Genomic DNA, 72,089 nt, shown 5'->3' with positions numbered 1-72,089 from the left:
TCATCTATATCCCACTGTATCTTTTGATAACCTTCTACACTATCTACAATGCCACTGATCTTTGTATCCCTATTTCCCTTCTTGAACAGAGGAACAATATTAACTATTCGCCAGTCCTTCAGGATCTCTCTGGTGGCTAATGAGGATACAACGATCTTAAATAAGGCCCCAGAAGTCCCCTATCTTGCCTCTCTCAACAACCTGGGGTAGGTACCATTGTGCCTTGGGGACTTATCCACCTCAATGCTTTTCAAGAGACCCAAAACCATTTCTTTCTTGATCCCAAAATGCCCTAGCATATTAGCATGCCCTACACAAATCTCACGACCCTCCATATCCTTCTCCTGCATGAATACTGATGCAAAGTACTGATTTAGGATCTCACCTACATCCTCTGTCTCCAAGCATAAGTTCCCTCCTTTATCCTTGACTGGTCCTATATTCTCCCTAATTATCCTTTTGTTTTTAATGTATCTGTAGAATCCCTTAGGATTGTATTTAAGCCTACTTGCCAAGGTCATTTCATGGCCCATTCTTTCTCTCCTAATTCCCTGCTTGAGTTCCTTCCTGCTTTCCTTATATTCCTCATGGGTCCTGTCCGATTTTAGCTTCCTAAACCTTATGTATGTTTCTTTTTGCCTTATGACTAATTTCATAATCTCCCTCATTATCCAAGGGTCCCTTTCCTTGCCATCCCTGTCTTTCCTCCTTCAGGAAGGAGAAATTACCTTATCAGCAGTTCTTTAAACAATACCTACATGTCAATAGTGGCCTTGTCTGATAACAGCTCCTCCCAATTAACGCCTAGCTCCTGCCTAATACTGACGTAATTTGCAACCCCCCCAATTTAGTACCTTCCTGCAAGGTGCTGGCTTATCCTCATTCATAGCTGTCTTAAAACTTAAGGAGTTGTGATTATTGTTTCTAAAATGCTCTTCCACTGAAAGGTCAGTCACCTGGCCAGGCTCATAAACCAATACAAAGTCCAATGTGGCTCCTCCTCTCGTTGGACTATCCACACACTGTTTGAAGAAAACCCTCTTGGATGCACTTGACAAAATCTGCTCCGTCTAAGCCTCTTACTCTAAGGGAGTCCCAGTGAATACTGGGGAAGTCAAAGTCACCCCACTATGACATCTCTGTTTTTATTGTATCTTTCCATAATCTGCTCACATATTTGGTCCTCAATGGCTCAGTGGGTACTTGGGTGCCCATCGTATAATCCTATCAGAGTGCTTGCACCCATCTCATATTGCCTCAGAGGATGAGCCCTCCAATATGTCCTCTCTGAGTGCAGATGTAACATTATACCTGCTTAGTAATGTATAACTGAGGAGAATGATGCAATAAACCTCATTTGCTGGGATCAGTGCAGCTTCAAAACCACTTGAGCAGCTTGACAGAACCCAGGACAAATCAAGCCACTGAACTGGCACCACATTCACAGACATTCAACCCCTCCACCACTGGTGCTCAGTAACAGCAGAAGATGGTGCAGAATTTTCCCAAGTTTGCTTAGACAGCACCATCCAAATCCACAACCACTTCCATCTAGAAGGACAAGGGCAGCAGCTAAGTTGGAACGCCACCACCTGCAAGTTCCCTTCTAAGTTAGTCACCATTTTGACTTGGAAATATATTTCCATTGATTCAATGCCATTGGGTCAAAATCGTGGAACTCCCTCCCTAACGGCATTGAGGGCTCACCTACACTAAATGTCTGCAACGGTTCAAGAAGGTAGTTCTCCCACCTCCTCAAGGAACACTAGGAATGGCAATACATGTTGTCACAGTTAACACCAGCCAGATGCTATGAATAAATTTTAAAAATTGTAAGGGGAGGGTTGGTGGGGTGAGGATGTGGGATGGGAGGCAGTAATGGGTAGAAGGCAGGCTGGGGGAGATTTTGGATCTAAGCTCAATCTGGCAAGCTTCAACCCTCCCATCGATGTGGTATTGAAAACAATCTTCAAAAGCCAAGTGTGAGTTGCCATAAAGATTGAAAGGTGTGAGTCATGAAATCGGTCTCTTTTAAAGAGATCTTGCGGTCCTCTGTTTTAAAAGTGCCACATATCTCTGTTCATTTCCTTTCTCTCTTGCTATATGATTACACTGAGTGTGGTCAGTGTGAGGAGGTCAATGTCGGCTGCTCTGTTGACCACAGAGTCAGCATAAAAGTGCAGCTTCAAGGCGATCTCTAAGCAAAGTGTGCAACTTGACCAATGAGCAAGCAGCCTGCACTTGAGGAAGAAAGAAAGAAACTCTAATCTAATCTTGATTTAACCACAAGTCATATAACCTAGTCTCATAGCAGGAACACTTACAAAAAAAAAAGACAGTCAGCAAAAATGTTAATAGAGGTGATGGATACAAATAATGTTAATGTGAAAGGGTGGAGTACAATAATGTGATTATTGATCAAATCCAGATATTCGAATGAACAACAGGATACAGAAATGTTCAAGAATTTGATTCATTTGCCTGGTCCCAAAGATCAATAAAAGTCTGACGGTGGCTTATGTCCTTTGAGTGTTTCTTTCTTCCAAAAAGTTGTCACCTCTCTCTCTCTCTCTCCCTCGCCTCTCTCTCTCAATCTCTCTCGATGTGTTCTGCTTGCTTTCCTTGGGCAAACTGTCATCAGCTTCCCCGTGAAGTCCTTCAATGGAAGGGATCTGGCAACTTTCTGAATTTAAGTCCATTTCCCCTTGGCATTTCTTTAAAAAAAGAAAAATTCATCCCTTAAGATATGGACAGCCTTACTAGTATATTATCGTAGAGTCATACAGCAGGGAAACAGACCCTTTTGTCTAACCTGTCCGTGCCAAACATAATCCCAAACTAAACTAGTCCCACCTACCTGCTCCTGGCCCATATCCCTCCAAACCTTTCCTATTCATATATCCATCCAAATGTCTTTAAAAAGTTATAATTGTATGCACATTTACTACTTCCTCGGGAAGTTCATTCCACACATGAACCGCCGTCTGCGTAAAAAATTTGCTTATGTCTTTTTAAATTTCTCTCCTCCCACCTTAAAAATGTATCCCCCAGTCTGAAATTCCCCATCTTAGGGAAAAGACAACTACCATCAACTCTATCTATACCTCTCATCATTTTATAAACTTCTATCAGGTCATCTCTCAACCTCCTATTCTCCATTGAAAAAAAGGTCCCAGCCTACCCAACCTTTCTTTATAACTCAAAACTTCCATTCCTGGTAACATACTGGTAAATTTCTTCTGAACCCTCTCTGGCTTGATAATATCTTTCCTATTACTGGGCGACCAGAAATGGACACAGTATTCCAGAAGAAGCCTCACCAATTTCCTGTACAACCTCAACATAACATCCCAATTCCTATACTGAAAGATTGAGCAATAAAAGCAAGCATGTCAAGTGCCTTTTTAACCATCCTGTCGATATGTGATGCAAACTAAGTACCTACGCCCCTCGGTCCCTCTGTTCTGCAACACTACCCAAGGCCCTACCATTAATTGTATAAGCCCTACCCTTGTTTATTATACCAAAATGCAATACCTCACATTTATCCAGATTGAACTCCATCTGCCATTTTTCACCCCATTGACCCATTTGATCAAGATCCCTTTGTAATCTTAGAAAACCTTCTTCACTGTTGACAATGCCACCAATTTTGGTATCATCCGCAAACTTGCTAACCATGCCTTCTATATTCACATCCAGATCATTTATATAAATGACAAACAAAAGAGGACCCAGAACTGATTCCTGTGGAACATTAAATAAAAACCAAAAGAACTGCGGATGCTGTAAATCAGGAACAAAAACAAAGTTGCTGGAAAAGATCAGCAGGTCTGGCAGCGTCTGTGGAGGAGAAAACAGAGTTAATGTTTCGGGTCTGGTGACCCTTCCTCAGAACTCGATTGACAAACCAGGACAACCTGCCTGTTGAGTTCTGAAGAAGGGTCACCGGACCCAAAACGTTAACTCTGTTTTCTCCTTCACAGATGCTGCCACACCTGCTGAGCTATTCCAGCAACTTTGTTTTTGTCCCTGTGGAACATTGCTGGTCACAGACCTCCAGTCCAAAAAGCAACCCTCCACCCTTACCTTCTGTCTCCTGCCGTTAAGACAATTAAATTACGAAAGCGGCTGGGTGATATTCAAAATTTCAACTGCTCAGCACAAATTAAAATTCTCCAGTGATCAGTTTACGTCTGCTTAAAAGCCTGAACTCACCATCACCATGATTATCTGCCTTCCTGTCAGGTGAGAAAAGTGGCTGGTTTTCGATTGACAAACCAGGACAACCTGCCTGTTGAGTTAAGAGGGGCCACCTCCACCTATCTGAACAGGGGCCAATCAGATGGACAGTGTTGGGAGGCAAGGATATGACCACTGAAGTCCACATTTCTACCCTTGCCTCTGAACCTCCTAATCACACTCTTTCTGCAGCCCTCAACCAGTGAGACCCAATAGAAAAGCACTTACCCTCTCATTCTTTAAACATGTAAAGCATTCTTCTCCAGTAGCGATCTCTAGGGCCCCTGATCCTGATAACCTCTGAATGGCTGGCATCTTCTCGCAGCGCAAGACTTCAGCATTGAGGCTCATGACACACCAGAAAGCTTGCTGCCTGATTGTAGCTTGATCCGGTGAGCTTTCCTGCTAATTGGGGCTGGAAATCAGTTGCCCTGATGAAATCCAGCCTCATACTACATGGACCACTCAGTTGGGAATTTGAACGTAACCCAGCCATTTTCATAATGTTGCTTCTGGCCTACGAATGATCAGATTATCAAAATTAACTTATTAGCCTGAACTCCTAAGTGCCAGGAGCTATTTTTAAAAATTTGTTCATGGATGTGGGCATCCCTGGCAAGGCCAGCATTTGTTGCCCATCTCAATTCAGCCTGGAGAAGGTGGTAGTGAGCTGTTTTCTTAACCCACTGCAGTCCTTGGTGTGTAAGGACATCCACAGTGCTATACAAAAGAGATTGCCAGATTTTGGGGTAGTTCCAAGGCAGGGTGATACATGGCTTTAAGGGGAACTTGCAAGTGGCAGTGCTTCAATACATCTGCTGCCTTGTCATTCGAGGTGATAGAGTTCAGGCTTAGAGGGTGTTGTCGAAGGACCCTTGACGATTTGGTGCTGTGTGATTGCTGTTGCTATGTGGCAGTGGTGAATGGAATGAATGTTTGTGGATGTGGTATCAATCAAGCACACTGTTTTGTCTAGACTGTGCCAAGTATCACAAGTCTTGTTGGAGCTGCACCTATCCAAAATTGGAGAGTATTTCACCACACTCTTGACATGTGACTAGTTGAAAAGAAGAAGTGAGTGATTCATTACAGAATTCCTAACAACACCTCAAAGATCCTGACAGTTCAAAGGTCAGGTCAACTTTTCTCTGATTGATTGCCCTCCTCAAGGTTAAATTTCCCAGGGTGTTTTGCTGGCTTTCAGAGGCAAATTTGCTCACTGCCTTCGTGAGTCTTGAGCATCGATCCACAGCCATGGACAAAGCAGAGAGGAGTAGTTGCAAATCGTAACAGGTTTCAGTGAGATTCAGGCAGCAGTTGTCAAATTCCTAGTCTCAAAGAGTCAGAAATGTAAATATTACCATTGTCATTTGGTAGCCACCAACTCTTTAACTGACCTTGTTTGCTGTCAATGTGCTAAGCCTATAGAGAAACTGGTCAGATCGACAGGAATGGACAGAAGTAATGCCTTGGGTTTTAGTTCAAGGTCCAGGTTACCAGCCACCAGTTCAAGGCTGTGGTAGGTCTAAAAACTGTGTAGGAATCTGGGTCTCTTGAATGCACTTGTGATAGATATGGATCAAATGAGAAATTGATGTTATCGAGCAGGAAGGTAAAGAGTTGTACGAAGAAAAGAAGCAGATGAACTAGGAGAGTGATAGGGCTGAAGTTACAATTCCAGTAACCACAGTAAAAAAGAAAGTCAGAGATTCACAATTTACGAGCATCACTAACAGAACTGCAGCAGCGTCTGTTATCTCAGTTGGAAATTACAAGAAGCCCCTAAGTCACAATCCCTTAAACAAACTGATGTGACACTAACCAGTTGTTCCAGGAGCAGTATTCCAGTGTGAGGTGAAGTTAGTGTTGGAGTGGACTTTTCTTTTTTTATTCAATCAGGGGTGAGGTTGCTGCTGGCTTGGTCAGCACTCATCGTCCATCCCAGGGAACTTTTAAGAGTCAACCACGTTGCTGAGGGGTCTGGAGCCACATGTAGGCCAGACCACGTAAGGATGGCAGTTGCCTTCCCTGAAGGACATTAGTGAACCAGATTTTTTTATCCAAACAATCAACAATGGATTCATGGTCATCATTCAACTCATAATTGCAGATTTTTATTGAATGTAAATTTCACCGTTTGCCATGGCAGGATTCAAACCTGGGTCCCCACAACATCACCTGGGTCTCTGGACTAACAGTCAAGCAATAATACCACTGGACCATTGCCTCCCCTATGAATTCAGTGAGGCATCCTACTTCCTGTTCTTGGTCATGGTTGGAAGGGAACAAAGTCTTCCTGATGGGAAAGCATTGGCTTCAGGAGGTTCAGTAACCAGGCTGAGTTATCCACAATAGGCGTCAGAAAGAATATGAGATAACAAGGTGTAGATCTGGATGAACACAGCAGGCCAGGCAGCATCAGAGGAGCAGGAAAGCTGACATTTCAGGTCTGGACCCTTCTTCAGACTCCAGCATTGCAGTTCCTACTATCTCTCAGAAAGAATATGCCTGGTATTGTGAAAGTGCTGAGAACACAAAGTGGCTTTGGAGTAATGAGGACCAAGGATAAAGTTAGACATCACAAGATCAAAATCAAGATGATGGACAATATACAGACAACAAGTTGCAAGGCTTTGTCTGTGTTTTACGTACAAATAGAAGTGGTATATAGATTAATAAGAACAGAGACAATTCAAAAGATGAAAAGCAGTGAATGTGTCACAGCCAGGGGAAGGGACAGAAATCACAGGCCTGGTAATTACACTGGCCCATACTTCTGACCAGAATACAGTGCTCCCCCCAACCCCTGTCACCAACCTGAGCATACCAAGCCCCCTACAGGCCTGGGTGCCAGTTACAGGGCCCTTGATTTGCAGGAATAGTTCTCAAGTAGTGATGATCTCAGTATGGAATGAAGCTGTCTCCTGTGGGGTTTTAAACAAAATAATCATCATTCCACCAAGTTTTGCAGAGACACTCTGAAAGGAGCTTCTACACGAACCACAAAGAGATAGTCTGCATGAATGAAGTGTCAAGAATCTATTTTTGGTAACCTAAGGTATAAATTTTGTGAAGTACGTCTCAGAATGAGAAATGGTCCAGCCAAGATTCTTTCAATCTATAGTCAAATTGAAGGAAAATAAAGGAATCAATGCATGTTGATTTTTTTTTGAAGTGAAGGGATCATCTGTGGATCATCTATGGATATAGTGAGCTCTTGATCACAGCACATGTTTTACAAAGGAGGATATACAGTCAAAATTCTGAGCCATGTAATTGAGTGACTGTCCGAAAGGCCTCTGTGGATTATCTCCACTCGCATGGGAGACCATGGAACGTCACTCCTGGTTGTGTGTCAAGTGATTTTCAAGAGAACTTCAAAAAGGGGAAATGTAACGTAAACTGAAATGTAATCTCCTGCGTGTTTTATCTCAGATTGAGACCATGATGGGAGAAAGAAAGAAGATTGGGAAAGGAACGTATGTGCATTGTCCTTTTTCAAGAATAATAAGGACAGGGTTTAAAAGCCAGCTTTGTCCCAGATCTGTGTGTGCTAGTGGATGAAAGTGTGTGCTGTGAGGGCTACAACTTAGAACAATTCTAGTCATCCCTGTGCTGCAGGTATGTAAGAAGGTTCTTTATTTTTGAAATGGAGAAGGAATGTTGTGTAAAGCCTTTTCTCCTGTCCCTTCTTTTGAGGAGGTGCAAATAAATATATTTAACAATGGCTGCCTGTGTTTGAACATGTTAAATCATTTCCAAAATAGCAGACCAACAGAAACTCTGAAAATCTAAAACAAAAATAAAAACTGACACTCAATAGGTATGGCAGCACTTGTGAAGATAGAAGCAAAGTTAACATTTCACATTGCGAACTTCCATCAGGAGTAGGAAAAGTTGAAAAGGTATTCAGCAAGGGAAATATCAACTCCCCCCCACCCCCATTTCCACCCCCACCACTAGCAAAGGAAACCACTAAAAAGAATTGCTTTTATTGCTCAATTTTTAAAAATAAAAATCAACTATAAGTACATACAAAGGTTTTAAATCAGTTCTGTAATAGCTTTGCAGAGAAAAAAACACACAAAACATTAGAATTTTGACATTTCTCAGAGCTTCCCTGTGGTTTGAAAAACAAAGTTATTTTCTACTTAGACAGGAAACTATTTATATTCATTTTGAGGTAATGAGAGAGTCTGATAACTAAATGGAGCCTCATTATACTTTATCAACTAGACCTTAAATGGGGGTCTTTCCCCACTGCGCCTTGGCCACAGTTTCCCCAAACTTTAGTGCATCCCTCAGCTCCTTGTCCTGGAGCTTGGAATGTGCCAATCTGCAACATTCAGTCAAAGTCAATTCTTTGCACTGGAAGACTAACAGGTTTCAGGCAGACCAACGTGTATCTTTCACTGAGTTGATAGCCTTCCAGTCCCATCCACCACCACTCTCCTCCACCTGGCTGAGCTCATCTTCATTTTGAACAACTTCTCCTTTAACTCCTCTTACTTTGTTCAGGTCAGAGGGATGACTGTGGGTACCCACATGGGCCCCGGTTTTGCCTGTCCATTTGTATGGTATGTGGAGCATTCCTTGTTCCAGTCCTACTTTGGCCCCCAACTACAACTCTTTCTCCACTACATCGATGACATCATCAGTGCTGCTTCCCTTTCTCATCCAGAATTGAAAATGTTTATCAATTTTGCCTCCAATTTCTACCCTGTTCTCACCTTTACCTCATCTATCTCTGATTCCTCCCTTCTCTTCCTCAACATCTCTGTTTTCATTTCTGGAGATAGGCTGGCCACTGATATCCACTACAAACTCATCAGCTCCCACAGTTACCCGGACTATACAGCCTCAAACCATACTTCCAGTTCCTCCCTTTTCATCACACCAGTTTCGATGATGCCAGCTTCCACAATGGGGCCTCCAACTTCTTGCTCCTGGGCCCTCATCCACCTCCCACATGTAGGCCCTCACCCCTTCTCTTCCCTCCCACAGCAGCGATACATTTCCCCTGATCCTAACTTACCATCCCACCAAACTTCACATACAAAGAATCATTATCTGCCATTTTGGCCACTTTCAGCAGCAATGCCAACATTCAATACACATTCCTTTCCCCTCCCTTGTCAGCCTTACACACGCACTATTCCATCCTCCACTCCCAACGCCTCCCCATGGCACCTTCCCTTGTAACTGCAGAAGGTGTCACACCCGCCTGTTTACTTCCTCCCTCCTCATCCAGCCCACCTTTCAGGTGAAACAGTAGTTTACCTGTACTTCATTCATTCCAGTCTACTACATTCGCCGCTCACAATGTGATCTCCTCTACACTGGGGAGAAGAAATGCAGACTGGGCGACCACTTTACAGAACACTTAAATTCCGTCTGCAAAAATAACCCTGAGCTTCCAGTTGCCTGCCACTTCAACACACCACTTTGTTCCCTGTCTAATATCTCTGTGTGAGGTTTGCTACAGTGCTCCAGCAAAGCTCAGTGCAAGCTCGAAGAACAGCATCTCATCTTCCACTTGGGGACCCTACATCCTTCAGTACTCAAAATCGAGATCAACAATTTTAGGGCCTGAGTACCTTCTCCCATGTTCTTTCCCCAACCCCTATACACCAGGCCTTGTCACCACATGAGTTGCTACCAAAATCATCCCATCGTCAGCTTCTAATTGTCCTCACTAGTAGCTATTGATGACCCTTGGCTGACCTTTACCTATTCCTTTGTCTGTCCACCTGTTGTTCTCTTTCTCTAGGCTTCACCTCCACCTATCATTTACTCCTTACCCCTTTCCCACCCCATTTTCAGCATATATACCAACTTTTCCTAACTACAATCAGTTCTGAAGAAGGGTCCCTGGAACTGAAGTTAACTCTGCTTTCTGTTCACAAATGCTGCCTGACCTGCTGAGTTTTCCCAGCAATTTCTGTTTTTATTTCTATTCCTACACCCTCTTCATCATTTTCGCGGCCATCATCAGGACTGGTTTGTTGCCTGGTTCCACCTTCAATACAATTTGAGGCCTGTTTGGGCTTGGATTTATGAATGACTTAGGTACGTTTCTTCAAATGTCCTTTATTCTTTCTTGATTTATTCACAGGATGTGATGACACCAACATTTATTGCCCTCTGTCATTGTGCAAAGGGCAGTTAATAGTCATTGCTAAGGGCCTGGAGTCACTGTAAATCAGATGAGGTAAGGTGATTTCCTCCCCTAGAAAAGCATTTGTGAACCAGTGTTGTTTTTAACAACAATTGACAGTCATGGCTACATAGCTGCCATTAACTATTTATTCCAGGATTTTATCAATTTCATTTGCCATAATGGGATTTAAATCCATGTCCCCAGTATATTGGCCTGAGGTTCTGAATTACTAATCCAGTGATATTACCAGTACACCATTTGTCCCCTTAACTCCCCTTTAAACTACAACATTCTCTATACTTCACAATGTGTATGTCCTACTCTTTGACAGACTATTCCATCTCTCTTCACAGACTCTTCCACTTGACTGCTGATGTCAATATTATGTCATGATATACATCATTGTCTCATTACCATAAACATTAACCTATTACTCTACAAATACCTCCTAAAGTCAGGATGATGCTGCAGCATAATGACCAGAATGATATTCAACGCAGCAAGTTCATTATTCTGTATAAAGTCATTATTATCTCTTGAGACGTAAGTTGTACCTGTCTCAGTATCTACCTTAAGGGTTACCATTGTCTCTGTTACCATTATCCCATTACTGCTGTTGGGCTTGGTCAGAGATACAAATGATTACGCTGTTGAGTTATAATTGCTTCTTATAGGCACAGATACCCATAAAGTGGATCTTAATAAATCCGCTTTAATTTTTACTCAAGCTTTCTAAAAAGATATTTTGGTTTTAGCTTAATTTTAATGTGTGAAATAGAGACAGGCCTTTCAGGGTGCTTTCGTCAACAGCTGGGCCCTTTGCAATAAAGTGTAAATGTACGTGTTGTCACTGCGAGTAACCGCAGAAGATTTGCATATGATGTTGTAAGTACAGAATTATTTAGGCCTTGTACATTCCAGTGTAAACTTTACAGTTTATAGATAGCTAGGGGATAATCTTCCACCGAACAGGATTAAAAACCTTTACTGTTTGATAAATGTCTTCAATTATTTCCCTGCTGAGGAAATGTGCCAGTTAATTTATGACTGTCAATAATTGGTTTAACATTTAACGAGCATGGAATTGACCTTTTGTACCCAGCAAGGCACGAGGCAAATGGTCCTCTTTTTGTGGGTTGACTGGAAAATGTTGATCCAAGGATGCAGTAAATTTGATTTTCCTCAGACAGTTTGCATCCCTCATCTCATTGTACCCCATCCCCCTCCTTACAACCCCTGATACCCCACCCACACGTGGATGATGATGAATTTTTGCAGCAGACCTTTAACACTCATGTCCGTGATCTCGGAAGCAAGTTGATCAGTGTAGAATGAGTCAACACTACTCCAGACATTGCTCATGCCACTGGCGAAACAGTCCAGTTCTAAAGTTAAAGGATATGGAGTCCCTGTGCTGTTGCTGGTAGCTTACATAACTGACACTCCAGTCACAATTCCAGCAGTGCGAGGGAAAAAATGTATACTTGAAATAAACATCAATGAATGCAGATATTAATGTGGGGCTTCAAGCTTTAGTTAACAAAGTTTCTTGAGTACTTACATGACATAGAGCTGCACTGCTCTACTCCTTTCACTGCAAGCAGTGTGATTAATATTCAATTCTGCACTTTAAAAAGAGTGAAACTCAAATCAGTCAACACAAGTTCGGAGAGATTGGCAGTCTCCAAATGTCAATGTAGCTGTCATATTGACACTGTGTTATCTGCCCATTGCACCCACTGTACACACCAGGATGTTGGTCAGTACTTTTACATCAGTACTTACACGTGAGAGATACACACCAGTGATGCTGGAGATGTTTGCAAAGAGAGGATATTTATGCACTGCTATTACTGCCTGAGGTGGTGGACAGATGAATGCTTCTTCCTCCAACACTGGAACAGCTTGTCCCTGGTCTCAAACATCAGCTCTTCTGCCATTGCGACAAGGCATAAACTTGCACTTAATTTAACAGCAAATGTGATGAAATATAATTTGCTCCTTTATTTTAAGTGCTGTTTGCAAATTTGCCAGTCTATCCCTTCAGTGCAAACAGCCCTGTGTCAGTATTTGATTGTATAGGATCAGGATGGAAAATGGCAACTGCTGTCAGTGAGAGTCACAGGATGTCTCACTTTCTCTTTCTCTCTTTCTTTCCCCAAATTAATATGTATCATTGAATCCACAATCAGTAATGTTTAATTATGAATCTGTGCTCCAAGAAGAATACATTTTAAAATGAAGGTTATATCTGCATCCCATGAACACCAGCATGCTGTAATATTGTACGTGTTGCTCATGATTAATCTCATAAAAGCACCTTATCTTCTCAGTGTACGAGAGTTTCTGATCATCCGCATCATGCCCAGGCAACCGAACAAAAGTCTGTGGAGTAGTTGGGAGGGAGTGGTGATGAGCCATTAAGGACGCAATTCACTTCCCACCCCAGGGAAGTAGATATTTACGTCAATTATTTAATTAATAGTTGCCTCCAATATTGTTCTACTGCTATATTTTCTGGTTACAATGATTCAGGCTATTGAGGGGGGAGTTCCCCAAACTCTCATAGCTGAATTCACCTGACTTTCTGATCAACCCAAAATCAGGAAAAAGAAGTGAAACTAGAAGATCAGTTAAGAGTAATTGCATCCTATTTCAATAGCTTTTATTGATTGAGTCACTGCTGGACCACTGAGAAAAAAAAAGACTTTATTTTAAAAAGTGTTTGCACTGTGCTTAAAGTGAAAACTTAACTTAGATAATTCATTTAGGGGCGGCACAGTGGCTCAGTGGTTAACACTGCAGCCTCATAGCATCAGGAACCCAGGTTCGTTTCCACCCTCGGGTGACTGTCTGTGTGGAGTTTGCACATTCTCCCCATGTCTGTGTGGGTTTCCTCCAGGTGCTCTGGTTTCCTCCCACAGTCCAAAGATGTGCAGGTTAGGTGGATTGGCCATGCTAAATTGCCCATAGTGTTCAGGGATGTGTAGATTAGGTGGGTTATAGGGGGGTGGGTTGCTCAGAGGTTTGGTGTGGACTTTTTGGGTCGAAGGGCCTGTTTCCACACTGTAGGGATTCGATGATTTGCTGCCTTTGTAGTTAGAATCGTAGATTCCTGAAAGTGTTGAAACAGAACAATCAACCCATTGAGTCCATACCAATTTTCCAAAGGTCAACCCCCACACCTTACCCCATTCCTGTATTCCTGTGTTTCCCCTGGCTAATCTAACTAACCTGCACATCCCAGGACACTATGGGCAATTTAACACGACCAATCCATATAACCGTCACACTTTTGGACTTTGGGAGGAAACCAGAGCACCCGGAATAAACCCAGGCAGATGCGGGGAGAACATGTGCATAGGGATTCGCCTCAGGGATTGAATCCAGATCCCTGGCGCTGTGAGGCAGCAGTGCTAACCACTGCGTCACTGAGAGGTAAAAATGGGAGAGGGATACGGGTGGGCAGGAAATGTCCTTTTGCAAGTTGGCAATTAGAAAAGTCTATTATTTCTACTTTGCTACCTGCCTTAAGACTTGCATTTTCAGGTGCACTTGTGTAGGGGTTGGCGCTGATCAGACATCTCTGAAAGTTAAGCTAAAAATTGGGGTTCACTTTTAATTCCAAGCCCATGAAATTTTAAAAACAGAAACAGAAATTGCTGGAAACACTCGGTAGTTAACATTTCTTCAGAAGAAGGATAACTGTACCTGAAACATTAGCTCTGATTTCTCTCCAAATATGCTGCTAGAACTGCTGAGTTTTTCCCAACAATTTCTGTTTTTCAGCATCCACAGACCTTTCAGTTTTTTTTAAGAATCATAGAATACCTACCATATGGAAGCAGACCATTCAGCCTATTGAGTCCACACCAACCCTCTGAAGAGCACCCCACCCAGACTGAACACCTCTACCCTATCCCTCTAACCCTGCATTTCCCATGACTAATCTACCTAGCTTGCACATCCCTGGACACTATGGGCAATTTAGCATGGCCAATCCACTGAACCTACACAAGGAAATCAGAGCACCCAAAGAATGTGCAAACTTCACAGAGACAGTCGCCCAAGGCTGGAATTGAACCCAGGTCCCTAGTGCTGCAAGACAGCATGGCTAACCACTCAGGCACAGTGCCACGCCCATGAAATTTTAATCCTGCTACTCATCTACAAGTTACTGGTCAGAAGCCTGCTCAAAATAAGCAGAAAACAACAGCCAGTCTGTGGGGCAGAATGAACTGCAAGTTCTGGAAGCTGGGTAAGAACAAATGACATAATATGAAGGTTAGAGAGCAAGGAAAGGTGGGGAAGGTTGGGCCAGAGGGAACCGTGGCTATTTGAACACTCCTGCTCCTCATATACAAAAGATCTTGACTTCCCCTCGAAGACTGGCTCATGTACAGGAAGTCTGTGATGACTTTGCAGTTCAGGCCTAAGTTAAGATTCTATCAACATCCAATTAGGACTAAACTTAGGGACCACAAGCCTTTGAAAACAAGTCAAAATGATGGCCTACAGGAATGGTTGATACGGTTGATATTGTTGGGATATAACTTATTGTATCATAGTCTTCGTTCATACGTTCCCATGAGTGGAAGGGATAAGTTAGTTATCTAGGTTCAATTTGCATATCGCTTTGGGTGGATGTTTGTTAACTAGAATTTAGGCCCAGGGTATACTGTGAAGCTTTTTCCTCTTTGCGACTAACGTGAGCAACTCTTTGTGCAGTTGAGCTGGTGGGTCACTCTGGTTTGAGTTGAGGTGCTGATGGGTTGTAGGCCACATGGCACCTGTTCAAGAGGGTACAGGATCAAGAGATCAGAAAATGGGAGGGGGTGATCTGCAGAGTTACTCAGACAGGACAATGCTGATGTAAATTAGCACTATAAATAATACAAAATGTGGGGCTGTCCCAAATTAATCATAGGGACTGGTAAGTATGACACACAGTGTAGCTGCTGATCATGGGGAAATTATGACTCTGAGCAATTCCTGCCACAACATAATCACAACAGCAAGCCAGAGCTGAGGTGATTTGCACAGAGAGGGGAAGCTAGATCAACACATAAAGGAAAAGAAGGAAATGTGGTTAGGATTAGGGAAGAAGGGTGAGAGAAAACTCACATGCAGCATAAATGGCACCCCATACACGTGTGGGACCAAATGGCCACTTTCAGTGCGGTGAATGCTATACAATGAAGCATATACCAAATAACAGGTGAATCTTGTGGAGGTGGCAGGGGTCTCGGCTATTGGCTGAAGACCCGTGTCTTGCCTCTTTACAGGAAGGCCCACTGTATTTAGTGCCGTTCGGGCATTGACAGATCAATGGCAGGCCTTCCTCCTGAACCAAGGGGTTTGGGGATGGAGGGCAGGCTCACCGAGAGCTGTCAGTCTTTCAGTGTCTCCTCTGTACTCAGCAGCCCCACTGAGCAGGTAGTGGCTGTTGCTGGTACAACACCTACCCAAGGCTGCAGGTGGTACATTGAGCACAAGTGAGTGATAGAAGGAAGTGGTTGGAGGGGTGGGATGGGGAAGGATCATCGGGCAAGAAGCAAGGGCAGAGGTGCTGAATCCCCCTGTCTAATGCTAGATTGGAGCAGGCTCAATGGGCTGAATGGCTGACTTTTTTTCCTAGGTCTTTGGTCCTATGATTGATTACAGAGTGACTTTGAATGAGGAACAGTTCCTTGGGAACTCACAAGCAACACTCCCAGGCTTGTTTGTCAAGATTCCCACATGGCATACCTTACCCCCAAAACCCTGTGCCCAGCTATGAGGTGAATATCAGGAACAGTGAGATGATGCCCTTAAGTGGGCATTAATTGCCCATTTAAGAACCTCAATTTGCAGCCTGGATGGCAATGATGACTATAGGCCCTCCCACTGCACACTTATTCGAGTGTGGAGCCCAGTGGGTCGCTCTGCTGCCAGATTTAATGGCCCTCCATCACCAAATCTGCAATGGGATAGAGCACAAGACTGTGCCCAACAGGTGGCAGTTTCAACTGTACATCTGCCAAATCTTTCATATCAGACAGCGGTTCACCTGTACATCCGCCAACTTGGTCTATTGTATCTGCTGCTTCTGATGTGGCCTCCTTTACATCGGTGAGACCAAGCGTAGACTCGGAGAACGTTTCATAGATCATCTGCACTCTGTACATGACAAACTACAACAACTTCTGGTCATGAACCATTTTAACTACCCCTCCCACTCCTTGGGTGACATGTCCATCCTGGGCCTCCTCCAGTGTCACAATGACGCCACCCGCAAACTGGAGGAGCAACACCTCATATTCCACCTTGGGAACCTACAGCCCGATGGCCTAAACATGGAATTCACCAGTTTCAAAATCTCCCCACCCCCGGCCTCGTCCCATGATCAACCCTTCCTCTCATCCCCGCTGCCTCGACCTGATACAACCTGTCCATCTTCTCTCCCACCTATCCGTCCCACCCATCCCACTGACCAATCCCTACCACTCCCTGCCACTCCCTACCTAGACTCACCTAGCATCATCCCACCTACCTTCCCCAGCCCCATCCCTTCTCTCTCTATTTATTCCCCATCTCCCTTCCCCCTCCCCATTTTCTAAAGAAGGATCCTGACCCAAAACGTCAACTTTCCTGCTCCTCTGATGCTGCCTGGCCTGCTGTGTTCCTTGTTATGTTGCACAGGTTTGTTTTCTATTGGATTTGGGGGATTAAATTTATATCAGACTTCCTGCTGTTTACATGTGCACTCCATGGGATATATCCCTTTTTTGAATGCAAAGCTAAAGAAAAGTTCTAAATGATCATTAGGTGGCGACAGTTTAAAAAAAAACAAATTGTTCTCTCATTTTGAGTGTGGAGGAAAACATATGTGCAAGACTTGTTCATTCACATTACATGCTTTACCTTACAACCCTAACAGCTAGAATTCAGTGACCTGAATTAGAGTAATTATTTTTTTCTTTGTCTTCTTTTGAGATGAAATCATCTTTTACCAGAAACGTATCCTGTGTTTCAGCTAAAACCTGTTGATTGCAGAGTGCTGGAGGTGTGGACTGATCAGGTATCAGTTTCCCTTCCCAGGTCAAAATGACTAATAAATCATTTACGACCAGATTCAGTTGATAGTGAGTTGCACAGGACTCTCTGCCCACTGCTTTCAACCTTTAAAATGGGAGTATAAACAAGTGCTTGCTCAGCGATGTGTGGAAGGAGTGGGCTTGGCTTGCCACTCAAGTCACTGCAGAAAGAATGTGTGAATGTATACTAAACAGTGCAGTGTGTCCAGTTGATGTGCCTCTTGTAGAAGTGCATCATTATTAAAAAACAAAATCCCATGTCTTGATCCAAAGGAGATAGGTCATTTGGGGACAGCATGGTAGTACAGTGGTTAGCACTGCTGCCTCACAGCACCAGGGACCCAGGTTCGATTTCAGCCTCAGGTGTCCGTCTCTGTGGAGTTTGCACATTCTCCTCATGTCTGCGTGGGTTTCCTCTGGGTGCTCTGGTTTCCTTCCACATGTGCAGGTTAGGTGGATTTTCTATGCTAAATTGCCCATAGTGTTCAGGGATGTGTAGCTGATGTGGGTTATAGGGGGGTGGGATGCACTGAGGTTTGGTGTGGACTTGTTGGGCCAAAGGGCCTGTTTCCACACTGTAGGGATTCTATGATTTGTGGTCTAGAAAGAAGGAAAGCACATTGTCAATTCTTCAGGTTTGACTGGTAAATCAAACCACCTTGCTTCAACTTATTGCCTGTTCAAGAAAAGTTAATTACACAGTAGTTGCAAGATCTGTCACTAAGGCATCCTTTAGGGGGAGTTTTAACCTTTGGTGATGACAGTACGTCTGGCCCTGTTTTCCTCTGGTTCCCTTCAATAGAAGTAACACCAGTGTGGCATCTCACATACAGCCAGTCTGATATTGCCCATTTCACAGCATTGACTAAAGATGGAATTCCTCCCTCAACTCTCCACAACTCTCCCCACCTCGAGATTTAGTTCTCCAAGCTTGAGTGTTACTGACAGATTGATATAAAAATGAAATTGACCTGATCTCCAGACATCACTGATTTTGTTGCTGTGTTTTGCTTCAACCTTGAATATGATTGATGTGTTCATGATATTCCTTCAAGCAGGCCTTCCCAGAGGAACAAGTTTCCTGAATGTATATATACAAAGCCATAAAATAATTATGGTGTAGAGGTGCCGGTGTTGGATTGGGGTGGACATAGTCAGAAGTCACACAACACCAGGTTATAGTCCAACAGGTTCATTTGAAATCACAAGCTTTCGAAACGCTGCTCCTTTGTCAGCAGTGCTCCGAAAGCTTGTGATTTCAAATGAACCTGTTGGTCTATAACCTGGTGTTATGTGACTTCTGACAAAATAATTAGAAGCATAAGTAGGCCATTCAAAATGCTCTACCTTCAATAACATCATGGCTGATCTGCTTGTTTTCCAAATTCCATATTCTCATCTATCCATGATAGCCTTTCATTCTGGTGTCTAACAAGGACTTATCTACCTCTGCCTTAAGAATGGTAAATGATCTCTGTGTCCACTAATTGCTGAGGCAGAGAGTTCCAAAGTTGTGTAACTCTCTAAAAAAGGGTTTTTTAAAATGTTTTTATCAAAAGTTGAAAGAGAAGATTGATGAAGGCAGAACAGTAGACATTATCTTTATGGACTTCAGCAAAGCGTTCAACAGGGTTCCACATGGTAGACTGGTTAGTAAGGTTAGATCACATGGGATCTAGGGGGAGATAGCCAATTGGATACAAAATTGACTTGAAGGTAGGGGACAGAGAGTGGTGGTGGAGGGTTGCTTTTCAGCCTGGACGCCTACAAATCAAGTGGTGTGTCACAAGGATCGGTGCTGGGTCCACTACTTTTTGTCATTTATATAAATGATTTGGGTGTGAATATAGGAAGGATGGTTAATAAATTTGCAGTTGACACCAAAATTGGAGGTGTAGTGGACAGTGAAGAAGATTATCTCTAAGTACAACGGGATCTTGATCACATGGGCTGATGGACCAAGGAGTAGCAGATGGACAGGATGGGCAGGACTTACACAGTTAATGGTAGGGCCCTGGGGAATGTTGCTGATCAAAGAGACCGAGGAGTGCAGGTGCTTAGTTCCTTGAAAGTAGAGTTGCAGGTAGACAGAGTGGTGAAGAAGGTGTTTGGCATGCTTACCTTCATTGGGCAGAACATTGAGTATAGGAGTTGGGAGGTCATGTTACAGCTGTATGGGACATCGATGCGGCAACTTTCAGAATACTGTGTACAATTCTGGTCGCCCTTTTCAAGTAAGGATGTTGTTAAACTTGAGAGAAGCAGAAAAGATTTACAAGGATGTTGCTGGGACTAGAGGGTTTGAGTTGTAGGGAGGGGCTGAATAGGCTGGGGCTTTTATCCCAGGAACAGCAGAGGCTGAGGAGTTACCTTACAGAGGTTTATAAAATCATAAGCAGATTGGTTAAGGTGAATAGCCAAGGTATTTTCCTTCTGGTGGTGGATTCCAAAACTAGAGGGTATAGGTTTAAAGTAAGAGGGGAAAGATTTAAAAAGGACCTGAGGGATAATTTTCTCATTAGGGGGTGGTGCATGTTTGGAACTAGCTGCCAGATGAAGTGATAGGAGTGGGTACAATTATAACATTTAAAAGGCATCTGGATGGGTACGTGATTGGGAAGGGTTTAGAGGGATATGGGCCAAATGCTGGCAAATGGGAGTAGGTTAGATTGGGATGTCTGGTCGGTACGGACCGAAGGATCTGTTTTAATGCTGTATGGTTCTATGACTCTATCTCTACCCCAAAGGGGCAATGATAATTTTTAAACAGCATCACCTAGTTCTGAACTCATCTGCAAGAGGAACCATTCTTTCCACTTTGTCGAGAACATTCAAGATTTTATAAACTTCAATCAAATCATCCCTCACTTTTCTAAAATCCAGTGAAAACTCACCCAGTCTGTCTATCTTTTCCACACGTTCCAGGCATCAATCTCGTATACTTCTTCTGAACCGCCTCAAATACATTTAGGCTCTGCCTTAACGATGGATACCAAAACTGCTTACAGAATTTATGATGTGGACTCACCAATGCCTTAGGTAACTGAAGCTTAATCCCTTACTTTTATATTCAATTCTTTTAGTAATAAAGGATAGCATTCCAACAGCTTTCTTAATCACTTGCTGTACTAACATATGAATATTATGTGACTCATGCGCTAGATCACCGAGATCTCACTGCAACTCAGAATTCTGAAGGCATTCTGTGTTTCAATAATACTCTTGTTTTTATTTTGACTTTTTTAGGTCACCTGGTTTCATGGTGCTAAAGCAACTTTGTATCACTTTTACACGTTAAAGTTCAGCACTGTTTTCAACGCTATTTCCTGCATTGACAACTGGCAGAACCTTATTGAGGCAGCTGGGATTTCGTTACCCAGCTGGAAATCATCAACAATACACCCAGAGAGGAGATTCTTCCAGGGAACTGAACCACACACTAATTGGGAAATGACAAAGCTTCACCTGGAATCAAGACACCAGAGAAAAAAGTCCTGCCCAGCGAGATCTGCCGGACACTGAAAGGCCAGCAGATTTTGCACTCAGTAGAACCATAGAGGAGAACGTGATGCAGGTGAAAGAGTCACTATCCAAATGCTCTTCCTGTCTCCAAGCTCACCAGCTCTAGGAATAGAAGGATTCTTCCAAATGACAAGGTATTATTGAATTCCTTCCTCAAGTTGCTATCCTTTGTGTATGATTTTTGATATTGCTGGGAACAATTTAAATCTAAATTGCCAAGGGGCAAACCTAAGGGATTGGGTGCAAAACCAGTTTTCCCCTTGATTCTCCCAATAGGCTCAGAGTGTCTACAGAGGGGAGGCAGCAAAGCAAAGTCTGCTTTGATCCATAATAAATTTCAAATGCCTTCTAACAGAAGTCGCTGGATAATGATCATGAGCCGAGATTGTGGCTAGTTCCCTAAGCAGAGGTGCTGAAGTCAAACAAGGTGCCTAAATATCATTAGGCTGTGGTTCACTACTTCACAACAGACTGGGGTCTGAAATAGGGTCTTCCGGGTCTGTATGGCTAGGTTGCATGCATAAATGCTTTACTGAATTATCAACCGAACAATTCTGCAACTAAACCCACTCATGGAACACGAGACTCCACTGCTTAACATCCCGAGCAACGGGTCTGTGATCTCACTGAAATACTTAGCACTTTAGGTGAAGAATTCAGCTTTTATCTTCTGGCCTTCCAATGACATTCTGCTGTCTGCTCATTATTACACTTTTCAGGTCCTTGTTTCCACACTATCGCAAGCTGTTTCCTTCAACATCCCCCTTCCAACAAATGTACACTTCGTGATATCATTCCGTTAATTCTTTTTTTCCGCATATCTTCCTTAGACTTCTTGCATTTCCAGCCTTCAGACTCTGACCTCCCACAGCTGTTGCTGAGCTACAGGGTACCTGTACTGGACTGAACTTCTCAGCCAATTTCCCAGCACCCATGGGGAAAACTTTCAAGGTGAGGGATTGAGGTCTGGAAATTTGGATCTCTTCATGTCAGGTAATCGATCAGCCAAGATCATATTGAATGGTGGAGCAGGCTTGAGGGCCCAAGTGCCTTACTCCTGCTCTGAATTCACATTAATATGGCTCAAAGGTATTTTCCTGCACTTTTCTGAGAGGTAGGTTCTCTGCTGCTCAGAGGTAGCGATGACAGGTAGGCAATTTCAGGCACTTGAGAGGACAGTTAAGTTTCTGTCTGTGACAGAGTTGAAACCTCCTCCACTTCCTCACCCCATTCCACCCTGGATACATTTGCTCCCAAGCAGGTGAAATGAAACAGCTTGACTGTGGTAGGCCAGACCCTCCTGGCTTCTAACATCGATGAGCTCTAAAATAATAAGAATCCTGTTTTCCTATACTGCAGCCTTGTCTCTGAGTGCTAAGATTGTGGAGGTAGATCTCTCCAAAAGCTATATGTAGCGAACTTCACAACTCTCCAAAGACTGTCTCCCAGCTAATCCATCAGTCATGTCCTCAACAGATCTCCTACTGGTCTCCGTTGGAGTGGAATTCCTTATTCTTCATTTTCACCTCCTCTATTTACCCAGGATACCTAATGGGACAGTGAATGCAGAGGTGGCTTGTAAATTAGTGGCTTGCTATAAAATCACTCTGTGAGGTGGACACCAGACAGCAAGGAGTGTCAGGGCCTGATACGGGTTTTGTGATATCTGAAAGAAAAATGAGTCCACATTAAGCTGAGGGATTAGGATAAGTGCCTTGATTCAATGGGGGCATCATCTTTTTAACAACCGTGTAATGATTGGAACAAGGGCCAGGCGAATCTCATTGAGTATGAAATCCCTGATTGGGGCTGTTAACCTGGATTCCCCTGACTGACAGATATAAACAGGAGTTTCAAAGTCTCCTCACTCTAGGCACTGGCACTGGCCTTGCTGCTCAGAGTCCTTGTACTGTGGAGCTCATGGAAATAAAGGGTGACTTGCTGATGGGATACCAGCCTCAGTGTAGTTTTCTCAGAGCATTTTCTTTCATTTACAAACAAGGGGAGGTGATGGCGTAGTGGTATTATTGCTGTACTGTTAATCCAGAGATCCACATAATGTTCTGGGGATCTGGGTTTGAATCCCACCACGGTAGATAGTGGTATTTAAATTCAATGAAAAAAGTATCTGGAATTAAGAGTCTAATGATGACCATTAATCCATTGTCGGTTGTTGGGAAAAACCCATCAGGTTCACTAGTATCCTTTAGGGAAGGAAACTGCCATCTTTACCTAGTCTGGCCTACATGTGACTCCAGACCCACATCAATGTGGTTGACTCTGAAGTGCTCTCTGGGTAATTAGCGATGGGCAATAAATGCTGCCTAGCCAGCGACATCCTCATCCCGTGAATGAATAAAGGAAAAAAAAACACAATGCAAATAAGTAAATAGCATTGGAATGTAATGTTATGAGCTTGTGTAAATTAGTTGTTGAAGTGTCCCACATTTAATCCAGCTAGCTAACACAGTATTATAGACTAGTATGGTTAATATCATGCTTTTCATATTGTGAACACAAAATGACATTCCTCAGCATATTTCGTACTAGCCCATCCTCGGATGACTCTTCCAACAGGTTTGGAAAGTTGAAGAGTAAGGTGCAAATAATGAAGCAAGCAGGAAATTAAAGAAGTAAGGTTTGCATTTATGTCATGCTTTTCACGTCTCCAGCATGTCGCTGAACATGTTACAGGCAATGAGATACTTTTAAAGTGTAGTCACTGTTATAATGTAGGAAACATGCAACTAATTTGCATGCAGCAAACTCCCACCAACAGCACTGTGTCAAATATGCAGTTGATCTCATTTTTAGTATATTAGTTGAGGGTTGAATGCTGGCCAGATGGATTAGGTAGAACTACCAAACGCTTAGAATCATAGAAGCATACAGTACAGAAGACACCCTTTGGCCTATTGAGTCTGTGCCTCCAAAGCTAGACTAAATCTATACTAATCCCACCAGCTCTAGGCCCATATGACATTTCATGCACTCATCCAAATATTTTTTAAAGGTTGTGAGGTTACATGCCTCAACTACCCTCGCATGCGTGTATTGCGAACTCTCAACACCCTCTGGGTGAAAAGAAATTTCTCCAAACCCCCTTCAAACCTGCTGCCTTTCATCTTGTAATTGACCCTGCGAGTGAGGAGAGCAGTTGCTTTCTATCCACCTTGTCCAATCAGAGATCCCTGGCTGACAGATATAAACAGGAATCTCAGAGTTTCCTCATTCTAGGCACTGGCACTGGCTTAGCTGGCCAGTCCATGTACTGTGCTCAGGTAAATAAAGAGTGATTTGGTGCCGGGTGTTCATGCCCTTCATAATTTCATATACCTTAATCAGATTACCCGTCAAACTTCCCTGCTCCAGAGAGTGCAACACAAGCTTATCCAATCTCTCTTCAAGTGCTCCCAGACGACATTCTGTTCAATCTTCTCTGTACCCCTTCCAATGCAAAAACATTGTTTCATAGTATAGAGACCAGAACTGTACATAGTGCTCCAGCTGTGAGCTAAACAAAGTCCTATATAGCTCCAACATAAACTTCCTTCTCTTATAATCTATGCCTGACTGATAAAACGAGTGCCCATTATGCCTTCTTAACTACCCTATTAACCTGCTGTGACACCTTCAGGGATTTGTGGAAAAACACCCCAAGAAGTATGCTATGGGATCATTTCAATCAAACTGAAAGTGTAGCTGGGGCCTCAGTTTGTCATCTTATCTTGTAGGCCAACATGTTTAACATTTCTCTTTTATTAATTTCAAAAATATACTTTATTCATAAAAAAAACTTTATGTATATACTTAGTCACAAATGCAGTTCAGTTCTGTACAGCAGCCTATCAAGGAAACAAATAAATGTTGGTGTTTAGAGTTCTGAGGAAGGGTCACCAGACCCGAAACGTTAACTCTGATCTTTTCTTCTGAGCTGAGCTTTTCCAGCAACTTCCATTTTTGTTCCTGATTTACAGCATCTGCAGTTCTTTCAGTTTTTAAGCAAACATTGGAGTTTGACTCTATCCAAACAAATCGAGAGACCTGTCTTACAGATATGATACTATATTTACATGCATTTGGAGCAACAGCAGGGTCCAATAACTGGCAATGCCACAACATTGCAGCTCTGCCCCAGTACTGATGTGAAGTGCTCCCATTTCTTGAGAATGACTACAACTTATTATCTCCTCACATATGTGAGAGTGCTACTAACTGAGTCATGGCTGATGTCTATTTAGAGATTATTTACAATCAGAAGAAGAGGAAACATAACTAGAAGTGAAAGATGGATTCAGTTTGGATCCATTCAGATGAAGAATAGGCTCATCAAACTATAGAAATGCAGAACAGATGAAAGAGCTTTTCTGTTGTGGATTGCGTGAGCCAGATGCTACTTGTCCTGTTTGATGTCTAACTCATGGTGCTGCCCGTAAACTTGAACTCTCTGCTTAGTCAGTGCATTTCAGTTTGCAAATATCAGTAAAACTATTCCGAGTCTCTCCAAAATAGACCATGGTTCTCTTCAGATCTTTAGTTACCAAATTATTGGGATGAACAGTTCACTGGTTTCTCCAAATAGCACTGAAAATATTGTCGTTACTGAAAATCGGAATCAAAATCAGAAAATACTGGAAAGTAGGTCCATCATCATTTTGACTCAATTAATCTGTCAAATGGTGACTGCCTGCTTCTCTTATTTTCTGCTTTCCACTCACTAGCATCTTGATATTGGCTTTTGCTCCAAAATGCTGAACTAAAATATGATAGTAAATGTGTTTGCAAGGATGGCATAAATGGAAGCTTAAGTTTGATGAAGAAAGAAAACATGTTATCCTCTGCACTATTTCATTTTCATACGTAGTCAGGTTTTGCAAGTGTCGTGACAAAGTACTCTGTGCTGGACTTATTAACAAAATGAAACCTTGGGATCAAAGGTATAGTTGAAATACAGACATGAAATAGGTTAAGAGACTGAAAGTAGTGGTGAATGGTTGTTTTTTCACAGACTCGGGAACAGAAATATGTTGTGCCCCCAGATGGTATTAAGACAACTGCATTTTATGCTACGTATTGATGACCTGACCTTGGGCATACAGGACACCATTTCAAAATTTAGAAATGGCATGAAACTTGGAAATATAGTAAATTGTGAGGAAGACAGCAACAGATTGCAGAGTCTGGAGTTTCATTCTCGATTCCCAGGCGGGGATTCTGCAAATGATTTTTTGAAGATGTGCAAGATAGCAGCTTGCAAGTGCCCCATTCAAATATGAATGTCCGGTGAGTTCCTGAGGAGGATTGGCCAATAGAAGTTTTCCACTTCTGAGAGATCACCAAAAACATTGAGAGATTTGGGAGCTACTGACGTGAGTGGATGAAAGAGCTCAACGTCTAGACACACCGTCTAAGACTTTTCAAAAGCTTCAAAATACAAGGCACTCAGTGCTGCCTCTGTATCAGCATGGAGGGGGAGCCCTTTCACAGGGTGACATTGGGTTACAAATGTGGCCCTCTGGTTAATGCGGCTGTGAAAGAAAGGTAGGATGGGGGAGGATAAACCATTGAAGCATTGAAAAAACCCTTTTCACATTCTCCCCAGTCTATACCAGGGATTTCTGCCAGATAGTGGCTGGTGGCACAAATTTGCAGGTACATCTGTCATCTATTCTGACTGCAGTTATTTGAAAACTCAGCATTTTTACAGGGAGTGCAGAAACAGAGACCTCTGTATACAACGTATGTATGTGCACAAGTCTTTGGAGGTGGAAGGGCAAGTTGAGACAGTATATGGGCTTCTTTGTTTCAGTTATAGAGATGTAGTTTTCAAAGGCAAGGACATTATGCTAAACCCTTATAAAACACAAGTTAAGGCTTCAGCTGAAATATTATGTTCAAATTTGGGGACCATTCTTCCGAGAGAATGTGAAGACCTTAGACAGGACCTTAAAAATTATGTACTAGAACAGTGCCAATGTTGAGGAAAAATACTGTATCAATCTGCACTTCTATGATTCTCTGATTGAGATCATATTGTGTGATATCATTCTTTTTTGGCAGTGGCTTGGAAACATGTGGATTTGTGGCTTATAATTTTATTGGGCTTGAATTGCCCTGTTTTCAATGTAATAATTGTAAAACATGACCCTCTTCATTTCCTTCAACCGTATTTTTGATAAAACCCTTTAGTGCTGAAAACAATGATAACATTTCTGATGCTAAGCAAGGTTTTTTTTGAAATTAAAAGTGACTAGTGGTTGCCATAAAGATTATTTAAGAAGTCTAGACAGCCAACAGGTAGCTCCTCAGAGCAATACCACAGGTTAGACTACCAGCTCATGTTATCACAGCTAGTTGTCCAAACTATCCATTAAACTGAGGAACAATGTGTCTGCTTGTGCTATTAAAGTTGATGGTGAGTCAACATTAAAAATGAAATACAAAATTTACATTGTTTGATTTAATTAATTTGTAAAAATATTTGTTTGTGGAATGTGGGCATTGCTGGCAAGGCCAGCATTTATTACCCATCCCTAATTCGCTCCAGAGGGAATAGATTTGGTCTATCTAGCTGATCAAACTTGAACAGTGCAGTTTCTAAGAATTTTCAAAGTGAAAACATTCCTCCTCATCTCTGCGCTAGATCTTTTACCAGTGATTTCAGATCTGTGATATCTCTTTGTTGAGCCACTCATCAGACAGAATAGCCTTTTTTTCATTTACTCTGTCAAAACTCACATCAACTTGAAAACCCTTATCAAGTCACCTGTTATATTCTTTGTTCCATGAGAATAGTGCTACCACTTCCAAACTATTTCATAACTCATCCCTAGAAACACCTTACTGAATCTCCTCTGTATCCTTTCTAAGACCTTTATGTTTTTTTTTCTTGAAATATGGTGCAAGGAGATGTATACGATTGTATCCAGATGAGACCCAACTAGTTGCTTACAAGTTGTTTACAGTGAAGTAATCTCTTTGCACATGTAATTGAGGGTTACAGAGTGAGTGTAACAAAGATTTACCAGACTGATTCCTGGGATGGCAAGGCATTTGATGTATGAATAGAGATTGGATATAGTTAGCACCATATTCACTAGAGTTAAGAAGGAAAGAAGGGGATCTCATAGACACAAAATTCCAACAAGAATAGATAGGGTGAACACATGAAGGATCTTCTCAATGATTGAGGAGTCCACTAGCAGGAGTCACAGTCTAAGATTACCTGGTAAGCAATTTAGGACTGAGATGAGGGGAAATTTCTTCACCCAGAGAGTGGTGAGCCCACAGAATTCTCTGCCACTGATATTGGTAAGAATGAGTCAGATATAATTCTTAGAGCTAAAGGGATCAAATGTTATATGTGAAAGTGGTAACAGAGCACTGAGCTATAAGGATTAGCTGTGACTAATTTGAATGGCAGAGCAGGCTCAAAGGACCGAATGGCCTACTTCTGCTCTTATTTTCCATGTTTCTCTAATCTATGCTTCTTAATATAAACCTAAATCACTTATTTATTTTTAAAATTTATTACCTTGCCCCATGATCTTTCAGTGTTCACTTTTGTGAATACAGATTCTGAACTTTTCAGAGTTATGCCATTTTTAAAGTTTCCATTCCAGTCCTTCCAGAATGAATCACTTCACATTCCTCTATAGTGAACTCTATCTGCCATACCTCTGCCTTTTTCATCAACTTGAAGGCTGTGGCATTTCGAAGTTTGAGGTTCTAGCTGGTCAAATCCATTGATATCAGAGGCACTTGTAGCGGTGAGGAATTCCAACTTTTAACATTCACCATCGCCCTGACATGTCATTGGAATTTAGGGAAGATTGACTCTGTGACACTGTCACTCACCTATTGTTAGAAATTAATAGTCCGTCAAGTCCATGTCAAAAAAAGTAAGCAGACATGCACAGATGACATACAACAGTAAAGAGAAATGCTTAAGACAAAATGATTTTTCTTTCAAAGCTAGAAATCTGCACCTTCCTCTAACTGTGGATCCTGGAACGTTGGAGCTTTCAATGCTGAGAATAATATATTTTTGTGGGGCCACATATATGAAACAATGAGGTACGATTGGTGAATAGTGTTGAACAAACACAATCTTCTTAAATGTGAAGTGGATGTGAGGGATGGAATGGCCTACTCCTGTTCCTATGTTCTTAGGCCTGTACTTAACTGCTATGTGGAGAGCCAGTGTGTGCATGTGTCAGTTCAGTTGGTTGGACATGAGACTGAGCAGACTGGAGCCAGCTCACATTGTTTGCTTTTATGCCTACTCAACCGGATAAGGATTAGATTTTGTCAAACCAAATCAGTCCAAATTCAGTTCATTTACATGTACTCTCTCTCAATGCTGTGCTTCTGACATGTTGTCACCTACATCATGAACATACAGTTGAGTATATAGCAGTCCCTGGAGTCCTAATGCATGAGATAAGCCTTACAGGATCTGAAACATTTCTTTAATGATTATTTATCTATGCATTTCACATGTGCAGTTTTTAATTTGTTGTTTAGGCCTATACATGTACCGTTTTGAACTTACTCACCTTTTCCAGCCCTTGAGATTGTAACAGTACACCAAATCAAAAGAGATAAATTTCGACACATTTACATTTGAATGAAAACTTCTCAAATTCACATACATTTAGATTTTGATAATTGTTCAGTACGAATGAGTGATACTGCCAATGCAGTGAATTTTACTGAAGTACTATGCTTCTGAAATTCCTTGGCCTAAGGAAATCTGAACAACAATTTGAATGCACAAAGGATAAGTTTGACTATGTAACTTATACTTCTCCAGAGTGAAGGAAATTTGACCAGCAACAACCAAAGCTTGGGATAAGCATTCTTATTGAGCACTATACATCCTGTACATTTCTTAGTGTCAATTGTTAAAAAGGGCTGCTGAGCGCTCACCATGAATAGCTGGTGTCCCATCAAGTAGAGAATGCTGTTCTGGTAACAGAAATGCTTGTGGTTTCTAATCTTTTGAAGCCATTTCGGAGCTGCAGCCCTGCGACCCTCTGCAAATATAAAGCAACTCGCATGCATCATTTCCTCATTGTCAGCTACGGATTATGATCTGTCTGTACACCTGGCATCATCTGTAATTTCAATATCTTGCAGCGTAAAAGGCAAATTGTGAGATTGTGGCAGGATAGCCACTGCTGTTATGAACAAGGCAGTGTTTGTGTTCAAAATGGGCATTTTCAGAAAGGCAGTAATGTAACTGCCCACTTACAGCTGAACAAAAAATGATTATTTTTGCAGTTTGGGTACTTTTAACCAAATTTCTGCCAGTTTCCCCTTTTTTGGCTGAAGGTTTCACACAGCAGGGATGCTTTTCTTGGGAGTTAGTGGATTTTTAAAGCTTTTTCTCCAGAGATATTAAGGGAAAAATGGTTTTGGTCTCAACATCTGAGGAGCTATTTCCCTGAGATGATCAGTTTTCCTTTGTTTCAAGCTCACACAATGGGCTGCTGGAAGAAAACTTAACATGACAGAAATAAATCAATTTAATGTTATCAACAAGGTAAAAGGTAAAAGACTACCAAAAAGGATGGTAGAGTTGTAAACCTTCAAGACATTTAAGAACTAACTGGATGAAAACTTGAAATGCCATTGAAGTAAGGTTAATGGCCAAGATTTACAAAATGGGGTTAGAATAGATGGACGTTTGATGATCAGTGTGCAGATGATTGGCTGAAGAGCCTCTTTCTATGCTGTAAAAACTCTATGTCTCTTTGACTCAAATTGCAAAATATGGGATATGGGCATCACTGGATAGGTGAGCATTTATTGTCCATCTCTAATTTCTCTTGAGAATGTGGTGTTGTACTGCTTTCTTAAACTGCCGCAGAGTATGGGTAGACCCACAGTGCTGTTAAGGAGAGAGTTGCAGGATTTTGACTTAAAACGAGTGGTTTCAAATAAGGATGGAGTATGTTCAGAGAGGGAGTTACTGGGGTGGTGTTCCAATGAATCAGTTGCCCTTTTCCTCCAAGATGGTAGAAGTCATGGGTTTTGAAAATGGCAATGGATGAGCTTTGGTGAGATATTGCTTTTCATCTTGACTTTGGTACCAGCTGCTCCTATTGTGCGTCTGTGTTAAATTCAGCGAGTTGAAGGTAGTAAAAGAGTAGCCAATCAATGGCTGCTGGATGGTGCCAATATTATTGTGTTGTTGGAGCTGCTCACGTTCAGGCAAGTGGGGAGCATTTCATCAGACTCTTGACATGTATGTTGTATGTGGTGGACAGGCTTTACAAAGTCAGGAAGTGAATTACTCACTGCTGTCTTCCTAGCCTCTTACCTGCTCTTGTATCTACTGCATGTATATGGCTGGTCCATATCAGTTGCTGCTCAATGGTAACCTTCAGGATAATGATAATGGGGGATTCAGTGGTGTTGACTGTCTAAGGGCAAGGTTATATTCTTTCTCAACAGCAACAACAAAAACAAAGTTGCTGGAAAAGTTCAGCAGGTCTGGCAGCATCTGTGAAGGAGAAAACAGAGTTAACGTTTCGAGTCCGGTTACAGCATCCGCAGTTCTTATATTCTTTCTTGTTGGAGATGGTCATTGCCTGGCACTTGTGTTGTGTAAATGTTACTTGCCACACATTAGTTCAAACATGGATATTGTCCAGTCCAGGTCTTGTTGTATTTGACCATGGACTGTTTCAGTTTTTGAAGAATTATGAATGGTGCAGATCATTATGTAATTATCATCAAACGACCCCACTTTTGACTTTATGATGAAGGGAAGGTCATTCATTAAGCAACTGAAGATGGTTGGGCCTCAGACACTACGCTGAGGAACTTGCACAAAAATGTCCTGAAGCTGAGATGACTGACATCCAACAACTGCAACTATCTTTCTTGACTCCATTTTTGCTAGGGTTCCTTGATGTCATACTTGATCAAACGTAGCCATAATATTAAGGGTTGTTACTCTCACCTCACCTCTGGAATTTAGCTCTTTTGTCCATGTTTGAACCAAGCTGGTAATGACTCAGGAGCTGAGTGGCCCTGGCAGAATTCAAACTGAGCATCAATGGAAGAATTGTTGATAGCCAAATACTGCTTAACAGCACTATTCACAGCTTTTTCATCAATTGTTGATGATTGAGAATTGACTAGTAATGTCATAATGGGATGGTTAGATTTGTCCTGCTTTTTGTGTACAGGATATAGGAGGAAAATTTTCTGCATCATTGGATAGGTGCCAGTGTTATAGTTTTACTGGAGCAGATTGGCCAGGGCTGAGGTAAGATATGGAACATAAGTCTTCATTAGTATTGCCTGGAATGGTGTCACAGCCTATAGCCTTTGTAACATTCAATATCTTCTTCCATATCTTGATATCACATGGAGTGAATTGAAATGGTTGAAGCCTAACATCTGTGATTCTGGGGACCTCAGGAGGAGGCCAAGATGAGTTATCCACTTGGCACTTCTAACTGAAAATGGATTTAAATACTTCAGCCTTGGCATTTGCACGAATGTGCCAGTCTCCCCATCATTAAGGATGGCAATATTTGTGGAGGGTCCATCTACTGTTAGTTGTTTAATTGTCCACTATCATTCACAACGAGACATGACATGACTGCAGAGTTTAGATTTGATCTATTGTTTGTGGGATCACTTAGCCCTGTCTATTGCATTTTGCCTTCACCGTTTGCCATCTGTATGTTCTAGTTTCACTAGGGTGAAATGTCATTTTGTAGGTATGCCTGCTGCTACTTATAGCATGCTGTCCTTCACTTTGTGTTGATCCAGGGTTAATCACCTGGCCTGATGGTAATGGTAGAGTTTGGGATTTGCCAAGCTATGTAGTTGGGAGTCCTCCCATGAAAGTCTCATGGCATCAGGTCAAACCTGGCCAAATGGCCTTTGCATTATCACCTACCATCTTTGACTCTTGCCATGGCTAATGAATCAACAATCTTCTGTGTTGAACATTACTCAGAGGAAGCTCTGAGGGTGACAATAGCTCAGAATGTACCCTGGATTGTAAGCTTCAATGTCCATCACCAAGAGTGGCTTAGAAACATCACCACAGACAAAGTCTGTAGGGTTCTAAAGCATATTGCTGCAAGACTGGGTCTGCATCGGGTGCTGAAGGAGCAATTAAGAGGAAAAGAAACTACTTGATCTCATCCTCAACAATCTCCCTGTTGTAGATGCAACCATCCATGACAATATTAGTAAGAGCGACTGCCATATAGTCCTTGTGGGGATGAAACCCTATATTCACAATGAGAATATCCTCCATCATGTTGTCAGACACTATCATCATGCTGAATGCGAAAGATTTCAAATAGATCTGGCAAACTCAAGACTGGGCTTCCAAGAGCCAACCACAATGTGAAGCCACATGGCCTGTCATATCCCAACTATATACCACGGTCGCCAGGGTGGAACAGACTATACCCAGGGATGATGATAGTGGTTTGCGGGACATTATCTATGAAGTGTGATTGTGTAAGTATGACAGTGTTAGGCTGTTGCTTGACTAGTGTGTGAGACAGCTCTCCCAATTTTGGCACTAGCCCTCAGATGTTGGTAAGAAAGAATGTGTAGCATTGACAATATATTTGCCGTTGTGGTTTCCAGTGCCTGAGATGATGTCAGGTGTTCCATCCAGTCTCATTCTTTTGCTTCTGCTTCACAACAGTTTAATGCCACTGAGTGTCTTGCTCAGCTTTCTGAAGGGCAATTAAGACTTAATCACATTTCTGTGGATCTAGTGTCATATGTACAAAGGACCAGGTAAGAATGAAAGATTTCCTTCCCTAAAGGACATTCATGAGCCAACTGGGTTTTGTCAATAATCAGTAGTGGTCACCATTAAGCTAACTTTTAATTCGAGATCTGTCATAATGTAACCCTATTCAAACCCATATTCCCAGAATATTAGTCTGCGGTTCTGAATTACCAGTGACAAACACCATTGCCTCCACTGCTATTAATAATAGCAAGTGCAAAATGTGGTAAAGATACAGAGCAACCGTGTATAGTTTGACTGGCTCAAGAGGCTCCTTTGTTTTTTTTGTGTTCCAATATGGTATATCACTCAAGGCTTTCATCCATGTCATTTTTCTCATTGCAGTAACAAGTATTCATCATGGGCTTGTTCGAGTTTCACTCCTTGAAGTTTCATTCCTACTGTATTTCTTTCTCTTCCTGAGTTCGCTACCCAAAAGCAGGTCCTTCCCACAATGACTTGACCTCCTCCATGGAGAAGGCATGGTGGCATGTCTTGAATCTGTGCCAGTTAAACTGGAGATTGAAGCCCCAACCCGGTGGCATCAATCTGGCCAGTCAGCCAACTCAACTAAGCAGCCCCTGATAGATTATATGATAAAGGAAAGACCAAGAAAGATTGAGGTCCTAGGAAAGTGCGGAGTGCTGCAGAAAGCTAACCCAGTAAAATATAACCGCTAGATAGGTTTACAGTGGCAATGACATTATATCATTGATTGGAGAAACATACAGGCCTCAATGACAGCTGACACCACAGCTTCCCTTGTGTTATTTAAAAATAAAGTGATGTAATCAGGCTTCAACTCTAGTGCAAACAGTGGATTTTCTGTCATTGTTACTTTCAGTCTGTAAGACAAGAAAATAGAAATAAAGCTGATGATCATCCCCGGTACAAACTCTCTAATCATGAGGAAGGGGAGGACTCTGTTGTAACAGACCTATTCTAAAATAGGCTAGCTCATTTTCACCACACCAGGTATGAGAGAAGACTTGCACATTTTCCAGGCCTATTTTTGTGGGGAAATGGACAGCTAGAAATGTGTTCCAAAGAAAGTAAACCATGAAAACAAGAACATAGTGAAAACAAACAATTAGGTCTATCTTTCTCCTTCTTTTCGATTTCATGCTACTTCTTCACTCAGTCACAAATCTTGATTTAACATTTACAGGCGTCATAATTTTGTGCTTCCACTGATGGTGAGCGGTGGAGTACACAAGGCAAGACCTCTTCTGGGAGTCCTTGAAATGTTTGCAAGTGGCTCTCTGTTCAGTTTACCGATGGTTAGGTATGTAATGGCATTAGGATAGTTGTACTGTGGGTCACCAAATCTGATTGCATTGGTATATTTGATCTATTTAGAGCAACAATGTTTGAATATGTAGCACCTTTTCCATTGTGAAAACGCTTTATGTTGGCCAGATGATCAAACACTGTCAAAGCTGGTCAAAGATGTCAGCTTTAAGATGCATCTTGAGGCAGGATGGAGAAGTAAAGATGTTTAAGTAAACAATTCTGGAGTTTGGACTTTGGCAGCTGAAGGCACATCTACCAATAGTGCAGCAATTAAATATGATGATGCTTAAGGGTCTGCAGTTGGAAGAACATGAATATCTTGTAGGTTTGGAGGAGGAGACAGCGATGGAGAGTTGTGAGACTATAAAATCAAGATGTTGCTTTATAAAGTAAGTTGGCAAGCATGCGGTGATGATGAACAACATTTGTTGTGAATTAGAACATGGCAATAAAGTTTTAGATGATCTCATATTTGCAGATGATAGAATGTGGGGCAGCTGGCCAGGAATACTTTAAGTCAGAGGTAACAATGACTTGTCTGGGAGTTTCAGCAGCAAATGAGTTGAGGGGGAGATGGAGCCGGACAATGTTATACTGGTAGAAATAGGTAGTCTTCATGAGAGTGATTGGACACATGGTTGATGTCATGTTGCAAAGTTTGCTTCAATTTCATACATTTGCCTGGGCAAGGGAGGGAGTTAGATGGGGTGGCATGGTGGCTCAGTGGTCAGTACTGCTGCCTCACAGTACAAATGACCAGGTTTTGATTCCACCTTTGGGCGACTGTTTGTGTGGAGTTTGCACGTTCACCATGTAAGTGCATGAGTTTCCTTTGGGTGCTTCAGTTTCCTCTCACTGTCCAAAGATGTGCAAGTTATTTGGATTGTCCATGCTCAAGTGCCCATAGTGTCCAGGGATGGGTGTGTTAGTCATGGAAGATGCAGGGTTACGTGGTGGGGTGGTGGTGGGTATGGTCCTTCAGAGGTTTGGTGTGGACTTAAGGGGCCAAATGGCCTGCTTCCATACTGTAGGGATTCTATACCACAGAACTGAGTTTATGGCAGGGACCAAGTTGGTGTTGCTTATATCTAGTTGAAGAAACTTTCTGTTCATCCCAGTAGTGAATGACAGACAAGCAGATTGAATATTTTGAGGCAATGGACAGGTCAAATCAAATAGTGGAGAGGTAAAGCTAGGCTTCATCTGTACATATGTGAAAACTCTGGATGAAACTGTGTTTTTTTTTAGGAGAGGCTTTAAGACAGAGGTATTGAGCTGTCTGTTTGAAGCCAATAAAGTAAACAGTTTTTGAGGCCTTGGGCTTTTTTTAAAGCTGGAACAATAGATGCAGCATGAATGGGTGGAGTCAGGCTCCCAGAGAACCAGGGTTTTAGTTTAGTTTTCAGTACCTTTTGGGATTTTGAAGTTGGCTGTGAAGGCTGTTACATCTCTCTTGGCCACAGCAAAAAGCTGGATTTCTCTCTGCTGCCAGAATCACATGTGAGACAATCTATTTTACTGACTTCGGCTTTGACAAGGGTGTGTTTATGGGATGTTACTATGTTGGAACAGTTGCTGTTTAGTAGTTAACTAATCTATTTTTCTGTTAAGGCTTCCAGTAGAGTTAAAGTTACACCAATCCTTCTTTCTTTTGTTTTTATTTTAACTGTAGGGTAAGAGTAAAGTGTGTTTTGCTTAAAGCCTATTCGTGTGATAAATCGAATTACAGTTCGAAACACACCTTACACTTGCCTTTAAACAAGATAAAAGTTAATGGCTAGGCTATCTTCTTCATATATTTGAAGGAGGTTTGGTCTGGTCTATAGCAAAACTGACACTTTTTTCACTGATGTCATCACGGGGTTATATGTAGATGACAAATAGGATAGGGTAAGGGATGGATCTTTGGGAGATATCAACATTAATGATGTTGGACCACAATAAAGCCTCTAGACCTTTGAATTTAACTGGATAAATATAAATGAAACAAGGTGAATGCAGTCTCACTTGGCTCAATGGGGAAGCACAATGGAGAATGGTGCAAGTCAAAAGTTACAAACAGGTTGCAAATATTGCAGTGATGTCCTTTGTCACTGTCAGGTAGGAGGTAACTTGAGATTTTTGCTGGAAAATGCGATTAGAATAGTTAGGTGTTTGTTTATGACTGGCACAGACTCAATGGGCTAATGGGCCGTTTTTCATGCTGTAGACCTCTATGACTCTACGACTTAAATTATATCCATTCCAAGTTGGAATCCTGATTGGAGGACTACAAATATGGAATTCTGAGAAAAATGCGTAGGAATTTGTGAGGCAGCAGATATAACAGATGTTAATTCAGTTGAAGTCCAGACAATTTTAACATACATAATTTTAATTAACCTGAATGATTTATTTGATGTACTTTTGCCCCTAAACCGGACACTTAAGTAGATTTTTTCAGCAAATTAGGAAGTGGACTGTAGAAATGTCTTTTTCATATTCTAAGATAAAAAGTACAATTGTCATGTCCTCATTGCATCAACCTTCCATTAAGTAAATTGTTAATTATAAATTAATTTTGTTTCTAAATTATTCCTGAATTAATAGGTCTCCTCATTCTGCCTTTCTAACGTAAGACAATGACCAGAAATATCAGGCTGAATTTTCAATTGGTGGCCAGGTCGGGACAGTATTTGGTCATTATTCCCAGAGGGTATTGCTGTATACTGATGGACCCTGCATGTATCACCATTTTCAAATGGAATGCCAGAGGAAGGAAATGAGGAACATACTGGCCTTCAATTAATGGCTCAAACTCCTTGCGCAGTTCGTTATCTAGCCAGGAAGGATGCAATACAACTTGCTGTGTTCAGCAAACACAAAGAGTCAGGCAGCATGGTGGCTCAGTGGTTATCCCTGCTCCCTCACATCATGAGGTACCCGGGTTCAATTCCATCCTCGGGCAGCTGGATGTGCGGAATTTACACATTCTCCCTGTAACAAGTGTCTGCGTGGGTTTCCTCCCACACTCCAAAGATGTGCAGACTAAGTGGATTGCCCAGTATGCAGGCTAGGTGGATTAGCCATAGGAAATGCAGAGTTACAGTGATAGCGTAAGCAGGTGGATCTGGGTGGAATGCTTTTTGGAGGAATAGTGTGAACTTGATGGGCCGAATGGCCTGCTTCCACACTGCAGTGATTCTGATTCATGTTAGTGTTCAAATGTCAGGTTCAACGTGGAGAAAAACAAAAGCTTTTTCTTTTAAACTATGAGAATATATCAACACATGAGGGATCTTGCTCCAGATTGTGCACATTAGCTTCATTTGACGAGCTTTAACACTGTTGACACTCCAAGGCTGCTGCCTAATTGCTTCAGCAAGGCAGCAAACAGCAGGATCCATCATGGCCACCATGTGCCTTTCTTGCTGATGAACAGCAGGCAGCTCCATGTCCTGGAGATCTTTGTCACTGCTAATTGGGTGGTGGGCTTGCCTCTGGTCCAACTCAAGCATAGCCATTTAGAATTCATACGGTGCATGTCACAGATTGGTGGCAAGTGGGGACCGGAACCCAGAAGTCAAAAATCTGACCCCTGATGTTTGAACGACTAGCCTTGCAATGCCATCAAAGATGGTAACTCCCATCAAGAGTAGCTTCTCCTCGATGAATTCTCTTTTAAATTAACTTGGATGACATGCCTCTCTTGTTACTGTCAGTTTAAATTGCATCAGTCAGAAATTGGATCCAAATAACCAGCAGTCTGTGGCTTCCTAAAGAGTTCGGGCATGCCCAACCATCAACTTGGAGGCATGCCGATCTTTGCTCATCGTCGTTCTCTTATGATAAATAAGGGCTCGTAAGTAGCAACTATAAAGAATATTACAGGGCTTTTATAGAGGAATAAAGTGTGTCATACAGTAATAATGAGGGCAGCAGGAGATGTGTCATGGATTGTTTCTATCTGGGCACTGGGCCTGAGTTATTAATTTCAGTAATACGTACACCTCATGGCATAACTGCTGGTGTTTCAATCACTCTGCGTGTGTTTTAAAAAAGAGGCAGGAAACACAAAGGCAAAATGGATACAGAAAATAGAAAAGGTTTCAGATTAGAATGAGGGAACAACTTAATGTATTCAATACTACACCTTCATCTGTGTTATACGTTGCTTCCATTAAATATGTGAACTTACAAAGGGACAGAAGTTGCAATGCTGCCTGTTCTGAGGAAGGGTCACCAGACCCGAAACGTTAACTCTGTTTTCTCCTCCACAGCTGCTGCCAGACCTGCTGAGCTTTTCTAGCAACTTTGTTTTTGTTCCTGATTTACAGCATCCGCAGTTCTTTTGGTTTTTATTTAGAAGTTGCAATGCTGCTTGGTTTTCTCCTATTCAGCTGCTGACAGATCCCACTGTACTTTCTCAGAACTTTATATTTACCCGTTTCACAATTTTCGGACCTTCCTTTCTATTTTGGTACTCTAGATCCTCCTATGAACTTGTTTCTACTGTTTCATTGAAATTCCACTTTTGCCATGCAGTGATAAATTTGCTCACAGTGATAGGTTACAGGTTCAAACTATGTTTAGATTGAACTTTTCGCTAATTGTGCAGCATTAAATGTTGCCCTGTGATGGTTTGCAGGTGCTGTAATGAAATGGACAGATGTCTCTCATACATTGCATGCAACACTTTCTCGAAGTTAAATTATTTCCGACCCACACTAGTTAGCTGGTCACAACTGGAATGATGTTTGGAACTTAGTTTCAAAGGTGGCTTGCTGATAACAATCTTGCCTCAGAGCCTATGGGTGGAGTACCATTCTAACCTGACACTGAGGGCATGCTGCACTACAATGGTGTGTCTTTCAGATGAAATGTTAAATTGAGACTCTACCTGCCCTTCCAGGTGGGTGCAGTAGACTCCTTGTAAATATTTGAAGAATAGCAGTGAAGCACTCTCCGTTATCCTGCCTTCAATATTTATATATCAACTCACACCAACAAAAATAATGAAGAGTTTGAGGAGAATTGCATAGATCCATCTGAGTGGAAATGAGATAAATATGTGTGAGAAAAAGAAATAAAGAGATAGGCAATGGGTTAGATAAAGCGAATGGAAATAGTGTTAAGTGGATCATAGGCATGAACACTAAATGCATATACACTCAAAGATCAGTTGCCGTGCTGTATATTTTATGTCTTCAGATCTCCTCATTCTACATGTAACATTGCCGTGTGCAAATCGGTTGCTCTATTTGCTTGCAAAGCAAAAGTGTTCTGATACATCCTTGAAGTTGAGAAGGTGCTTTACCAACATCTACCTTCCTTCCTTGAGGTTTGACAATGAATTCTGAGGAGAAAGTCAACATATATTACCTAGTTCAACAAGCAATAGCAGTTTCTGGGGATAAATTGGCATGAATTTAATACACCCACTCAAGTAAGCCACAAAACAATCGGTTTGCAAAGTGGGAAAGTCATATTGATTCATAGGTAGTAAAAATTGCCAATGCAGGAGTCAGAGATGACACAGTGTGGAGCTGGAGGAACACAAAAGGCCAGGCAGCATCAGAGGAGCAGGAAAGTTGACATTTCAGGTCAATATTTTCTGATGAAGGGCCCTGACCCGAAACATCAACTTTCCTGCTCCTCTGATGTGCCTGGCCCACTGTGTTCCTCCAGCTCCACACTGTGTTATCGCTTAACAACGATTTACAGGTATCTTTCTGTGTGGCTGTGGTTCTGGTGGAGTATCAGAATAGTACAGAGGAATTAATCTCTCAGGATACTGATGAGGGTTGTAAGCTTGTTTTGTTCATTATAGTACAATTAAAATCATAGAATCCCTACAACATAGAAGCAGGCAATTCAGCCCATCAAGTCCACACAGCCCCTCCGATGAGCATCCCACCCAGACACACATCCCCTACCCTATCTCTGTAACCCTACATTTCCCATTGCTAATCCATGTAAGCCACATCCCTGGACACAATGGGCAATTTAGCCTGGCCAACCCACCTAGCCTGCACATCTTTGGACTGTGGGAGGAAACCGGAGCACCCAGAGGAAACCCACACGGACACGGGGAGAATGTGCAAACTCCACACAGACAGTTGCCCAAAATGGAATCGAACCCAGGTCCCTGCACTATGAGGCAGTTGCCGCCCCACTCATTAGGATGGAATATGGAATTTTGATTTTTTTTTTGATTATGTGCTGATTTCATACAAATTTTCAATCTTTTGTTTTGGATAGACAAAATAATTAGGAAACTTTCCTTTCCACTGGCAAGAGGAACAGCAGCTACAGGACAGGGATTTAAATTAATTAACAAAAGAACCAAAAGGGAGATAAAGAAAGATTTGCATCGCTGTGATCAGGAATGCGCTGCCTGATAAAAAAAAATGTTGATTGTAGATTCAATAAAAAAAATTCAGTCATGACATAGATAAATACTTGAGAAGAAGAAAAAATTCAGAGTTTTGGAGAGAAAGGGAGGAGAGTAGGTCAAGTTGGATAACTCTTTCACAAAACTAACACCCAGGTGATTCGCTGCATGGTCTTAGAACAAAGAACAAAGAAAATTACAGCACAGGAACAGGCCCTTCGGCCCTCCAAGCCTGCACCGATCCAGATCCTCTATCTAAACCTGTCGCCTATTTTCCAAGGATCTGTATTCCTCTGCTCCCTGCCCATTCATGTATCTGTCTTGATACATCTTAAATTATGCTATCGTGCCCACCTCTACCACCTCCGCTGGCAACACGTTCCAGGCACCCACCACCCTCTGCGTAAAGAACTTTCCACGCATATCTCCCTTAACTTTTCCCCTTCTAAGATGTTTATCCCTCGTGCACACATCATAAAAAGTATGATTACAAACATAGCTGATAATCATAGCGATGGCAAAATTTGAACACTTGCTTTTGCATTATCCCTTCCACTACCACCTCTGGCCCCACCAACCCCCACTCACGCTCCCAAAAGGCTGATAAAACTGGCTTACAACAATCACTGTAATATTCTGTATGGGTAGTAGCAGAATGATATGCAAGTCAAATAGACTGGACAGTATGAGCCAAAACCTTCAAATTGCACCCCTTAATGTAGAGCAGCTTTGAGTTATTTATTCGTAAAACCAACACACTTGGGTTAACCTCTGATTACATCCCACAAATTATCCTTGTAGCTTTGTGACCGATATTTAACAAATTGCTGTGGAATCATGACAAAGTTTCAATGTGGCTTATCAGTTACTTCTAAAACTATTGATTAAGTGAAGTTGAACATGCAATATGTGGTTTCTGCAACAATTTTCAACTTTATTGCAAATTAGTACTGTTAAGGCTGCATGATGCTATAAAAGTCCAACTAGCACTTCAAATTACAGCCTTAAATCTGATGCACAAAACAAAGGGGTTTCCCTTTAGGCTGGAGTATTACAAGTGAAGGTGGGTTTGAATCTGGGCGTTAATCAGGCTTTAAGATACTAAAGAAGTAATTTTTAACAAAAGAATCTCAAAAAAATCCTGTATTTTAGGGTCTTTGAAGACACTGAAATGGGAGAGAGGACAGTAAATTGGAGAGAAAATTGAAAAACTAAACTCTATTTTTGCGGTGATGCCTATATGGATGAAAGTTCCAACAGGTTCCCAAAAAGATGAACTTTCTATCACACTGGAAGCTGCAGAGTGAGTAATACCAAACTGCAGATCTGAACCTGTTTCTGATGGTGATAATTCAGATAAATTTGAGGGGCAAAAAGCTTAGTTTTGTCTCAATTCTGAGAATCATGTTGAAAATGGCTTGAAATGTAACTACTGTTTATTACTGTAATAATAACAAATTTTCTGAGCATCTGCAGAGTCATATTACTTGAATGCAGCTTCGAATACCATTAATACTCAAGAAGTATGTTTCCTTTTGAGAGATGGAATAAAATGGCTGATGCCAATAAGTACTCCATTTCACATCTCTCTCGATTTTCATTTTTGTTGACTTAAAAATTTGAATTAATAATTGATAGAGCCGTTAAAGGAGCTACCGATTCACTGAGTCACCTAACTTTTACTGTCACACAAAGTCAAAATTGTGACGTCTCAAAATTAAAAACAGCTAAGCATGCTGTATCCAAGCATCTGTCTGGTCACCATTTCACTACTTCTACCCGTTTATCACTCTTTCATGAAGCTATGCTGAACAACTTTCCTTATATCATGCCTCTTTAAAGAAATTGAAATGAATGGTGAAGATTGTTAAAATATTGAGTTGCTTTGGATTAATAAGGGGTGTAGTGGTTGTGGTAATCAATGAGGAAGTCGGTAGTTATGACATCAAATGCCACTATGGTTATGTTACAAAACTCACTGCACTGAATTTGGGTATTTATGCAATAACTTAAAAGTTGCTACTTTCTTTGGAAAGTTCTGTACACTAATGCTGTCCCAGGAAATAACACTGCCCTGGCCTACAAATATAGTTATTAGAGACGCACTGCATGGAAACAGACCCTTCAGGAACAAAAACAGAAGTTGCTGGAAAAGCTCAGCAGGTCTGGCAGCATCTGTGAAGAAAAAAAATCAGAGTTAACATTTCGGGTCCGGTGACTGTTCCTCAGAACTTCCTCAGAACCGAACCTGAAATGCTAACTCGGATTTTTTTCTTCACAGATGCTGCCAGAATTGCTGAGCTTTTCCAGCAACTTCTGTTTTTGTTCCTGATTTACAGCATCTGCAGTTCTTTTGGTTTTTGTTACCTTCAGGTCCAACTTGTCCATGCCAACCAGATATCCTAAATTAACCCAGTCCCATTTGCCAGCATTTGGCCCATATCCTTCTAAACCCTTCCTATTCATGTACCCATCCAAATGCCTTTTAACTGTTGTAATTGTACCAGCCTCCACCACTTCCTCTGACAGCTCATTCACCTTCTGTGTGAAAGAATTGCCCCTTAGGTCCTTTTTACATCTCTCCCCTCTCACCTTAAACCTATGCCCTCTACTTTTGGACACCCCTATCCTGTGTAGAAGACCTTGACTGTTCACTCTATCCATGCCCTTCATTATAAATTCCAACGCTCCAGGGAAAATAGCCCCAGCCTATTCAGCCTCTTCCTATAGCTCAAACCCTCCAACCCTGGCAACATCATTGTAAATGTCTTCTGCACCATGTTCTCTGAAGTGGCCTTGTAGGCGACTCAGTTCATGGTAACTAGGGACGGGCAAGCCATTTTGTTTTATCAGTGTTACTTAAATCCCTGGGAGATAAATTAATTAGCAGAGTAGCTATTTACTAATGCTGTATATGTTGGTTGAAATTAATGCTTCTTATTGGCAATAATGACCTTTGAAGATCTTTGCATTCTCAAAGGAAATATGAAGTTAGGTAGTTCACTTTTGTTCTGCATTAAAAACCTATCATTAAGTTTACAAGTAAGGCTTCCAGCAGCCTAAACATCCAACTGTTGTTTCCCTTTTTAAAGATTTAATTTCAAATTGCTTCCTTCAAAAAACAGCTGAACTAACAACATCCCTTTTTAATGCCAGAAGCAAAGTTCATCAAACTTTGATGGGAGGATGCATTGAGTTGTCAGTGGAAGTCTTCATCCAGTCTAAGCCAGGAGAGAGGATATGTATCTGGCTTCACTCTCAATGTTGTCTGAAAGGATATATTAGTGTTCTCTGATCTTCTGGAGAGACTTGCTGGCATGCTTTATTGGGAGTAGGATCCGGCTCTCCAGCTTTTCTGATGCCCAGATTTTACGTATTCTGAAGCCAAAATTTGAACAGAAATGAGCAACACTGATCCCTCCCTTCAACCATGCCCTGTAAAAATCAGTCAACAACTTGTGCAGCCCCAGTTGCCCACTTCTTGCAGTCCCAGCTTCACAATTAGCTTATTCTGGGCTCGTGTCCCAGGGCTTGCTTACAATTTGAGTCTTGCTGTCACAGTTGAGATGAGGTTTTGTCTTTCCCAGATTGATTCACTCGATGAGGCACCTACCAGCAGCAAAGACGATGGAAAAGAAATACGGAACCATCTAAAAATGGGAGATCTGTTGGATCAGAAGGATTGATTGACCCAACAGGTAAGCTGAATTGAAAACATTTTGAAATGAAAAGTACAAGAAATCTAGAACATAGCAGGAGGGAAGAAAGGAAGAATGAGTCTGATTATTGCATCATTTTTAATATTGTTTATGATCTGGCTACACAAAGCAACAAGAGGTACCTCCTTCCTCCCTGGTGTTATACAGAAAATAACTTCCTGAAATGAACTGTGAATTACAATCATTGTGCATTCAGATATTAAGCTGTATTACCTCAGTCTTTGGATTGCCTGCAGGGTTCAAGCAATGTCGGTGAGTGGAGGTGTTAGAAAGGAACCACCGTGTACAGATCAAAATGAAAGAGTTGGGAAGTGGGTAGAGCAACAGTACTACCTCTTCCCCTTTTGTGACCTGGTTTCTGATAGCAATCAAGCTCTCCTCTCTGATCCCTCCCACATGGCAAAGGAGACCAGAACTTTCAGCTAAAAAATTGAATACTGGCTTACCGCTAATCAAATCAATTTAGTTTTAAAACCTTCTATGCAATTCTCTGACCTCTTAATTTCATGTACAGCTACAGCAAAACATATCAGTGACATATGAGACTGTGCAGTTCTAAAAGAAACTTGGCACTAATCCAATCTTTTTATTGCTTTCTCCAGTGATCTTCAGTGCAAGACCCATTTACCCACTTGTCGTGATCTTTTCAGCTTATTTGGCCTATTTGTTCGAAGGTAATCTGACAAAAAGACACTTGTCTTAGGAAGCACATTCATTGTGGTAAACGCTTAGGTTATTAAGTTGCTAAAGGATTTGATTAGCTTTGCTTTATTTGCTTAATAGCTAAGTTTCATCGCTGAAAGGGCAGGGAAGTGGTTGGAAGCTGAACCGTTGCGAATGGTGCATCATAACAGCTACTGATGGCGTTTATAACATTATCAACAAGAGGTAGTCAGGAATTGACAGTCTGACAATTTCCTCTGATGATGCTGCTCACAAACATTGAACGTAAGTGGGAAAATCATACATAATCATTGTGATTTTTAGGGTGCCATGGGAAATATGCTGCACCTCTAATGTATTTTATGTTTTGTAATCAATCAATTCAGAACCTCAAAGCAGGTGGGACTTGGACCTCCTGGCCCAAGGTAGGAACACTACTGCGATGCCACAAAAGGCCTTCTAATGTATTTTATCAGGAGTGATTTATCTTCACCGCTTTTAAAGAAATGATTATGCATGACAATCTCATTAAATTCTGTCAAGAGGAAACTGGCATGATAGATGGGTGTTACCATCACTGAAACCCCCATGATCAACATCCTGGGTTTTAATGTTGACCAGAAACTCACCTGGACTTGCCGCATAAACATTATGGCTCAAGAATGTGATGGAATACCACCTCCCCCACCAAACCCCCACCCCCCACCCCCCTCACTTTCCTGGATGGGTGCAGCTCCAACAACGCTCAAGAAGCTTGACATCATCCAGGACAAAACAGCCTGCTCATTTGGCACCGCATCCACAAACTCTCTCCACTACCAACGCTCAGTAGCAGCAGTGTGTACAATCTACAAGATGCACTGCAGAAATTCAACAAAGATCCTCAGACATCACCTTCTAAACCCACGACCACTTCCATGTAGAAGGACAAGAGCAACAGATACATGGGAACCCCATCACCTGCAAGTTTCCCTCCAAGCCACTCACCATCCTGACTTGGAAATATATTGCCATTCCTTCACTGTCGCTGGGGTCAGAATCCTGAAATTCCATCCCAAAGGGAATTGTGGGTCAACCTGCAGCAGCTGGACTGCAGTGGTTCAAGTAGGCAGCTCAAGGACAATTAGGCAATAAAATGCTGGCCAGCCAGCAACGCCCATATCCCAAGAATGAAGAACAAAAAGTAAGATTCAGGATCATTGCGTGTGATTTTCCCACTTATGTTCAGTGTTTGTGAGCAGTATCATCAGAGGCAACTGTCAGATTGCCCATTCCTGAATGCCTCTGGTTGACATGTTATAAATGTCATCAGTGGCTGTTATGACAAAGTAAAACATTGGAGATTATGAAAGATAAAGAGAGGATAGAAAACTGCATTAGAAACTAGTTAAATGGTAGAAAAATTTTAATTGAAGTATTGAGTGCAAACTTGTGCATTAGTTTAGAAAGAATATGTAGGCTTTCAAAGTGATACAGATAAGATTTACAACATGTTTCCAAGAATAAGTGATTTCCATTATGCAGATTGATTGAAGAAGCTGGGGATGCTCTCTATAGTTCACAAAAGTATAAGAGACTTGAAAGAAGTGTTCAAAATCAGAAGGGGTCTGGACAAGTTAGGGAGAGAGACTTGTTCCTTTAGTAGAAGAATCAAATACAAGAGGATGCAAATGTAAAGTGATTACAAAAGGATTAACCATAACATTGTTGGAACGCTGTGAACAGTTGTGGGCCTCTTATCCAAGGAAAGATAAACTGACATTGGAGACATTCCAGTGTAGGTTCAGCAGGTTCATCCCAGGCATGGAAGGAATGTCTTATGAGAACAGGTTGAGTGGGTTGGGCCTGTACTCATTGGAGTTTAGAAGAATGAGAGGTGACCTTACTGAAACATATAAAATTCTTAGGAAACTTAACGGAGTAGATGTGGAAAGGTTGTTTCGTCTTGAGGGTAGAGTCTATGACTGGAAGGCATACTCTCAAATTAAGGGGTCACCCTTTTGAAACAGATGAGGAGGAATTTCTTCTCTCAGAAGGTAGTACAATTCTTTTCTGTAGAGGGCTGTGGAGGCTGAGGCATTGAGTAAATTGAAATCTGAGATGGACAGACTTTTTAATCAGTAAGGAAATCAATTATTATGGTGAATAGGCAGGAAAATGATGTTGAGGATGATTAGATCAGCCACAATTGCACTGACTGACAGAGGGAACTTGATGGGCTGAATAGACTGCTTTTGTTCCTACAACTTATGTTTATGAGAAAAAAAGCTTTCTCCCCACAATATATGTTTAGAAACTAGAATAAATGACCTGAGAGTATGGCGGAGTCAGAACAAGCAGGGCTTTCAAAAGGCACTGAAATAAGTACTTTTTAAGTAAAAGATTTTTGTGGCTACGGGGAGAGAACTGGAGGATGAGAGCAGCTAACGTGCCCCAGCAGATAGCCAGCATGGAACAGTGGCTGAATGGCCTCTTTCTGTGTTGTAACCATTTTATGACACTACGATTACTGCTGTGACAGATGTAGGGGCCAGATTCATAATGCCAGTCCATCCTCTGATCATTGAAGTGATCATTTATAATGTGTGTGCTGCGAAGCACAAGCACCTCATTTAAACATAGTGGGCAGTGGATACTGGAGGTGGGATATCATAACTGTGAATGATCCTACCCTCATCTTTTTATAGGTGTTTACAGGAAAGTAGGAGGCCTTTCAACCCATCAAAGTCTGGAATGGTTAGGAAAAATCTGACTAACCTAATCCCAGTTTTTGGCCCATGATCCTGAAGGCTTTAGCAACAAGTAAATATCTCAATACTGCTTAAATATTATGAGAGTTTCTGATTGAACAACCCTTGTAGGCTGTGATTTCCAGACTTCCACTACCATCTTAGTGAAAATATTTCTCCTTATCTCTTCTTTTTGCCTTATACTGCTTATCTGAAATCTATGACCTCTGGTTACTGACCATTTCACTCATGTGCCTTCCAATGCACCCCATCTATGCCCCTCATATTTGTATTAACCACTGTCAGATCTCCTCTGAACCTTCACTGCTCCAAAGAAAATAAGCCCAGCCATCTGATCTTTCCTCTTCAGCTCAACCAGCATCGTGGTCCATCTCCTCTTCATCCTTTCTAGGACAATCATATCGTTTCTACAAAGTGGTGATCAAAACTATATGCAGTACTCCACTTGTGACCCAACTGGCATTTTATACAGTTCCAGCATAAGGCCACTTGTATTCTATGCCTTGGCTAATAAGGACAGATATTGCACATGCCTTCTTAACCACCTTGTGTACCTGCCCTGCTACCTTCAGGGTTCTGTGGCTATATGCAGCAAATTCCCTCTGATAGTCAGTACCTTCCAAGGTCCTACCATTCACAAAGTAATTGCTTGCCTTATTAGCCCTCCCCAACTGCCTTATCTTACACTTTTCCAGGTTGAATTCCATTTGCCATTGTTCTGCCCACCTGACCTAATGGTCTTCGCCTGCAGATTACAGCTGTCATCCTCACTATTTTTCACACTACCGATTGTCATGTGATATGCAAACTTATTGATCATTCCCCTAAATTTAAGTCCAAATCATTAATGTACACCGCAAACCGCATGGGCCCCAGGACTGAGCCCTGCGGAATGCCATTCTCAGCCAGCATTGAATCCATTGTGCCACTTAGCCTTGGATCCCATGGTCTCTTACTGTATTGACCAGTCAGCCATGAAGAACCATATCAAAAGCCTGTCCAAAATCCACGGAGACCACATCAAACACATTCCTCTCATCAACATTCCTGATTAACTCCTCAAAAAATTTAGCAAACACTATCTTTCCTTAATAATTACATGCTGACTATGCCTGTTTAATCAATATCTCACTAAGTGTAAGTATCTTCCATCCCTCATAATTATTTCTAATAACTTACCCACCAGTGATGTTAGACTGACCGGCCTGTAATTTCCTGAGCTAGCCTTTCCTCCCATTTTAATAATAAGACAACATTAGTAGTACTCAAGCCCTCTAGCACCTCATCCATGGTCAGAGATAATTTGAAAATTACTGCCAGAGCCCTTGATATCTCCTCCCTTGTTTCCTTCAACAGCCTGGAATGTATGTGGCTATTAAACGCATAGGGACCTCCTCTCTCTTTATGTCAATTTCATCTAATATTTCACAGTCTTCTACCTTGACATCTATACCTGCATTATCCGTTTCCATTGTGAGGACCAGGATGGCACAGTAGCTTATTGTTTAGCACTACTGCCTCATAGCACAGGAACCCAGGTTTGATTTTACCCTTGAGTGACTGTCTGTGCGGAGTTTGCACATTCTCCTCATGTCTATGTGGGTTTCCTCTGGGTGCTCCGGTTTCCTCCCACAGCCCAAAGATGTGCAGTTAGATAGATTGGCCATTGTAAATTACCCATAGTGTCCTGGGATTTGCAGGCTAGGTGGATTAGCCATGGGGAATGCAAGATTACAATGATAGGGTAAGGGGTTGGATCTGAATGGGATGTTCTTCAGAGGGTGGTTGTGGACTTGATAGACCGAATGGCCTGCTTCCACATTGTAGAGATTCTACAAAAATAATCATTGAAGACTGTGTCCATGTTTTCGCAAATTATTTCTATGGTCTGTAATAGGCCCTAACCTTTTTCTAGTGATTCTCTTGCGCTTTGTATATTTAAAAATCTCCTTTGGGTTTTTCTTTATTCTGCCTATTAATACTTCTTATGCATTCTGATACTTATATATGCTTCCAGGTTAATGGCTACCAATCCAAATTGAGAAGCCTTGTCAATTTTAGATTTTCTTGCTGTTTGATCTTAGGTCAATTGTAGCAGATCCCCTGGTGCTTACCTAGCTCAGCATCACAGCTCAGGGGTCTAATCTATGATCTGTGCTGCATATTATCACTGAATTAACCCATGGAAGCAGGTGGCTCAGAACTTTTTACTTAATACCGTTGACAAATGTTGAGGCACAAAGCATTAAAATGTCCAGTCTAAATTCAGTCATACTTCAACCAATAACTAGGTTGCCCCTCTCAGTATGTAATATCAGATTAACATTTACACATTTTTGATGTTACCATACCCTCGCATAAAACTTGTTAATCTGCATAATGTCCTCCAAAATCATCACAAGAAAACAACATGGGTAAAAGAGCAGAGGTTAATATGTGGTTTCCTGTCCTGTGAAAATGTGTGGTTAACTAAGGCGTTAGCTACTTGTTTTCATTTTTAACAAATCAATTGGTTACATTTACAGACAGATTAGTGTCTAAGGTGAACTCAAAAGATTATAAATATGATTTAAAGACAGATAGATGGTGTATATAGATAAAGAGCTCATGGAAGATCACAAAATTTTTATGACAATAAAGTTAATGTTTAGAAACTAAATGCCCACACCATTCCTGGTTATGTCCAGAATTATCTTCCTTCTACAGACAACTTTGAACTGGAACGCATGATGAAGGCATTAGACTTTCAGACTGTAGTGGGATACTCTTATACTGATGGCTGACAGTGCCTGGTCGCTGTCCAGTTTAAAGCTGCTCAGTCCATCCTTAGTCTGTATCACTTTGTGTAGTGATATTGCCATGATACATCAGAACATCTACCTGATTCTGATCAGATCTTGTCTTTCCCAGAATTGTCCAGTTGTCAGTTCTATCAGTGCCATTGTGGACCACATGTAGTTTGGTAATGAAGAGGCCAAGTAAATTATTTCCTGTTGTTGGTTTGCTCACTGCTGAACGCAGGCCCACTTCAGTAATTGTGTTCATGAGTAGTCAAATGGTTAAGCCAGGGGTGGTGCTATTGAGCCTTTGTTGGTGACAGACAACTAATTCTCCTTGTACAAATTACATTCTATACCATGTTCTGTTTATAGTTTCCTCACTAGTGATGTGCAATATGGAGGAGAATTACTTTGACACTCATGCAGAAAGATGAATTGGAATTTTCCTTGATCTTGTTTATCTGATGGTGAGACATTGCGGATCCTGTTAAAGACAGTCTGCATTTCAATGTTTTCCCACCTCAGGCTCATTAATCTTGCTCAGAGTCCGTGCTAGTGTCCAACTATTGTTTGGGTGGAGTTAGAAATGAGCAGGGCCTTCATTTGCATATGCAAATCAGGCTGTTTCAGAATGGAAGCAACACGCTCTTAAAATATCAATTAGTATACCACGTACTCCATGAGCTCTGCCCACCTCGCATTGAGCAGTACAAGCAGTAACCCTTAAAGGGAGCATTGCAGACCATTCAAACACTATTGGAAACAATGGGGAGGAATTGCCGTGTTGAAGCAGAGGGCTTGCCCCTACACCTGCACTCCCACCCCACTTAACAGCTTGGGGCAAGCATCACTCTGCATGGCAGACTACAGGCAGCCCACAGTGAAAAGGAGCCATGCTACTAGACTGCCCGTTGTTTTGGTGGCTAAGTCTCTTGGGCCATGACGGAGAATCAGCAGAGTGAGGGTGGCGTGGCGAATTACCTTGAGTGGACCTCCAAAGGGGCCAGAGTACTTGGACATTGGCACCTCCCCTTAACAAGATCATCTAGGGGCTTCATCTCGTGCCCTTACCATTTGGCTCAGACACCTACCCATTGGTAAATGCCCGTGAGTAAATTAGAAGCGTGGCACTGGTGTCGTAAAGCCAAGTATTTCCGTTCCTTTTCCACCTCCCCGTCAGTCCTGTCCTTCATGAAGTGTAAAGTCACACCCAATGATTATTTTTGGGAGTAGAATGAACATTCATAGTCATCTTGGCTCCACAAGAATATATAATCATGCATAAGTGATCGCTCCTTGTTCAACAAAACTGTCACTTCCCCCAGTCCCTCATCTTTCTTTAATCTACCTGCACATGCTGCATGGCATTTAATACCTGTCCCTAGTTCCCCTTGAGAGGGTAATGGCCAGCCTTTCCTTTGAATCACTATGGTCCACATGGTGAGAAGTACAATGAAAGTTAATATAGCTTCATGTTTCAGTGGGGGTGGAATGGGGGGCATTCTGCTATAGATGAGCAGCTTTCCTTTCATCTTTCACTCCTATCTGTTCTAATCTGAGGCTAGGTCAGGAGGCCTTGTCTCAAACCCACTTCATTATAAGCCTCCTGAGTGCTTTTCCAATGTGTTCAGTTGCCATCTAATGTCTGGTGCCTTATGGTTTCAAAGGCCTACCTACCTGTTCTATTCTTTTGCCAGGCAGCTGTTGTCAATGAGTGTCTCCAATAGGGTAGGATCATAGAATCCCTACAGTGTGGAAAGAGGCCATTCTGCACTGTCCCTCCAAAGTCCACCTAGGCACAGCTTCCCTACCCTATTTCCATGATCCTGCATTTACAATGGCCAATCTACCTAAATTGCAGATCTTTGGACTGTGGAAGGAAACCGGAGCATCTGGCGGAAACCCACACAGACCTGGGGAGAATGTGCAAACTCCACACAGACAGTCACCCAAGGCTCGGATTGAACCTGGGTCCCGGGTGTTGTGAGGCAGCAGTGCTAACCACTGCGTCACCCATTAGGCTAGAGGCATATCCATATATGCCACTCGATTACCCCTTCTATTCCAAAGGGTTTTTTTAATGGACATGCCCAATTTTCCTTATTGGCTGGAGGTCAAATGCCCAAAGTATGTGATTACTTAGCTATGTTAAGTATTTTCATAGCTATACTTGGACCATGAAATAACTTTTTTTTCTGAAATGATGGTGACTGCCAAGGAAAATGGCTCATGATAATATAGAAGTAAATTGGGCAGTGCAGAAATGCAAGCAGACGTTGCATGGTAGGGCAGGAAATCACCTTGATTACAAACTGTTCCCTTTCGTGATCAAATAATTAGTCAGTTTGGTAAATAATGTTAGACCTTGCAAGATGCAGAAAGCAATCTTAGTGTGGTCAAATAACGCAAGGTCAGCAAAAAAAAATGAAGAATTTGCTTGCACCGAAAGGTGATTCATATAACAGGGCAACTTTAGAGACGGGCAAAGATCGGAAACGGATGTGAATTTTCAATTTCAGTGCTAGGTGGAGAAGCGGGTGCCAGCCAGGTTATCACCAAAGTGGATTGACTGTATCAGAAGTCCCTGTAAAATAAAACACCTCAACCCCCGACAGGACTGAAAACAACAACTGAAAGATGGATTTGCAGAAAAAAAAATTACCGCATATTCAGTCACTGCTTCTTGTAAACTCATCAATAATTTGTGTTTACAGCAATATTTCACAAGCGGAACACCTGATGCAACTGAAACTGATACTTTATTCGGATGAATTGTCTCATTCTCTACAGGTCAATAACAGTTATCTTCTGCTATGGTGTCTGCGCTTCTTAATGAGGCACTTCATTCATTGTAAGGTTCTCGGCACACCTACACTGAACAGAAAAGAAATCTTCATATGATTCGGATGGAGGGACTCCACTCAAAATGTTAGCCTATCTGTTCTCTGCTCTTTGCTGACTTGCCTGGTGTCTGCTTCCAGCATTTTCTGCTTTTCTTTCTTATTTATGCTTGCAATTTTTCCTCCTACTGTTGAATATCGAGTCTGTACCTTTAGGTGGCACAAGCTGTGAAACGCGTCTCTTCAAATGTTTTTCTCTCATTCTCATTTAATCAACATGTTACTGGGAATTACAGTGGATTCTTTTCCCCTGTAAATTTGATTTGGTAAAGATTTGCTTTTATCAACGAGAAGGTTAATCACCGACAAAAAGAGTCGAAATATTCTGGGACCATTTTAGGTTAAAAATAATAAAAGCACAATTTCCACTTGTACATAAGATGGCAGAAATAAATGTGTAAAAATCTCCCATAATGAATAGACTTTAACAGTTTCAGCTCTGATTCTCTTTTTTTTAAAACTTTTCATGCTACACAGCTGTCTCTAGCCATAAAACATCACATAAAATTATATTCTGCTGATTCCTGAATATAGCAAACGGGGATTAGAAAATCCATCAGAACCTCTGGGCATTTCTCATTTTATCACATTCATTATTGAAAAAGAGTTTTTTTAACCTTTTTTATGCTCTTTCATTTCAAAGCATGTGCACACAAGATTGGAAAGGGTAAATGCAGAATATGCAGATTCTGATGCCTAATTTATCAACCCCTTTCCTCAAGGGTACCTGTTCCCAATCCTCGCTTTTCCTCCGGAAGTGGTATTTTTTGCGAAATAATTCTTTGAGTGCTGAGCAGGTCTATTGATTTACTCACATCTGGTATTGCAAAGTAATGTGAACAGTTATACAACCTGGAAACCAAAACCAATTTTTTTATGTTGAAGTTATTAAAGTATTAGCTGGATACCAAAAGTCTTATTTGGAAAAAAAGCTTCAAGACCGTCCTTTTCATGAACTTCACATCTTACAACTTAGAGACTTTTATTTTTAACACAACAAATTATTTTCGTTTCCATTGTGGTATTTTTTTCATTTCAATTGTGGAATTTCTATCCAGATTTTGAAATATATTGCCGCTCCTTCAGTGTCACTGAGCAAAATCCTGAAGTTCTCTCACTAATGCATTATGGGTTCACCTACATTATGGCACTGAAGATGGCTCACCATCACCTTCTCGAGGGCAATTAGAGGCAGACAATAAATGCTGGTCCAGCCAGTGACACCCACATTCTGTGAGTGAATATATTAAGAATGATATAAATTCACACTCCGGGGAGATGAGCACATAATTTAGCCAGAAACTCCAGTGCAGTACCAAGACAGTGCTGGAAGGGATGTCAACTGAGTGAGGTGTAAAAGTTCACTATTAGAAGAAAGACAGGGGTCATCTCATCCATGTCTTTGCCAACGTCTCAATTTAGTCAGATTAGTCTCAAAGTGCACTGGTGCTGTGTTCAATATAGTAGGCAGCACCTTCTGTGCTGAAGGGGCACCACACACCTTATTGGTATAGTGGTTTTGTGAAGTTAAATGGCCTCCTTCATTACTCTAAATGGTCTGTTCAAATGTTCCTATTTTTCTAGACACAGTGTAAGTTGTATGTTTGTTGTAGCAGCAGGACAGGTATTTGGGAATAGGGCAAACAGTTTAAATAGTGGAAGAGACTGTACTCATTTATCATAGATGAATACAGTAGCTGCGCTCTCTGTTAAACTAATGGTGTCTGTGCATGAAGGGAATACAGCTAGGGTAACTTTATTCCCCAATTTCATGTTCCAGTTAGTCAAATTTTAATGGAAACCAAAAAAAATTTCAGGAAACATCTTGTTAATCGCTCTGTTGAGAAAGGTACTGTTTGTCAGTTCCAACAATACAGGCCAGGCCTGTATACATTCAGCTTCCACATCAATGCCATCTTCCTGTTTTATCCCCATATCCCGTGATTTGCTTGTGTCTCACAATCTATTGAGCTCAGACATGAATACATTCATTGAGTTAATATCCAGAGTCCTAAGTGATACAGAATTTCGAAGATCCGAAAGTGAACATTCAGCCATCATTTTGGTCTCTTTCTTCAGCTCAGTGTCGATTCTTTTCTGATTGAGCATCTACTGAAGCACTTAGTAGCATTCTATTATCTGAGAGGCGTTATACAAATGCAAGGTGTTGCTGTGAATGCTAACATGACTCTGAAATTCTTCTGTACAGTTCAGTAGGTTAATGCGTAAAACAGCTCTGTATCGGTTACATTCCTACATCATTCACCTTTTAACTGTGTAGAGATTATTTCTCAGGAATAGCAAAACCTGCGTAATTAATATACTCCACCATCATAAAGGTCACACTCCTTTGTTTTGAAACTGTCATTACGTAATGCCCATGGAGAATTAAACAGCAACATCTCACAAGCTAAGGCTTGGAATAGCCAAATGCCTGAAGACAGAAAGGTAGTTCAACTTCGTAATGTCATCTGTAACTCTATTTTATAGTCCTTTGTTCACTTTCTCTCCATTGCTCAAGATTGATCTCTGTATATTTTCCATTACTTTTACAATTTGACACTTCTCTATAAGGCTGAATCAAAATCCAGGCAAAAATACCACACCAGTCCTGTCAGGCTGAGACCTTGGTACCATCTATTTTCTTTTTATTTAACAGTCAGGGTGAAAGATCAAGGTCAAGGTGCAGGGCAGCACTAAAGTTGAGAAGAGAAGGTGGGATTCATCAAGGAGTTAATGTGTTCCTCAGGTAAAACAGCCAGCAGTCATCTCTCTCTAATGAGAGAGCCACCTATCGCCTTCCGAGACGATGGCAACTTTAATTTACTAATAATTAAGTGACAGTGATCTAGGGTTTTGATAGAAAGTGCTGGAGAAATTCAGTAGGTCTGGCAACGTATGAGGGAAGAAAGCAGAGGTAACGTTTCGAATCTGGTGACTCTTCGTCAGAACTGTTAGTGAGCTAGGAAAAAAGTGGTATAAATGCTGAAGGAGAAGTTGGAGGATGGGGTGGGAGGGAAACATATGAATGGATAGGTGGAGATGGAGCCCAGACAAGGAGAGAGAAAGATATTGAAAGGTAGGTCTCTCTCTTTCTCTGCTTTCTTCCCACAGATGTTGCCAGACCTGCTGAGTTTCTCCAGCAATTTCTATTTTGTTTCAGATCTCCAGCATCTACAGTTCTTTGCTTTATTTCTGGGTTTTGAAACCGTGCTCATGAAAGGGTTGAGGAACAATTGGAGGAACCAAGGGATTCTATAGCTTCAGGATCAGCCAAAGACAGGAATACAAAGAGTTTAGATTTCAACATTGTGTGGATACAAAGCTGGGAAAATAGACAGTGACATCTTGACAAAAAAAAGACATTTGGATAGGGGCCGTTCCCGCAAGGCAGCATTTATTTCCTATCCCTGAACATTAAGCCAATGATACCATTTGAGAGGCTTGTTACCATTTCTGAAGGATATTAGTAAACCGATTGGGTTTTTCATTACAATCCATGTTAGTTTTCTCATGCTAGCACAGCACATTGAATTCTTATTGAATTCAATTTCACAACTTGCTACATCAGAAGTATGAGCTCTGGCCCCTGAATAACGAGATCAATAGCATGATATCTGGTGTATTTGGAGCCTCAGAAGAATGGAGGAAGGGGCTCAGAGATACCGTAACCTTGGCAATATAGATAAAATATAGAGACACAAGAAAGGTTAGAACAGAAACAGGTAAAGACAATAGAGTGGTTGTCTGTCAAACAACAAATTCTTTCTTCACAGGTCAATGCTGAACTTAAGTTGAAGGAAATACTAAGCTTGGTTCAACGGATCTCCAGAGGCAGAAGGGAACAGGTTCATAATCTAATTTTTGCTATAACATTGGGAATTAAAACAAAGCAAGTGATAGTTTGGTGTTAATTGGATAGGGGAAGTACTTTACATTGGAACCACTGTGCTTCTCTCTTGCTCCTATATGACAGAGTCTCAAGGTTTCCAGTTATAAAGATCAGTCACTGCTTAATATCCATTTGTTTCTCAATTCTAAGGGTGTTTGTATCGATACTTTTGTTAAAAGAAGGAACTGATCATATTAACGGGGGAGAAAAGTTTGTGAAATCATTGATCAGACAGCAGAACAATGACCTGAAAATTAATGAAAAAGAAAACACTGGATGAACCACTCCGTAGTTCAGGCAGTGGCTGTGGAAACAGAAGCAGAGTTACCGGATTGAATCTTATGAAAATGGACCTATTCACAGCAGGGACGTTGGTTTCAGGTCAGGAACCTGTTTGTTCTATCAGCAGTGATTTGTTAAAGCCTTTTAAATCAGCCTACAGTATATCTCTCGAATGAAATTCCCAAACAACTGGAGAAGATAGACAGGAAGATGTGTTAAGTCATTTCTAGTTAAATATAGAGCAACATGAGTGAGAATGGCTGAACTGTACATTGATTTCTGTGGCTTTAGTAACTACAGGAATGGATAGGAGACCAGGGAAGGCTTCTCCCTGGATCTGTTGTTGTCTGGTTCCTCCTTAAACAAGTTAGACTGGCATGTTATGAATGAATTTGCCCAGCTGTCCCACAATACCAAAGCAGTCAAATCAACATGAACATGAGCTGGTACCAATGCAAAATAAGTCTCTTGTGGATTTTCACAGTCACTCTCCCTCTGGTTCTGTCTTTGAGTCTGCGAAGCTGCTTTCTCTTTTCCTCTCTCTCTCTCTCTCTGGATGGTCTCTGCCTCTTGCCATGCTGGTCTCCTCAGAATGCCTCCAGAAGATTCAAGAGAGAGGCCTGCAGACCCTTTTAGATGGGTTTCTGGAATCTTCTATAATTTTGGCCAATCAGGGAAACTCACTTGGTAGTTTGAAACAGTATCAGTCATTTGGATACTTTCTACTTTATTTCTTTGTGTAGCAGGACCCTGTATCTTTCTGTCTGGGGTCTTGTTTGTTAGATAAATTGTTGGGGTACATCTGTCCAAGATAACTGTTGCTTTTTACATTAGCATTGTGTCTGGTGTGTGGGTTTCGTAACTTCAGAGTTTTACTTGGCCAACGTACATAGCATCCCTTGCTGTTTGGCCAAGTTAGCAATCTATCTGTGTTTTAGCAGCCAGGAGGCTGCTACATTTGGAGACCGTGCAGCAGGATCTGAGGGGCTGCGGTGAGGTAGTATATACCAAGTGCTGGAGGAAGAAGTCAGGCTCTTCAACCGAGGAAGTGTATATGGTATTGACTAAGGAAGTCAGCAGTTTCAGTGTGGCCCCTCAAACAGTGCTTTGAGAGTATCCCAGAGGACAGGAAGAGGAACTGGCGTAGCAGTTTGAGGTGTTGAGTCCCACATGGTGGTTTTCCCAGCAATTTCCTGCACCGAACCTCTCATTCCAACACTTCTTGTACCTCCATTCTAACCTCACTTTCCAGGAGTCTCACATCTACATCAAAGCAGCCAACTCTCACACCCACTCTCATCTTTGTGCCCTCTCATGCAAGGACCATCTCAGTTACCATCCACACCATCCACTGCAGGCACTCACTATCCTCTGTTTCCCACCCCCCCCCGCAGTCGGAGATAAGAGGTCAGCGCATAAGCAAGAGGCAAAGACTGTTGTTGGTGGCAGGTACAGGGAAGGACGGAACCACTGAGGGGCATCAGGTGAGTACAGCAGTGACATATACCTTGACAGCCACTAACAATGCATGTGCAGCTGCGAAGTCAGCAGTAACCTGTTGGGAGACTCTTAAGCTAAGCAAAGTTCACGGATGACAAGAGCTGATTCTCTTGCCTCTGGACCATGTGTCAGGTGGGGTCCCATTTCCTTCTGATCTCTGTGTCCATATCCTGTGCTCCGTGGTGGGAAAAATAGCTGAAGAGAGGGCAGCTACTGTTGCTAGTATTGTTCCTCTTGTATTTAGTGCTTTGCTGTTGGTGCTACTGCCATTCTTCCCATGACCTTTCCAAAGCAGAGCTGTGTAAAACTCCTCATGTGCTCCAGTGAGGACTGATATCAGGGAAGACTAAATTGAAGGGAATGAAGTCCAAAGCAGGGGACCTGACTTCTGGCAAGTTGAAAATTGCTTGAAAATCATCAATAAATGGGATGGTGCTGTGGCTCACTGGTTAGCACTGCTGCCTCACAGTGCTAGGGTTCTAGGTTCAATCCCAGCCTTGGGTGATAGTCTGTGTAGAATTTGTATATTCTCCCTATGTCTGGTGCTCTGGTTTCCTCCCACAGTCTAAAGATGTGCAGGTTGTCCATGCTGTTATGTGGGTTAGCATTTTTTTTTCTTTATTCATTCACGGGATGAGAGCGTCACTGGCCAGGCAGCATTTATTGCCCATCCCTAATTGCCCTGAGGGCAGTTAAGAGTCAACGACATTGCTGTGAGTCTGGAGTCACATATTGGCCAAACCAGGTAAGGATGGCAGTTTCCTTCCCTAAAGGACATTAGCTATGATGAATGAATGGTTACAGGGATAGTTGGGTCTGAGTAGGATGCTCTTCAGAGGGTCAGTGCAGACATGATGGGCTGAATGGTGTCTTTCCACACTGTAGGGATTCTGAAGAGCGCAATCATGATGTCGTGAGCTGCGGCCTTTCTCGTAATCAGGAGCACAGCTTTTGTCACACCAGTCTTCCCAGCCTGTCTCTGCACTGACCTTATTGACCCTGGTGAGATCCACACAGCTTGAGGAACCCTTGTTCTTGATGCTGAAGCCTGACTACTGGGCTAAATCCTGAGGTAGTTGCCATTTTGAATATAGAAATTACGTGACAGCTACATGTCAGATCCCAATGAGCTACAAACACCTCCCCCTGCCAATCCTGTTTAAATAGCAGAAGTGGGCAGAATTATTTTGGAGTTCCAATGCAAAGCCATTTTCCAGTTTTATGAAACCTTTGTCAACCTGGCCTAGTTGTGAAGTCGGAACAAAAACAGAAGTTGCTGGAAAAGCTCAGCAGATCTGACAGCATCTATGAAGAAAAAAAAGAGTTAACTTTTCAGGTCAGGTGACCCTTCGTCAGAACTGGTCGCGTTGTGAAGCCACCTCACCAATGGCAGTTCAAATTCCTCCCAATATTTTCAGATCCATCTTTGTGTTTTTTTTTATAACTTGTTCACTTTTGTGATTAAAAACCAAAAGAACTGCAGATGCTGTAAATCAGGAACAAAAACAAAGTTGCTGGAAGAGCTCAGCAGGTCTGGCGGCATCTGTGAAGGAGAAAACATAGATAATATTTCGGGTCTTCCGACCCTTCCTCAGACCAGACCCGAAACGTTAACTCTGTTTTCTCCTTCACAGATGCTGCCAGACCTGCTGAGCTTTTCCAGCAACTTTGTTTTTGTTCACTTTTGTGATTTATAGCTCTCCTGGTTTCCAACCTGCTAGATTCCTCCCTGTATATTCTGCTACCTCTCCTGGCATTCTGCCTCTGTACTCATGTTAAGAAAAAACCTGCTGCTTCTCTCACTTTCCCCAGTTCAGTCAAGAAGTCACCCACCTTCAACATTAACTCTGTTCCTTGTTTCCCAGATGCTGCCTGGCCTCAGGAGTATTTCAAGTGTCTTCTGTTCTACCTCCTGAATCACTGAGCCTTGCCTGAGTGCAATTGAATTAATGAACATTGCAAAACCTTGGCTAAAGATTAAGCGGCAATAAGTTGAAAGGAAAATCAACAACAGAAAAAAGCAGAGAATAAAAAAGTGAGTAATTCTTTGTAACTAAAATTTTCAAAAGTGCTCTGCCAGTGACACTTACAGCTAGAGTACACTGCAAGTAAAAAGCAGCACAAGCAAACAATGGTTTTGTTTAAAATCAGCATCCACAAGATTTTGAACTAACTGCACATTGCTATCTCAAAAACAAGAGATAAAGCATTGTATTTGCTTAAACTGCTAAGCAGAACTCCTGTAGTTATGTCTGTCAAGCTGTGTGCAGTGGTTATTTATAGTCTAAACTGTGTTTTGGTATTCATATGTTGCCTTACACCAGGACATTCATTTCCCTTTTGTAATTCAGCATTCACTAAAACAAAATTCAAAAATCTGTGGATGCTGGAATTCTGAAATAAAAACAAATGAGGATGTGGCAGCACGTGACAAATTAGCCAGCATCTGTGGAGAGAGAAATGGGGTTAATGTTTTTGCCTCTGACCTTACATCAACAGTTGGAGATGGCTTAACAGTTGTTGAGCAAATGTAAAGACTGGGAAAGAGAGACTGAGGAGAGGGGCTGCGTAAATGAGTGAAAGGGAAGTTTTGCAATGGGGTCTAAGGCGATTGTGTTTGAATGATGACAGGTTGATGGTACAGTTCAGGTATATGTGGGTAGAAATGGGACAAGAAATAAAAGATGGATAAAGATAGCAAAAGAAGAATTTGTATACCACCATCTTTAATGGGGTGTTGGCGAGTCTGGCAAGGCCAGCATTTGTTACCAATCCTTTTTTGTCCAATGATCTGAAAGAAATGAAGGCAGTGATTATGATGTGGGTTATTGAAATCAATGTTGAGTCCTGAAGTGACCTTGTGCTCTAGAAATGTGAACAGTGAATAACAGTATACTAAAATAAAAGAAAAGATGTGCAAATTGCTGTGTCATCCGCAAGGTGTGATTGAGGCCATGAAAGGAGATGTGAAAAGAGATGAAAATGAAAGGATTCACCTTGTCCTCGCCTTCCTCCTATCAGCCACCGCGTTCAACAGATCAATCTCCACCATTTCCACCACATTCAGCGCAATGGTGCCACCAAACATATCTTTCCTCAGAATTCCAAAGGGACTCTTCTCTTTGTGGCACATTGATTTATTATTCCTGTACCCTTAACACCACCTCCCCTTCCTACAATGCTTTTCAGAGACAGTGAAGGAGATGCGATCCCTGCGTTTTCACCTCAATCCTTATAACCATCCAGAGCTCCAAATTCTCTGTCCCAGCTTTAACAACCTTGCTGACCTGAAAAAAAAATGCAAAATGTTTCTCTCTCCACAGATGCTATCTGACCTGCTAAATATTTCCAGCATTTCTAGTTTATACTTCTTAAAATGTGCATTGTAGACTTAAGTGTTGACAAAAGAGGGCACTAGTTTTACACAGTGGCACTTACCGGACAAACCTCAGAGTTGAGAATCCCACATTTCATTCAGTAGAATCGTACATCACCGCTTCTTAAAAAGGTAATACCAAACTTACGGCAGACTGATTTTTTGCACCAAACGTTGCACTTGTCAAGTGTGAAGCCTGTTTAATTAAATATGCATCTTAAATCAAAATCTCCTCTGTTCATTTCTGTGGACACCTGTTCTGTTAAGTATGTAATAATAAGGGTGGTTTTCAGTTAAGTATGCAGTTTTACATACTGTACCAATCCCCCATTTCTACATTTGCAAGTGCGAATCTGCTAAACCGAGCTGATTATGAGAACAATAATCGTGCCCTTTTCTGGTACCAGTGAGAATGCATGCAGCTCTTTAACTGTTTCCTTCCCTATCTGGTTCAAATTCTGCTCATATCCCCTGCTCCTGCAGTAAATGGGAAGTCAATCTTTACCCTGAATTCAGTAAGATTCTGCAGAGCTTGTAAGTGTACAATTGATTGAAGATGTAGACCAACTCTAAACCATCAAGGATTTGAGAAAGTGAAAGAGCACCATTCTTTTATCAATTGAAAATATCTTGGCATCTTAAAATGCTGACAACATGAAATCAAACAAGGAAAAATGATGGGGATCAGCTGCAGATCCATTATTATCCCATGAAGTATTTTTGAAGTTTAATGACTGTGTATTTAGAGAATTACTATTTTTGCATATAACAAGGGCCTACAAGCATCAAGTAGGTAAATGAGCAGATAAATACTATGCAGGATATCAGGACATCTCCCCCTATTCTTGCTCAAGGACACTTAACATTATTTGCAGCACAAATGGAGGTTATTGGGTCCGTAGAGTTTATGACAAGTCTCCATGGAGCAAAACAGTCATTCTATTCCCATACCCCAAGTCTATTTCTTTAACGCTCCATCCAATTTCCTTTTGAAATCTTTGCTTCCACCACTCTTGTGGCCAGCAAGTTCCAGATACTACCCAGTGTGAAAAAGTACTTCCACACTACATTCCTGCTGCATCTTTCACCAAAAGCCTTATATCACGTATCTCTTAGTCCTTGTACCATCAGCTAATGGGAGCAGATTTTCTTTGCATACTTTATGCAAACCCATTATAACCTTGTACACATCTGTTAAGTCTCACCGTTTTGGCCGAAGCAGAATAGTTCCAGTTTCTGCAGCCTAACCTTGTGAGGTCCCCAAATCAGGAATCATTCTGACAATTTTGATAGGACCTTTTGCACCAATTCTTCTGATGCTTCATTTGAAGCATAAGAACATCACAGTGTAGAACACCCCATTTACTGGGCACTGAGATGTCAGTCTGGATTATATGTTCTGGTGCTGCAATAATGTTTGAACTCATAGTCATCTTTTATACCACTTCAGTGTAATGTTCAATGTTCAGAAATTGAAAACTGTTTTCAAAACCTGAAGTGTTTTAATTGCTAAACTGATCCCGGCATGGTGCCTAAGCTGTAGATGTCAGGCTGAACTCCAGCAAATAAAATCAGCATTGTGCATCGACTTTATTCAAATCCCATTGAAATGATTTCCTTGTAGAGGCGAGACATGAAAGATTTTCCCAGATTATTGTTTCCAAATTGTCCTGCACTTCTCTCTGATTTATTTTTTGTCCCAAAAGATTGCATTTTTTTTGGGTGTGGTGACAGTGTATATTGCTATAGATGTGATAGTCTGGATGGATCAATGGATGTTTTCCTATCCCTTATGGTATATTGTCATGCTTTGCGAGCCAAAATACAATCAGGAAATGTTGTCTTGTCAATGACAAACTTGTTTCAGCTTCACATTAGGAGATTGGGAACCTAGGTTCTTGCACTAAGATATTGTCTCATTAACTTTTTTTAGAAATCTTGTTTCTTTTCCACTTACCACCCAAAATAACTGCATAGAGGCTGGTATCTCGACACTACATCACCTTTTATTTACACATGCACAGTACACTGGTTGTGACCAGCCAGCTCAGAGTCAGTCCCTGAAGTGAGGAGATTCTTAATCTTCTGTCAGCCAGGGCTCCTTGATCAGCTGTGGTTAACAACCCCAATCAGGGATCTCATAGTCAATAAGATCCACTTGGTTCCAATCACTACACTTTTGTATTCATTCAGCTCTGCATTTCTGAATATCTGCAGTAAGAACAGCACACTGCATCATTTAGAGAAAGCTCAGCTTTAACACGAATCATTTAAGTCAAGGTGATCCGCCCAACTGATGTCTTACTCACCCATCTGAATCTATGTTCTCCTCATCTCAGTAATTTCTCTAATTCCCTCACTAATTCTTACTTTCACTCTGAAAGACATTGGGTTCAATTTTTCATCACTGTTGGATGAGCTTCACTTTTTATTGGAATAATGAAGAAAATTGTTGATTGATATACCTTCCTGCATTTCAGCAAGTGTCATGTGATCACTTGCATACACTTGGGTAAGCAGATTAAATATCAGTCCTGAAAAACTCACCCAATAGGGCAATGTCTTCACCAGAGAAGCATGCTTCATGATCTGAGTATCTGCAATGATTATACTCTCATATTTGCAGTATGTGTTGTCCCTACAACCTGTTGATTCAGAATGCCAGTGTCTAGGCCACACTAGCATTTGAACAAAGTCAGTTGTATTCAGATGTCAGCTCACAATCACATTGCTGGTTGAAGTTTAGTTTTCAATAATAATGCTTTTTATAGATAGCTTGATCACCTGTTTTAAATTTGTTCATATAATGTGGGTGTTGCTGGTAATATCACCCATCCCTGATTGCCCTTGAGAAAGTGGTTGTGAGCCCTGTCAGAATTATGCAAATCATTTGCACCTTTGAGCATGAATGCATTACATTCATATTTAAATCTTTGACGATAAGAGTATTCAGTGTGCCTTGAAATGAAACAATTCCACATTTTCTTTATATCATTACTTCCAAAGCAGAGGTGTGAAGTTGGTCAAATTGCAACTCACTAGTTGTCTCAATGCACAAAGTCCTTATAAAACAGTTTCCATTAGCATTCACTGTTTTGGGTTTGATGTTTGAGAATCACAGGTCAAACTATTGGATAAATGTCAATTCTGGCTCCCTCATGGATGGAGAAATTCAAAAGCCATTTACAACTGAGTTCAGAGCAAATACTTCCATGTGAATTGAAAGTGCATGTCAATAGTCATCTTAAATCTAACAATGGTAATAAGGTCTTATTTCCTAAATGTTTGTACTTGGCCCATGGTGAATGATTCTGCAGCCAAACATTTTGGGCACAACCTGTACCAAGGGTTTAATTTTAAGCCAATGAATATGATTTTATACTTTGCGCTTTAGTGCTTCAGAAATTGCTTTTGAAGAATAAATTGGTCCCTTTTTAATTACTAATTATACTAGCCATGTCTGCTTCCTCTAATATTGTATTTGCACTTGTTATTGCTCTGGTCTGTTGTGAAGGGACAGCTATCAGGCCGAAGGGACAGTTTCACATAGCTGCTATCCATGCACCTACCATCTTCAAAACAGCAGCTCAGATGTATGCTTCAAATTGATTTGAAGCCCTTTTTAAGTAAGCTGTGCAGGAAGGAATCCACAATGTCCATGCCTTTTTGTGCCTACTAGGAAGTATCAGTTTCTTTAAAATGTAGCCATAGTTCTGGTAGACATTCTCGTTTCAATGAACCCGACAGTGTTCAGAGGCCAAGGTGGGGATGGGTACAGCGATAGATCGAGAAGAGAGTTTGTTGTTTTTGAAACCTTACTGTGGGATGGGAGGGAAATGGGGCCAGTAGAACTGTCACAGATTGCATATGAGAGGCCTGGCAAAGTGCCAGCTGCTGATCTTGTTTTTTTCAGTTTAAAGTTGTAGGTAAGGTTTTGAAAGAAGAATCTACTTTGTTTCTAAACTTTGACTGCGAGATGCCTGGTTGGCGATTTTTAATGTCACTAGGAGTTGAACAGGATTTCTCCATTAAGGACATTCTTATACATAGGTGGGTAATAAATACTGGTCTTAATGCCAGAGACACCCATATCTGATGAATGAATGAAGAAAAGAATGCCATTACAGAAAGGTTAACTGCTGAAAACTCAGCTCTGAAACTGTGAGTGGGGTGCCAGGTCCGCCGTTTGGGGGAGTTTTTGGAGCCTACTTAGTTCCTGTAAATGCAGACTCTGAAAAGCCTCCTCACACACCCCCATGGTGGTGATCAGGAGTACATTTATGTGTCTTACCTGCTGCACACTGAGGTTAAGCACCATATGTTTTTCAGGTCGATGTTTGAACACCAAAGTAAAAGTGACATCGTGATAAATCCCTTCATTTCACATTGTTACATCATTACAAGTCTGTTTCCAAGTCATATCAGCCACAGCGCCCCTTTTAATCGCACACATTATCCTTTGGATAGGATCGGAGGACCAACAACTTCAATTCACAAGACATGCACTTCTAAACCAGGACATATCAGTGGTCATTTAATTTAAACCATGCTGCTAATTCACCGAACCTCACCCTGTCAAGTTCAATATCTCGCTCAGGGATACATTTAAACAAAAGCACTTCTGCCAGCAGTTGACATCATCATCACCCTCTCCACCAGTGAATTTGCATTTACAGCAGCAACATAGGGCATGAGTGACCAGATGGAAGCAGGAGCAGAACCGTTTCCTGATACTATCAGAGTAGTGTCATATTCCCCGGTAATTTGTGACTGCTAGGGCACCTGTGAGTTTTCATGCAGACTGCGGAAAAGTTTACTGGAGCATTTGTTCAGCAGGACATCAGTGAACATTCAAGGACAAAGGAGGGAATTTATGCATGGAGCCAGGGGTAGTAGGTGAGGTTCTTAATGAGTTCTTTACATCAGTATTCAGGAATGAGAAGGACATGAATGAGACAATGTTAGGGAGAGGAATAATGATATTCCAGGGCATTTCGATTTTAAGAAGGATGAGGTGTTAGGTGTCTTGAAAAACATGAATTTAGGTAAATCCCCAAGGGACTGAGTGAGGGAAGGGAGGAGATTACAGAAGCGTTGACAGAGATCTTTATATCTTTAGTGACAGACGAGGTCCCAGAAGACTGGCGAGCAGCCAATGTTGCTCTTTTATTTAAGAAGGGCAACAGGAGTAATCCACGAAATTACAGTCCAGCGAACGTTACACTGGTGATAGAGAAATCATTAGACAAGACTTTTAGGGATAGATTTTACACACATTTGGAAGAGAATGGACTTATTAGGGATATTCAGGAAGGTTTTGTGCCTGGGAGGTCTTGTCTCATAAACTTGATAAAGTTTTTCGAGGAAGTGTTGAAGATGCTTGATTAGGGTAAGACAGTGGATGTTGTCTATATGGACTTTACTGAAACATTTGAGAACGTCAGTCATGGTAGGGTCCTCCAGAAGGTCAAGTTACATGGGATCCATAGTGAGAAAATTGATGGAGTTGTGGATAGTAAGGACCGTTGTCAAAAGATACAGCAGGGTATAAGTCAGTTGGAAGGTTGGGCAAAGAAACAGCAGGGAGTTTAATCTGGGCACAAGCAATGTGATGGATTTTGAGAAGTCAATGCAAGAGGAAAGTCTACAGTAAATGGCAGAATCCTTAGCAGCATTGATATACAGAGGGAGCTTGGGATGCAATTCTATAATTCCCTGAAAGTGGCAACACAAATGATAAAGTGGTAAGAAGATGTACAAAATGCTTGCATTCGTTGATCTGAGCATTGAGTATAAAAGTTGATAGGTTATATGACAGCTATATAAAATTTTAGTGAGGCCACATTTGGAGTAATGTGCCACTCTATGGATAGGAAGGCTTTGGAGCGGGTGCAAAAGAGGTTTACCAGGATGTTGCCTGGATTGGAGTATTTTAGCTTTTTATTTTAATTTATTTTATTTTAATTTTTAAAGTAATTTTTATTTTAAGGAGACGTTGGACAAAATTGAATTGTTTTCACGAGAGCATCAGAGGCTGAGGGCAACCTGACAGAAGTATATAAAATTATGAGAGATAGTCGGAGTCTTTTTTCAAGGGGGAAATGTCAAATATTATGGGGCATAGATTGAAGATGAGTGGGGGAATGTTTAAAGGAGACATGCAAGGCACAATTTTTACACACAGGATAGTTTGTGTTTGGAATTCATTACCAGGGAGGTGGTAGAAGCAAATACAATACCAACATTTAAGAGGCATTTAGGCAAGAAACATAAACAGGCAGGGAATAGAGGCATACAGACCATGTGCAGGTAGACAGGATTGGTCTAGAATGACATCATGGTCAGAGCAGACATGATGGGCCAAAGGGCCTGTTTCTATGCTGTACTGTTCTGTGTTCTATGTACAGAATGTATGATAACTCCATTGGATATCTGAAGCAAAAATCATACAGGTGTCATAGCCAAGGAAAATAGCTCTCGTGAATGGTAAGAGTGTAGTTCCAGACATCTCATGTTTTATCCCAGATGATATCTCGCCATTTCTGGTTTCAGCAGACAGCAAATTAGTTGGAGAAACCCTGATTCACTGACTTCATTGCTGTCCTGAAATCTCCCACAAGGAAGATCACTGGAGCTTTTGACAGAGTACCTAACAACAAAAGAATAGCTATGGAAGGTATGAATGAAGCTGACACTACTCTGTCCACACCACATCCAACTATATTTACACTCTCCATTGTTTGTGGCTGTCTTGTCAGCAAGACCAAGGTCAGTGATCTTATAATATATTGTTTTTGTTATCCCTTAGTCAGGAGATATATATTTGTAAATGAACTTGAATTTAGGCAGCCTATCTCTAAATAATTGAGTCACCATCTTTCTTGTGTTTTAAATAACAAAAAAAAGAAAAGGCCTACATTGGAATATCCAATACCAAAATTAGGATTGGAGCCACTAAAATCCTGCCATCTAAATTCTTGAGAGATAATTACAAAAAATAACCTTGTCATAATATTCAGAGATAGTAGGAACTGCCGATGCTGGAGACTCTGAGATAATAAGGTGTAAAGCTGGATGAACACAGCAAGCCAAGCAGCATCAGCTGAAGTTTTGGATCTGGACCCTTCTTCAGAAAAAGAATTGATTTTTTTTTTCTGAAGAAGGGTCCAGACCCGAAACGTCAGCTTTCCTGTTCCTCCGATTCTGCTTGGCCTGCTGTGTTCATCCAGCTCTACACCTTGTTATCTCTTGTCATAATATTGTTGTGTTATCTAAATTTTAAAACAAATGATATGCGTGGATTTCATTTACTTGAACATCTCTCGTGGGTTTATTTACAGCTACCCTAATTTATACAGTAGAATGTATCTCTAGATGCAGCCTGCATCTCAAGTCCTACAATGCAGAAAATCTGTGAAATATGGCCAATGTGACAAGATCAGGGCATTTTACTCATTTGCAAATTGTGTTCTTAAAGAGATGCCCAGTTGAGTACTTAAAATGCTATGCCATAGGAGGCTATGGACCAAACACAGGTAAATGGGATTAGTGAAGTTTGGTATTTGTTGGTCGGTATTGATTTGGTGGGCTGAACAGCCTGTTTCTCTACTGTATGACTATGACATCGCTCTAAAGTTGCAAATACAACATTCCCCTTTTCTCCCAAAGACATTTCTCATGTTCTATGTGAGAAATACATAAACATCGGGTAATTACAAAGTTAGTTATACAGAGGCAGTCATTATAAAATTGACAACTGCAGAATTATTAAGAGTTCATATATTGTTTTGATAGCTTGACAATTCTTCCAGACCCTGTTGTGATCTTTTTTATTCATTTACAGGATCAGGGCATCGCTAGCCAGGCAGCATTTATTGCCCATCCCTAATTGCCCAGAGGGCAGTTCAGAGTCAACCACATTGCTGTGGGTTTGGAATCACATGTAGGCCAGACCATGTTAGGATGGCAGTTTCCTTCCCTAAAGAATATTAGTGAATGAGGTGGGTTTATCTGACAATCAGCAATGGACTTATGGTCATCATTAAACTCTTTAATTCCAGATATTTATTGGATTCAAATTCTACCATCTGCTGTAGCAGGATTTGAACCAGGGCCCCCAAACATTTTCAGAGTCTCTGGATTAACAGTCCAGCAATAATACCACTAGGCCATTGTCTCTCCCCATCTTCCTAAAAGTATGGATTTTGGCCTTGTCTGTTCTTGATTTGCAGATGTATCGTCAGTGTATTGATTGTTGTCATAGTGTGCCATATATCACCTGTTGACATTGTCAGCTCTCAACTGTCATCTTCTGGGTGTATTCCTTCATTTTCACTGAGTACAACTGATATATTGGACACTTTCCTTAGCAAGCTGCATTTGCTCTGTTAAGTGTCACGACTCATAAGACTTGCTGGCATAGAGGACTGGTTGAATGGCCTCCTTTAGCACCATAAAAAATCTTTGATATAGTGACCTGGACTCATTGAGCTCTTTGGAAACCTCTGTGGATAACAGAGTTCCTGTTGTGAGATGTGACACTCTGACCTTTTATCCTATAGATTTGATAGTTCACCACGTGCACGCTGCTTATGTCCCATCTCCATCCTCTCTTGTTTGTCAACATATGCATCCAGCATCTAGGAGAAATTAGATAGGTGGTGGCTTGGCAAAGTCATTTTCAATTGCCCTCTGAACATAATCTCTGCAGGTGTTGGTAACCTCTATCCAGAGCTCTGAATTGTTAAATCTGAACATGAAAATGTTGTTTCTTTGTCCTA

The sequence above is a fragment of the Rhincodon typus genome, chromosome 8, assembly GCF_021869965.1.
Source record: "Rhincodon typus isolate 14 chromosome 8, sRhiTyp1.1, whole genome shotgun sequence".
NCBI lineage: Eukaryota > Metazoa > Chordata > Chondrichthyes > Orectolobiformes > Rhincodontidae > Rhincodon > Rhincodon typus.
The sequence above is the reverse complement of the archived record's forward strand: the minus strand, read 5'-3'. Positions refer to the sequence as shown.